Genomic DNA, 50,535 nt, shown 5'->3' on the forward strand with positions numbered 1-50,535 from the left:
GCCATACTCATCTTCATCCACATCATAATTATTATTCATCTTCTGGATCCAATTCTGATATTAGGAGAGATTCACCTTACACTTATAACCGAGGGGGTGCTAGTGAGAGCTACAAGTCAAACTCTGCTTCTAGCTCAAGATATAATGGTAACCATGATCACATGAGTGCAATTGATACTGCACAGGTACTTCGCCAGCAACAATTACACCAACAACAATTACAAGAACAGTATTTAAAATCAAAGCAAGAAGAGGAAAAGATACCGGAATGGAAAAGAAAGGAAGACTTTTTTGCCGCTTTAGGCCTAGTTACCAAACAAACTCTTAAAGAAATTCAAAATAAAAAGTGTGAGCGTAAAAGACGAACAACGGCCAATCCACAATTTAGTAATGCTGCTATCGAAGCTAAACGTATTAATGCCATGGAAGTCGCCGCAAAAAGAGCTAAACGTCGTGAAATGGCCGCTTCAGAGAGAAATGCCTCCGCTCCTCTTACTCGTATCGCAAGAAGAAATTCTCAGGTGCCTATTGTACCAATTCAACAATCTTCAATAAGGTCTTCTCTTAGACCCTCGACAGCGAGCTCTTCTCAACCTGCTGGCTCTCCATCATCATCATCAACTACTCCCTTCCACCAAAAGGCTGTCTTTAGACAATTCCCGAATTCCCCTTCTACTAATATGACCGTCGCACCGGACAAAAGTCGTAATTTAGTTGAGAGACTTAAATCAAGGTACCAATTACATACTTCGCCATACCAAATTAATCGCTTACCTAACTCATCATCTTCATCTCACAATAATATCAATAACAATACTTCTAATAATAATAATTTAAGATCAGTTAATCTTACCGTTGCTAAACCTTTATTGGTTAAGACGGTGCACAATTGTTACGCATGTTATGAATCCTGTGACCCCGATTTGGATGCAATTATGGCCTGTGTTGATTGTAGATGTTACTTCCATGCTACATGTGTCGCTAGTGTTGATGAAATTAACAAAACCAATTCGGTACCTTGTCCCAGCTGTGATAAAGAAACATCAACAACATTCGATGGTTTTAATTCACTTCCAGTCTCTGATGATCTCGACTCAAATTCAGGAAAAAATATCAGTAAACCCGAAAGAGAAAAACCTATTTTAGAGGAGGAAGAAGAAGATGTAGAAGATCTCGAGGAAGAAGAAGAACGTATGGAGGTAGAAGAAAATTTGACCATAAAGAATAACCCTCCTCGTCCAAAGGTTTTGACTCTTGAAGAAATTCAACGTAAAATTGGCCAAGGTAAAAACCCAATTATTGTGATGACTAAAGCTGAATTTCTCAAGAATCAAGCGAGAAATCAACCGCAAATTACTATAAAAACGAGAGAAAATTTATTGACTCGACAGAACGAGATTGCAAAACTCATCAATGAAGGTAAAAAGCGTTACAATGAACTGGCCGTTACTCTAAATGATTTAAAAGAGGACAAGATTAAATTAATTCAAGAGAGATCAAAAATTCAAGATTGTCTGAAAAAAGTCACAAATGTAATCAAATTGGTGAACGAGTCTGATGTTCAAATTGACCAAGCTAAAGTTAAAGACCAAAACAAAGCCCCCGAAGGTAATTAATTATTTTCATTCATTTTTATATTAATTAATCTTTAATCTAACAAAAGTCTCTCTCTTATTTTCAATTTCAAACGATTAATTTAATGCTTAATCATGTTAATTTTAGAATCTTTAATTTTACTTTTAAATTTCTATATTCAATTGTTTTCAAGCGTGAGATCTAAACCACGTGATTTGTTGTTCCCTTTACTTGTGACCACCATCTTAAATTATGGGGTTTCAACAATGTAAAGGAGACAATTTAAATTAGCTTTAATTTGGGATATTTTTTATTTACAATTTTAAGTTGATTTTTGTTTATTGATACAAATTATATTTACAAAATAATTAACACTTTTTATTATCTTTCATTGTTTTTAGAATCTTCTGTTGAAGTAAACGACAAGCCAAATGAAACCAATGGATCGGCAATTACATCTTCTGGAGAGCAGAAAACAGTAGAAAGCGAATCTTCATCCTCCGACGATGATTCTAGTGATTCCGAAGAATCTGATGATGAAGATCAATCAAATGTTACAAAAAAATCAGATGAAGATCCTGAAAAATCTCCTATACCAATTGACCAGATGAAAGATGAAGCAGTTAATGATATAAATATTAAAGATTTAGAAGAAGTTATGGAACAAGTCATACAAGAACATGAAAGCACTATCTCGGTAATTGAAGAGGAAGTAGAAGAATCACCAGAAGAAGATAAACCAATTGTTACTCAGGTTCTTGAGGAGGAGGCAGTTATAATCGATTCCGAAATGAAAGATGTTGAAAACTCGTTGACTGTTGATGAAACTATTAAAGTGGAAGAAGGTCCTTCTGAGGTGGCTCAGGATGTCGCTGAATTTGCTGTTGGGGAAGATGCAATTGTTCTTGAAGAAATAGACGATATTGGTGGAAATGAAGTTCTAATAACCACAACGGTCGAGGAAGAAAGCAATATGGTTATTCTTGGTAGTGAATCAGTTGCATTAGAAAAATGTAACCAATTCGACGACGAAACATCAGCTGCTGTTGCCTCCATACAAGACTTTGAAGTTGATAGTTTATGATTTTTGACCAGTAGTATTGATATTGTTTCTACTCTCAAAATTGCTGCCAAGAAAATTGACTCTCATCTAAATTCTTAAACAAAATTACCAGAGGCCAATCAAGTGAAAGTCCATTCACTCAACGAAAGGCATCTTGTTATGTGATCTTCTCTCTCATTATGGTTTATCTATTTTGATTCCTCTTCGATTGTTTCTCTTCTTATCCTTGATACAACACAAGAGTTAATCCGTGACAATTATTTATACATTTTCATGTACCGTGATCAAAACTTGTTCTCAATGTTGTGTTTCCAAGGATTGATTGATTTTCTGATATATATCTACTTCATCACCAAAAGGCTTAAGTTGAGCCAACCTTTATCTCGTCACTTATTCACTCATAATCTTATTCCTCTCCTTCGAGGTAACTGCATGCATATAACCAAACCCAGATAAATAAATTCTGAATCTTCAGATGTAATGAAATAGCATTCTCAATGGCAAACGATTTTCACAAATACAATTTCTATTTTCAACTCTTTTTTAGTTGACTATCCAACTAATCACAAATTGTACAATTTTTCATCAATTTTGTTGTAAAAAGATATACTCCCAACATCGAGAGAAAACTTAAATTATCAACCACCTCACATGTTATTTTACCAAGAAGGAAGGAGAAAAGAAATATAGTGAAAAAAAGTGATAAAATATTACTCACTCATGTAAAAATTATCTCAACTTTTAAGGACAATCTATTTCTTCACTTCGAAAACAAAATCTCAACCAAAACACAAATTCCAAGCACAATCTATACAGAAAGTTTAAAACTAATCAACATTATCGGATCTTCATCATTATCGATGTATTTCCCTTTTTTTTCATCGTCTTTGAAAACAAATCAAAGGAGAGGAATCATTTAAACCGCTGTTTCGATGACTATTTATGATTGACATTAATTCCTGGTCCATTTCAACAATAATTATGTTCGTTTTTTCTCTCTCTCTTTCCACTGCTAACCTTTCATTCACGAGTCAAAAGGCGTTTTTACCAAATAAGTGACCATTTCACCTTTACCCTTAATTAAAACTGGTCCTCTACACTCTAACTCAAGTGTTGAACATTGCATCAATATATCAGCCACTGATTCAGTTACATTTATACGTCCAATTACACCATAAGAATCCATTCGACTGGCAACATTAACCGTATCACCCCAAATATCATATTGAGGTTTAAGTGCACCAACAACACCAGCAATCACTGGACCTGAGGAGATACCAATTCGCAATTTAAACTCTTGCAATGCATCTTTATTTATTTGAGCAAGTGCTTCCATCAAGGCTGTCCCAAAGTTAACCAATTCCAACACATTGAGATTCAATTCCTCAAGACTAGAATCACTCTGGAAACGGTTGTGTGAAATAATATTTTTTATCGAATCAACAATAACACCACAAGTTTCAAAAAGAGAAGAAGAAGATAAACAAATAATCAGTAGTTTCCCGACGAATTGTGCAACAAAATTTTCACCAATAAGTTGACGATAAACGAACAAACCAGCATAATTAAGATAAAAACAAAAAGAAATATTAATTAATATATACACAACCAATACATTTATAAATATACAATTGATACATTATCGACATTGAAATAATGTAAACAACAAAAAGACTTGAGAGCGGTTTAACTTACAACACACACACAACATGCATCTTCATAATTTCATCATCATCATCACCTCATCATCTTAATTTTCTCTTATATATTTTTTCTGCTCTTCATTCCGTCTTCATTTCATGAAGACAACACAAAACCTTTTTTTCTCTTTCTCTTTCTCTCCTTTGTTTAAAAAAATGATCCACTATTATCATCTTCATCGCCATTCAATCAGCTGTTTGTCTTTCATCCTGATAAAATTCTTTTTTTGTTGGGACTTTCCGATCCCCTTTATTTTTCTTTTTTTGCTTCCTTTTCATCATAATCATCATCATCATCATCATTCTCATTCTCATCATCATCTTTGATCATCAAATACAAACCTCTTGATAATTGTATTTCCTTGTACTTTAACCAGAAAAACAACAACAAAAAACTTTTTTCTGCTTCTGAATTACATAACTTGAACTCGAGAAATAAATTTTGTAGATATTAATACATCTTTGGACACACTTAAAACAAAGCAAACAATATAATCTAACGATTTCTGAACATCTCTCTAGGAACTTAATGTTAGAAACATTATTTTGAACCAATAAAATGAACGTTAATTAAAACCACAAGAATAAAAAATTTAATTCCAATCAACAGAATCAACAACAATCTAAAGGTTAGACCAACTTTGTAACTTGAAACATATTAGTTTGTTCACGTTACAATTTAAAAATGAATTCTTGTTATTCTAATCAGTTAAACAATCAATTAACTAAAGATAATAAGTGAATAATTAATAAATTATGTTAATAATGAAAGAAACTTACATCGGTTGAACCTCGTCCAGGGTGTAAACCCGAAGCTGCCATGTAAGTACTTCCAATGGTTTTAATTTTTTCAATTCGTGCAAATGAAGGATCAGCTAGAAGCTAATTAAATAAACATGATTAAGCAGATATTCCTTCACAATTAACTCCTTACCAATTACTCTCCCTCGAAGTGATTAGAAATCAATTGCTTACCTTATCAAAATCACAGATAATTTCATTGAGTAGAAGTAAACATTTCAATCCTTCTTCATTGATATTTGTTTCGGTATAAAATTGAGCATAATTAGGAATCGAGGCAAACATAACAGCAATCGAATCATATGATTCATGATAATATCTTTGAGCTCCATTGAATGATGAATATAAGAATCGTTGGGCGACATGTTGAGGTAGAATATTATCAAGAAGGATTCGATTAATTTCGCCCATAACCAAAGCTTCGCGTCTTTCGACCTCCAATCTCGTTGTCCATTGGAATCCAAGTCGAAGAATATATTCAATTTGTCGATCGATAACATGAAGAATAATCGAAACTGTGACAATATAATAAATGTGACCTAAATCCGATCCATAAGCTAAATATTTCCATTTAGTTCGAGAATCAAGAATCGATATAACTGAACAATCTAAACTACTCAAAGTAATAAAGATTAACAATGCTGACAAATTAAGAGCCAATTTAAACCACATATTGATTCGTAGGAATAAACTAATACTCGTCAATGCCAAGATTAGACAGAACGTGTAATACTAATTGTTGAGAGGATCAATTAATTGGAAACAAAAAGAATTGAACAATTGATTAGATTATATTTTTTTTTTCTGTACTTTAGTTGATTGTAATCATTAAAATGATTCTTACCCAAGTGAAGGCACAATCAGCAAGACTTGTTGTTTTCTGATCTTTCATACAATCTTCCTAAGAGAGTAAATTAAAAATCAATTGTCATTGATTCAAGTTAATTGTTGACGATTTAATCGCTGCTCCTATTGTAAAACAAAAGTCCAGGCAATTTTGTTTTCTAATTGTTGTTAACTTACTCTAATCATGTCCAGTGTACCACAGAGTAAAAGCCAAACTGTAATCACAAACCAAATCATTACTCGAACTAAATATCTGAAAAGTAAACAATTAAACTAATCAGTTAATAATATCAACTTATTATTATCTGTATCTCAATCTGATATTATAACGGCGTTTACTTTAATTGTTGCCGCGTCCAGAAAGTATATGTCAAGGAGCCGGTGATAATGACCACGGTAACGAAAAATGTCCAAGTTAATTTAGACGAAATCGGCATGTTTGGTATAACGGTTTTAATTGCGACCATTGATAAGCAAATTAATCCAGAACAATAAAGATAATAGCGAAACAGTGGATCAGTTTGAATGGCGAACTGTCTTTCCATTTGAAATAAATTGCTTCCATATCGCTTGGTGAAAGTATTGGTGAAACTTAACAGAATCGGATTAATATCAGCTTGTCGAAGCCAAAGTCTGTAATTAAATTAAACTGATTGAATATTTAAATTGTCACCGAAAATGATTCAATGATTTCAACTTACGCTTTCTTCCCCAAAGGCATTTCATCAATTGTATCGGCAAGAAAATCATTGACATACTTGACCATTTCTCGATATTTTTGTAAACTGACCTCAAATGATTAAAAGGATCAAATTAATGATTACAATTAAGTTGATTTAAATTAGTGTGATGATTAATTTAACCGAAAATTAGTCATTGATTTAAGTTAATTAAAGGCTTACCTTTCAACGAGAACAGTTCGTTGTAGATTGGCAATTGTTAACGAGTCCATGGAAACGCTGTTCTATGGGATTGATAATAAAACCATTTCTAGATTAGCGACAATTAAAACTAATTCATTGGTGGAAATGATTTTAATCGAAGATGAATCTTACCTTAAAAACTTGCCTTCCATTTCGATATCCATAGGAAGTTCTAATATTGTAAGGAAGAACTCGAGGTGTAATCAAATAGGTTGATTCTTCATTCTCATGCTTTCTTTCTGGAACAATTAAAGTGAAATTAAGTATAATTAGAGGAATAGAATTAAGCAATTATTATGTTGATTGAATGACTTTACCTCTTATACAGAATTCTCGTCTCTCTGCCAGTGGAATCAGGTCAAGAGTGGCCTGAGTTATATGGACACTTCCAGGTACTCCAGTGTGCTCCATTTCGTTGGCGATCATTGAATCTTTTGAGAAAATATCATATTGCCATTTGTGGAGTCCAAGAAGTCCAGATAAAACCATTCCCGAGTGGACACCGATTCTCATGTCAACATCAACTTGAGTCTCTTCTCGAACTGATTTGATTATCGCAATCATTTCAAGACCCATTCGAACGCAATTAACAGCATGATTTTCAACATACTCAGGAACACCGGAGACACAATAATAACAATCACCAAGAAGTTTAATACGAAGACAATCATTTCTTTCCGATGATTCGTCAAATCGTCCAAACAAAGTGTTCAATGTTTCAACTAAATCATTTGGTGACAATTTAGCTGCCAAAAGCATTGAATTAACGATATCAGCATAAAGTATTGTGACATTTTTATATTTCTCAACATAAAGTTCATTGAAAGGTTTTTGTCGACTTCGTTGTGACCTTTCTTTCCGCTCGATAACCAATTTAATGTCATTACGAACCCGATCCATTAAATGGCGAGGTAAACACGATGATAAAAGGGAATCTTGTTGCTCTTTTTCATAATCTAATTTAAATTTAGATTCGACACAAGATCGATGGTCAAGAAAGGCCTTTCGATTAGCAATCTCAAGTAGAAAGGTCAAAAAGAAACCAATAAAAGCACCTAAAGAGTAAAATATCGTGTCTGCAATAGCGTAACGAATGATTGATGTTGATGCACAATCAGATTGAGCTCTTGATATGATTGTTAACAACAGTTCGAGTGAGACAATGACCAGAGTGCAAATACAAGCATGAACTCGAGATGGAAATGGCAGGAAAACGTGATTTGTCAAGATGATTGAAAATGTCGGTCGAATCCTTTGTAAAGGGTAGACCGTTTTGTCTCCAGTTACAGCGAAAAGAGCACCTCCATGTTCAGAGACAATCATGGCCACTAGAACGGTGAGTGCGGCAACGATTCGAGCGAATCGAGGACGAAGCCATTGCTCCTCGAGACAAGTTAATACTAGAAAAGCAAAGTAAACAACTAATGCTGATCCTCTCATTAAAGCTTCACCTGGAAAACTATTCACTTGCTGTTGAGAAATAGAAATTAAGACAATTAAGACTAATTATTGATCAAATTAACCATCAAAACTTAATAGTAAATCGTTTCAAATCTCAATCAGTTAATAGTTAACACGAATTCGTTTAAATTTTATTATTCTTGATGCAACAATTTATCAGAATTTAAGATTTAATTCAATCGTTTATTATCATTGATTCAATTGATTACTTGTTATCATTAACTGCTACTATTAATAGTTTCATCATTATTAATTGTTGTGACTAAAATTAGACTGATCGTCTTTTAATTGTTAAGAAAATTGTAACACTTATAAGACAAATGAACAAGGTAAATTTTCATTGCCTTGATAATTGAATTTGATTTAATTCTGTTCAAGGGATTAGAAAGACTTAATTACAATCTAATTGTGAAAAATTTTCCAGACAATTTACTATCAACAAGCATTAACTATCAGTTAATTTTTCACCTTAATTCATGGACTAACATTAAGATTAATTGATTAGAAAGTATCGTTTAAATTTCATTAATTATAATGACTGATTTAATTCTCGATTCGGTTGTTAATTGTCTAAGCAAATGATGATCACAATTAACTAATTATTATTTGAAGAAGAGAGAGAGAGTAATCAAGTAGAAACCACTAATTGTATATTGAGATTATTTAAACTAATCTGATTGTTGATCAAGTTGCTGTTAGGTGATTAAGATTATCAACTTTTAATCAACAATTCAATTGAACAACAAATTGACAGCCAATCAAGGGAAAAACTTGATTAACTTGAGACATTGTAATTGTAATGATGATGAAAAAGTAGCCAATGTTAATTGACATCAATCAAATTAATGATCACTTTAATTCATTGAAAATTATTGATACAAACAAAGTTTCTTACTTAATTGTTGATTTTGTTTGATTTCTTCATCATTATCATGAGACATTGATTATTGTGTATTCAAGGCTTAATCATTCAACAAGTTAGTTAGTTAATTCCAAACGTTAATCTTAATCTTAATGTTATCATAAATAATTATTAGTATTCTAAATTAATTGTTAACCGACCGGTTGATTGTTATATTAATAATTTAACAATGTATGTACACAAAAAGTTATAATTAGCAAATGGTTGAGGTAAACAATCAAATCAAAGCAATTTCACCAATTTAACAGGGCTAATAAGGTTAATTACTCAAGTTAATTGAGACAAAATCAAACTTTGAGGAGGTCTAATTACTATAAATATCAATGATTCAAATGACTAATCATATGGTTTTCTAAATCATAGTTAATCACTGAGATGATTTCCAATTAAATTATAATAATAACATCTAAATCAAGCTAATTGTCAAAGAGGAGAAAATGTTTATCATTGTTATAAGAATGAGGAAAATTGTACTATTATTATTTAGATTGATTAAGTTATCCAATTGGATTTTTCTTTTCGTTTCGTTTATTTTTGATTACGAACAATTAACTCACTTTATCCCAAAGGTAAAAAGCGATGGCAATTAGATTAAAGGAGATGTTGAGTAATAGTAAAACCATAAAGAAATTGTGTTGAAGTCGAGCTTGATATTTGAGGAATAATTTCTCAGAATCTTTTCCTGTGAATTCTGACTTGAGATAAATCCATGACCATGAGCGATCATCGATTCTTTCATCGGCAAATGAGGATTCGAGGGAATCATAACCTTGACCAGAAGAATCGCTTGAACGAACTGAGTGTATCCTGGTTAAGTGAATTAATCCTGGTGACATTTTATCCACATTGGAAGAACCCATTTTCTTTTATTTGTGGATTAAGATTAACAATCAACAATTAGACAACGAAGACTAATCACTAATCACTTTTACTCTCTTTTCTGGTTGCTGATGATTTTTAAATGCACAAAATGGGAAACAAAACACTAACCAATTGATTAGAATGGTTCAGTTGATAGTCTTTGGACACAAGATTAACATAATGATTACGAACTATGGATTAGTAATTAGATTTGAAAAAAAAGCAACAAGAATATTATTATTAGAATACAATTAATCTGGTTAAATCATTATTCTAATTGAGCAAAATTAACTTTTTTTCTTCTACTTTGAACTCTATCTTGATTCTTAACAACAATAATTAAAGTGAATCTCATGTAAGTATCAAGAATATTTTCTTCTCATCATCTTTTGCTCTTCTTCTTCTTCTTCTTCTCCATCATCATCATCATCATCATCATCATCAGTTAACTATCTTCTCTTTTAATTGCTGTTAATCTAATCTTAAAGTATTAGTTTATATTCCCTTTAATGGCTTACACAATTTGTAAGGAGAAAACGTTACCGTTCCTAAAGCATGTTTTCTAGAGAAGAGAAAAGGGCGGACTTAATTGCGATAGAATTGTGATTCCTTATCAATTAGGAATGTTTTAATTCGTAACATTTTAATTAACTATCATGCACTAATAATAATCAACAATCAAGAACCAAAAGTTACAAGAAAAGTACATAAATGTTAAAAGAAACAAAGAACTGTTTAGATTATTCCAAACGAGTGGACAGTTATTTTATCTTCATCTCATGGAATAGATAATTTATTAATTGTTGACGATCAAGTGAATTCCATTTATTTGAATTATCACAATTAAGAGGAAATTTGAAAACAATTGAAAGAAACAAATGAAAAACTTTGTTTCAGTTTCGAATAAAGTAGCGCCATCTAGTGTTCTTATTAAGAGTTTCAAGTTCGATTCGTAACTTGATTTTTCTTGAACCTTTTTGATTTTTGTTTCTCTATCCAATAATCAATCCTTTTTATCTGTCGACAAATTTTGTGTCTCCTTTTCGTTCAATCCTCTGTCTATTGTTTTCTTTTGTTAGTTTTCTTCTAGAGATCATCAGATATTGATGGTAAACTCAATATGTTTTAAATTGTATTACAAAAGTAAATTGTTTCAATAATTTGGTCAAATTAAACTTTCCCCTTCGAAGACCAAATCAGCTTATTAGTGTTTCGAGTCTCCATTTATAATCTTGATATTATCTAAATTTGAATAATCATATTTCTGATTCTTTGTCTCTCTCTCTCTCTTTCTCTCTTTCTTTCTTTCTCTTCTCTCTCACTCTCTCTCTGTTGGTATTAACCTCTAAAATCGTACCTCTTACTGTTTCTCTCTCAGTGTGTGTGTTTATTTATAAGACAAAATGACCTTTATGTTTAAAAATGATTCTAAACAAAATCGACTTGCGAATGGTCATCATGGTCTTTCGATGATAGTTAATTGGTTAACTTGTATTATATTTACCATTTATTTACCTTCCTTAATCTCTGGAAATAACAGTAAACCCTTTTATACGAAAAGTGATCTAGTTATCGATTCTTTTGTGATTAAAACAAACACCATCATACGAACCTCCGATTCCCTTAATGCAGGAGCCAAATATCTAAGTGAAACCGAAATGTCCTCCAGCCAACAGTGTCTTCTTTGGTGTTGGGATAATCGTAACTGTACCCTTGCAGTTTATGAAGAAAAGGTAATTCATTATATCACCAATTCATGTAATCAAATTATCAACATCAAACCAATAGTTAACTATTAGTAACAGTAATTGATTTAATCTTTGACAATTGTTACTTTGTCAACAAACATTTTATGATTTTCCTCATTTCATTTTCGCACCATTGATCCAATAACAGTGAGAAAATTTTTATCACTCCGTTAATTGTTATTAGGTGTGAACACTATTAACTATTATCAGTCAACAATTAACAAATGTGATGACAATAAATTTGTTGTTTTCTATTTCTATTTTTATTGTTATTGATTTTTTTTTCTTCGTCTAATTTGATTTGCTTTTATTTGTCCTCTCTTATTGTATATCTTTTAATTGTTTAAAGAGTCAAGGAAGTTGCTATTTATTTGATTGTGGTCCACCTGACCAGATGAAATGTAAATTCACTGGACATGATCATTATACAAGTTCATTGATAAAATTTAATCGATACTCTGTTGATGGTAACACGATTGACCAAAGGAATCAGGCTAAACACGAAAGTGATCTGGTCAATCTAAGATCAACCTCAACCTCAACAACTTCAGCAAAGCCAATTCCAATTTCTAACAACAATTCCAACGGTGTTTATGTTACATCAACAACCTCTGGGAGTTTAATTCTTCCACCATCTTCAGGATTATCACCGTATACATCTACTTCCGCGTCAATCAATGGTAACTATGAGATCGATAATTTGTCACTCGATGAGTACTTTTAATAAGATTTGAAAATACATAACTGATTTGGAATCGATTTGACATAATCATTTTAACAATTTCTCTTATTTAATTACAGCTTGTAAACGTCATCAATTTCAATGTCGTAATTCAAGTGATTGCATAGCAATTTATAATGTTTGTGATGGGATTGTTCAATGTTCCGATGGATCTGATGAAGCTGTTGACCTGCACTGCCCATCGGAATCAGTTTATACTTCAATTGAGTCTCAAGTGGCGATTCCTCCTCCTAATGGTGGATCAAATCATCAAAGATCAGCATCACCTCCAATTGCGGCATCACCTTCGTCATCCTCGTCATCTTCCTCGACATCAGTCTCATCTTCTGTACCTTCGTCGACAATCAACTTTTCAAACTCCCCAAATAAAAATGAGATGAAGGAAAATGAAGTAACTAATGGAATAAAAAATCATCCATTCGACTCCAAGAAACCAATCGATGCGACAGATTTCAATTATCCAAAGAGCCCTGACTTTGTGAATGACCTGAAAGAGAATGGTAGATTACCGATGAATTCGCATAAGTTCAACGACTTTAATCCCGGTCGAGATAAATTTGAGGCTAAATCATATTATCCAAATTACGGAGGACAATACTATCAACCACCCCCACCGCCACCACCACCGCCGTCATCTTTGTCAGCTCCTGGTGCTCATGGTGATTTCTATAATGGACCAAGACCGCGAGGATTTCCCGATAGTGATTATCCTAATAACTTTCCTCGAGATGTCAACTATTGGCAACCAGAGACTGGGTTAGTTGGTCCTAATTCAAATATGAGATCAAACAATTTAGATCACAGTTTAATCAATTCAATTTATCATCAATATCGGTCACCAAATGAAATTGGACCAATGAGCGTTAATGGTAACGACGGAATAGCTTCTCACCCTCAAACTTCACCACTTATAAGGAGTGTCCCTGGTCTAAAAACTCGTACATAGATTCTTACCCTCACAAGCCGAGTGAAACACCAAACAATCAGAATAATCAAGTAACTGGTATGGAATTGGCAGAGAATCAAGGGTCAGTATCAGGTGGAGCAAATAACGACGGTAATAATAATAGTAATCGACAAAATGTAATGGCTCGAACAGCTCAGGAATATTCACCACCAGTTCGAAAGGCCAAAAATTCCCAGTCATTCGCGGATGATCTAAAAGAACACGCAAACAAGATAGAAACGGGCACACGAACAGTAGCACCAACAACAACAGTGCAACCGATTGTCAGTCCAACACCAACGCTTCAAGTAGCACCAAACAAAGCGGTTGCACATTTGAATTCCGATAAGATGACCAACGATTGGGAAATGCCGATCGCGGTCACACATTTAAGTAGCTCCCAGTCGGGTAGAGACACAAATTCAGCGGTCATTGCGCTGGTTCTCGGAGTTGGCATAAGCGCAATGCTGATCGCACTGGTCGGTTGTCGGATGAAATTCATAAAGAGACGAATCGCCCGGCGAGGTCGCAATTTAGCCCATGATGCTGATTATCTTGTCAACGGAATGTACCTTTGAAACCAAAGTATTAAAAAGAAGATGACAAACAATTAAATCAACACGAGAAAAAGGAAGAGAGCGAAACAACAAAAACAAGATAAATGTACTATTTTGACCCCGGCGAAAAGCGATGAGGCGACAGTTTGACCTTACGAAAAGACCACAAAGAAATAAGCTTAGCTTGACACAGAAAATTCCTTTTGTTTTGTAGCTACAATCAGTTACCATTTTCAATCCGTTTTTCTTTCACTTCTAAATTTGAAAATGTTAACCCATTCAAAGAACAGGTAATTCATTCCCTCTGAATGAAATCAATCAAAATACTAAATCAATTAAATTGGATGGAAATTTTCACTCGATTAAACCTTTATAATGGATTTTGTAATCAACCACAAAAATATATAGAAAGTGATGACTGAGATAATGAAGCTTAATTGGAATAGGAAAGGAATAGAAATTGAATTTCATCATGTCAGCCATCACTTGGAATCCTTTGTTTTTTTTTCGTTGACACTTTCCCTTTGGGGCTAAAGGTTGATCTTAAAAATGTTGGGATTTAAAAAAAAAGAGGATAAATTGATCAATTTTGTTGTTTATTTATGTAAATAAGCTAATCGATTTAACTGGATTAGTATTGTACTACAATTGAGACAATTTCATTAATTAAATCACAAGATGTAAAAAAAAATATCTATTTGACAAAATGTTTACCTTTTTTTTTTGATCAGAGTAAATTTCATATATTACTTTCACTGTCACTGTCACTTTCACTTTCATCCGTTGATGAATTATGGTCAGTCTCATCGTATTCAGCAATTGATTGAATAAATGACATGACCCTTGGCCTCCAATGGACAATCCATTTAACTTCAACCATTTCGGTCGGTGGATTAGCTGATGCTCCATAATTAAATCTGTTGACCGGTTGACCTCTTTTCCCTTGATAAGGATATGGATCTCGTTTTTGGCCTAATGGTCCATAAATCAATGGATTAACGGGTATTCCAGGGTAAAAAGGGACGTCCACTTGTTTCTGGAACCTCGAATCGCTGTTTAAACGTTGACATTTATTATTGAAATCTCTCAATGTGGACAAGATTCTTGCGTTCACATCTTTCACTATTTTCGCCTGAGTTTTTTTACCTTTTCCCATTTTAATGAGCCACCCACAGGAACTAATTGTCAGGTTTCACTAACGGAACAATAAAATAACAATTAATAAATTTGTACCAATTCAATTGAAAACAAAATGATTTTAATTACAATCAGAAAAAAAACTCGCGCTTCTTTAGTTTCGCTTATCCATTTAAACGATTTTCGATTTTCTCAAACAATCGATTTTAAATCGAACAAATAATTCGAAAGCGGTTTATTTAAAATCTAATTAAAAAGACGAAAAAAATTATTAAATTAATTGTTTGTTACAATTAAAATATTCTTGTAAAAGTAATTGGCCTAAACCCTCATGGTTATAACGAGATTAATTAGTTTTACTCTTTTGTTGAAGTTTTAAACTTGGAAAGCGAAAATGTTTCAAATTTCGAGGTTTTTTCAGTGCGAAAATTGTAAAGATAATTGAACAGTTCTACAAATTCGAGCTCTCATAGGAAAGGTTGGTCTTTGTGTCATGAGAAAAAATATTCAATTAGATTAGTTTAATTGCAGCAATAATTAAGAACACAAAATCTGTTCATTTTGGACCGATCATCTTACAGTTTGGTAATCATTAACTCTTCTCACAACTTTTGGGTAATTAAATGTTAATTAACACCAATTAATCTTGTTATATTTTTCCTTCTTGATAACCTTCAATTTTCTTGTTGATTGTGATCAAAGTTTGACACTGATATCAGAATTTACTCGATATTAATCATTGAATAAATAAACTAAAGATGAGTTTGTTTTGCCGAACATAAAAAACGTTAAGAAATAAAATTAATTCCTCAATTATATCATGATTATTTTCCAGTAATTCACCTTGAATCAACTAGTTGTGTGAAGAAAAACAGAAAACCAATTGCTGATTAACAAGATTAGATATTTGAATTGATTGCCAAACAATCAATCTAAATTGAAATGTAAGATCAACTTAAAGCTATGAATTTAGAAAATATCAATTATTATCTTATAAGTATCGAAATGTTCAAAATGAGGAAGATCAACAAAATTGATTCCATTAATTTGAATATGTCATCATTAATCAACTAAAAGTAACTCTTGAAACTATTTCTACAGAGTGTTAATCACTCAGCTTGAATTTCAGCCTAATTACTTACTAGTTGTTACAATTTGCCCTTCAACTGTCAACTCTTTTCATTGTTACTTATGGACGATTCCTGAAAAATTGCCATTATGAAAATTGACCACCAAGATCACTAACCAAATTAATGGACTTTGATTGAGCTCATTTCGTCTTAAATGAATAATTTTTGATTAATCATCAAATCGTTTGCTGTTTATTGACGATCTTTGCAAATTACTGCTATTTGAGGACATAAATGGTCAAGATTTCACTCGATTGTCGATTCAATAAAAATCACTAATTAATCACGAGATTAATCAACGATCGTTGATTACGATAATTAAGACTTGTCGTAAGCGCTTGAAAACGTTGTTTGGTTTTGTAAGTTTTGTGAGTTAAGTTTTGATTGTTTGATTTTTCGCGTAAATAATAACAATTAGTATTCAAATTTTGATCTTTTTTACATTTTATTTAATTAGATTGAATTGTTTCCATTATAACACAATACTAATTAGATTTAATTGACCAGCTGATTTACACAAACAACAAAGTTAATTGTTTATCCTCAACCAGAGGATTTCAACGGTTCTGTTATAACTTAAGATTCATCTTAATGTATGAAGGTAAAAATTTCAATCAAATATTCAATTGAATGTTGATCAATTCTAATTGTTGATCGCTAAAGTTAATTGATCCATGAGAGTAATTACCATGTGCGATATAAATTGACTTGTGCAGATCAATTGTTTGTTTGTTGACAATTTTGGTTAAATCAAATTGTTCGTTTGTTTAATTGACATGTTGAATTGACTTCCATTGATTTAGAATCTTTTTTTCTTCTTTCTTTTCAAGAAAAAGAAAAATTAACAGAATTTTGATCAAGATTTTGATTAAAATATTATTGACGAGAATCTAATAGTTCACATGGATTAAGGAGAGAGAGAGAGAGAGAGTTGGAAAGAGGAACAAGTTGAATCAAATTAGCATTCGGCGGGAATTGTAATCACATATTGACTGAGTAATTAAAATTATCTGATAATGAGAACACACAAAGAAATAATTAGAATCTTTGCAATTAATCTCCATTATCAGATAAATCTTTACAGTTATCTTTGTTTTTAGTTAATTAATTTGTTCATCTATGGTTAATTAATTGTTGACGTAGGTTAAATCCATTTGATTCTTGCAGCAAATCTTCATTCTTACAATAATGAGAAAATAAGAAAAGTAAAGTTAAAGCAAAAGACAGAAAGAAATCAAGTTGATTAATTGATTAGATGCACGGCACCAAAGTTAATTTACCAAATCATAGATTGTAACTACAATCAATGTTTTCGATAAATTTTGTTTCTTTAAGAACGGGTCAGGTTTAAGGTCAAAATTTTGGGTAAGGGTTTTTCTTGCTTCGATAATCTTAATAGTCTTGATCATCACATAGTCGCATTTGAAACCATGTTTACAACCGGGATTAGATTATTAGTTAATCTGTTAATGCTCATTAAAGCCATAAATTAAGACTCTGGATTCTGTAGGTATCAATGTACAGTAAAACAGAATCGATTTGAAAAATATGCATCGGGTTCAAATTATGAGTTAGATGTGGATCAGGAAAACTAAATCACTCAACGATTAAATGAGGTAGCGTCTTGATCCTAAGCGGCTTCAAGATCCATGGGAATCTTTTTGTCTTGGGGTTTTGTTTGTATCGCAATTTTGTCTTTGGAAATGAGAAGATTATGTAGAAAATTCATTTATAATATCGTCCAGTTCGATTAGCGCTTGTAAATATTGTTTAGATAAACGTTCAGAGAAAAAAGGTAACATTGGTAAAAGTCCTTCCATGAAACCGATGTGTCCACCTCGATGAGTAACAATTAAGGCAACATGACTTGATTTTTTCACTTCCTCAATAGGTAATGCTGTTAAAAAGTGATTTATAAAATGAGATAAAAAGAAATAGTTATTAATTCTGATAGTTATACCAATTTAAAAGAGATCATATCAGTTCCATGAAGCAAAAAGAGAGATAAATCAATGACTAATTTCAATTAACTAATCATCTAAACTTTTCCCTCATTCAATGGATGATCGTTTAAGTAGTTATTAATGAAGTTTTTTACAATCAAGATAATTAACTTACAATTTATCGGTGCAAACATATCATCAGCTGCATTTATACAAAGAGTTGGTCGTTTAATGTAAGATAATTTAGTCTTTGAACTTGCTTCTCTGTAATATTGTTCGGGTGTTTTAAAGTTCCACATTTTAATTGTAAATCTTTCATCAAATTGTCTTAAAGTTGCACTTTGTTGTACTTCATTGTAATCAATGTGATGACATGATTCCAGGATGTGCTTCTGTTCCCGAACCACTCGACACAAAGATCGGGCCAAGTGCTGATTAAGTAGCATATTTAATCCAGGTTTACACATACTATTACAACCCTCGACAAGATCATAGCAAACTGAGATTAGCATTGCCGCATCAACCAGTGCATTGGCACCGGCTTGAATTAAGTATCTACATAAAACTATCCCACCAAGGGAAACACCGGTGGCGACTATTTTCGCCTTTGGATATTTGCCCTTAATATATTTGATTATAAATTCAACATCTTCACAATTAGCTGCACAGTAAAGTCTCGCTGTTTTTAATTTCATTCCACCTCGTCCTCTGTTATTAAAAGCCACAGATCTAGAAAAAGAAAAGGAAAAATATCAATTAGTAAATCATTCAATTGGTAAGGGGAAAACGTTCTCAAATTGTACTGATTTTATCCAGGTAAATTGTATTGTATTAACTTTTAATTATCACTTAATCATTAGCAAAGATTTACCTTGAAAAGCAAAATTGAACTTTGTTTCGGAAATTTTGAAATAATCAGACTGATTGTATCAAGCTCAATATGACAATAATATTAATTTAAGAGACTATCAATTTAATCTTAGCCTTGATCTGGTTAAGTAATTTAGAGAGAGAGAGAGAGAGAGAGAGAGAGAGAGAGAGAGAGAGAGAGAGATCTATTAAAACGGTAATTTCTTTCGTTGGAAAATTAACATCTTGGTTGTTTATTATCAAGAAAGATTCAAATGAATGATTGTTTGATGTTTTAACTAATTTGAATTAAATTCTGGTATGTTGATTAAAGAGAAAACAAGTAAACTCATTCAATTGAATCGAAATGATCATAATGATGGTAGGATGACAATTATAGTGACACACGATAAGAAACCTTGAAAAATGCTAATGATAATAACGTGAGTTATTAACGGGTCATCATAATGAAGAAACAACTTCAACTGTTTCTTTGAGTACTTTAAATGGTAACTGACCTATAGCCGAGAGCGTGAGCATTTGGAATCAAACTCTTGATGTATTCAGTCTGAGAATCGCCAGTTAAACCAGGCATAAATAAAGCTATTGGCCGGTTTTCATTGTTAAACTGATCCTTTGGTTGGGGTGGACCATCATACCAATCCAGGGAGACTTGTCCACCATCAGGAAGGTCAACGATTTCTCTGAAATGCATGAGAAGAGAAAAAGAACAAGAACAAGAAGAAGAGAAGAAACAAGAGAAAAGGTTACCATTAGTAACATGAAAACAAGAAATTTAGTGAACAGGGAAAATAAACTGAAGCATGATGATGATGAGGATGATAAACAACTTAAAGAAAGAAAATTATATTCAACTGAAAAAGGAAAAGGTTTGGTGAAGATGAGGAAGACAGAAAAGAAACATAATCAGGAGTGAGAATGTTTATTGATTTTTCTCTTTCGTTTCTCATATCAGACCTTGTTTTCTACACTTTATTTACTATAATGATTAACATTGAAATCGAATCATTCTAACCTTGCCCTTAAGGTGAGAACCTTGAACCTTACGAATATTTCAAGTCCAAATTGTTGGATAAAATCACCCGATAAGTAACATGATAATAATGTTATATTATTTTGATGATAAAACATTCAAATAATAGTATCAACAGAAACCTGATAGTTGGACAATTTGTAAATAGCTTGGACTAATCGAGAGTAACGAATTAAATTATTTCTTTGTAACCTTGAAAATAGTAAATTACATAGACATCAAATTGATTTACCAATAAACTAAATCTTGATGATAAAGGTATAGAATTAAAGTTAACCTTGAGCTATGAGAATCTCAATTGTTTCTTTCTTTCCTTCATGTTAATATAAATTGAAAGAGACAAGATCACAACGATAATATGAATATATTATTGATTTACATGGTTGATGGGTAGATGAACTCATTGATTTTTTTCCTTATCGAGTTGAGTTTGAAATAAAACTCAAGATGAAACATCATTAGGAGGTTCCAATAGTAATTTTCGTAGTTAATTTTCAGAAAATTAAATTAAATTGTCATAAGATTTAATCGCTAGAACGAACCACCAGCAACGAAAACTCAATAAGTGTGTAATGAGATTAAAAGAGTTTTAGTAAAAGTAAATTGTTACAATTAAGATAATTAACTGGTTGAATGTCAATGCTAAACTAGGCTTGTAAAAGTATTAATATAAACAAAAGATTATTCAATTTGATTAGTGAGCTTGAAAAACTAAATTAATTGTAATTTATCAATAAAACGATATCTAGTCAATATAATTACAATTCTGAATGAACTTTCACCGTTAAACATGATTAGTACTCGTTAACTGATTAAATGAGTAATTGCTAAACACCCTTGATGGAAATTGTGATATGTTAAATTACTCCGATGAGAGTAATAAATTAGGAACTGATTAGGAATGAAAAAAGAGACTAGATGAGGTCGATTAACAATTAACTTAAATAAGAAAGGAAAGTTATTGGTATCGTACGATTTTATCGATAACTCAATTATTCGTGTCAATTGATAATTGTCAACAAGCTGAAATTTAACTGGTGAATTGCAGGAAATCATTTGATGATTGATTGATATGAATCAGCAAATGAATATAAACCAACAAAGACTTTTGTTTATCTTTCGTAATTGTTTCAACGATCGTTGAGAATCTTAGAGTAAAATGTATGAGGTGATTTTCAATCAAGAGTTAGTTCAAAGTACTAACTCTTTTTTCAATATTTACTATTCTCTTCAAGAGAAAACTGGTGATCTGAGTGAATTAGTCATTAATATTTTTCTTGTGAAGAAATCAGAAAGATTGATTAAGTTGATAGAAAAATTTTTGATCTAATTGATGAGAGAGAAATGATGTCACATTAATAGGTTGATGTTCATTATTATTGTTGTTGCTGTTTAGAGTGAGTGAGGAAGACGGATTATGTTTTTTTTCTGGTTTGATTGTCGGATGATCACTATTTTGTAACGAGGACAATTGAGTTTAACCAAGAAATCAAATTAATTTCCAATAAAAGGGAACACAATTACCTTTTATAACGGAGATTGGGCATTGCTCCTCTTATTGCATTGGCGATTGCTGTTTGAGCGTGTGTATCAAAACACCAAAGGGTAGGATAAAATTTTTCTTGAATAACGGGACATTTTTTCAATACAAATGAACTGAATTTACTTTCACGGGCATGGAAATCGGGTTTCTAAAGGAGAGAGAGAGAGAGAGAAAGAAAGACATCAGTTTTTGTTTGGAAATACATAACAAGTTAACACGGAGAAAATTTTACCAACCTTTACGACTTTAAGAAGATAATAAATAACATATACAATTGCGAAAACAAACGCAATAGCAGATCGAGGATTTGAGGCATAGATGAGCCAAGCATTATCTACACTTAAATCTAGATATTGTTTAAAATCTAGAATTGGAAAATGATCAATAATTGACAGAGCAGTTGCTCCGGTAACAGATCCAAGGTCCGGCATGATTGATGTAATGACAACAACAGCTACTTAGTAGAAGCGATGATGATGATGGGATAGAACCAACGATAAAAAAAACAGAGGATACTCTCCAAATGATGAAGATGGATAATAAACACAAAATTTCCTTCAAAAGAATAAGAAAATCATTTACACAGGTAAGGGGAAAAAAACAAAGGACGGGCTTAGAATTCAAGTAGAAGGGTGTAACTCTCAGTAAGAGACACTTGACTGGAATAAAAAAAAGGTAGAGAGAAAATGTTAACAGTTAATCAGCAATTTGATAAACGAGATACAAATAAATAGAGTTTAAAAAGAAACATAGAAAAGAAAAAAAAAGAACACAAATTGAAAAGAATTATAAAAAAAAACCAATTGGACAGAAAAAAGAAAGATGAAGGATGAGAGATGTTGATGTTACTTTGGTTCTCTTATGGGAAAAAAAGGATAACACTTCCGGCGAGATGAGAGTAATTTTTGTTCGATGTTACCAAGTGAAGGAATAATTTTGTTTAATTAAATTGTTTCGATGCAGGTTCAGGATTAACTGATGAAGCGATTGGTGGTCTTGGATTGTAATTAAATGTTGACAATCAGTGAACAATCAACGGTTAACAATTAACCTCCAAAAGGACAACAATCAGTTAAACCTTTTCCAGAACCCTGACTGTCAGCGCCCTCTACTTACGCTCTTTGAGATGACGCGGCTGATCAGCTGTTAATTGTTCAGTTTCCAGGTTCATGGGTTCATCTCATTTGTTTAACAATTTAAATAAATTCATTTGGAATTAAATTCATTTTGTTCAACCCTTTAGGTTCAATGTAACCAGATACATTTGGCAACATGGCGACTCGACTTGATAAGGTGAGTGTTTACATTTTTACCTCTTCTCAAGTTTGATGATTGTTTTTAGTTTATCAACTAAATTTAATGTAACACTTTTGGATTGATTGATTTATTTATTATTAGTGTTTTGTGTTTTTAATTGTATTGGTTTACTAATTGTTTTTGTTTTTGTTTTGTTCTTTCTATTTTTTTAGCTTGATTATCTTGCTCTAGATCAACAGTTATCTCGTTCCTTTTATGATCAACTTGAACAATCTTTAAAACCATTGGAACAAAATTTCAACATCTTCTCTTGGATTAAACCAGAGTTTCGTTTAATTTTAAATGGTTACCTTTATTTTAATTCATTGTTTTCTGATGAATCTACATTGGGACAAAAGATTTATAATCTCAAAACAATTAGTACATTAGCTAATTCTAATGGGACCTTGAATAGGTTACAAGTTTACTCTATTGGTGCCATAACTGTTCTGTTACCTTATATACGTGAACGGTTTTCTCGTTCAAGCTTATTGAATAATAAGTTTACCTATTTATTGGAAGATGTTGTTAAATTTGGAGAGTTAATTAATTTCATGATTTTCTTACAAAAAGGTCGACATCCGTATCTATTGTATCGACTACTTTTTTTGGACTGTGCTCTTATACCGGGAAAGAAAAGGATCCCTTTAGATTTTTATCTAATCAACAGGAATCTTTTATGGACTTCAATTTCAGAGATATTGTCTTTCCTCATTCAAATAGTTGATTTTAAACGAATTGGATTAATTGTCAAGCAACAAGTTACTTCTAAATTGACTTCGTCTGTTAAGTTATCAAATGAAGAGACCAGGAAACCCAAAGATTACCGGATATGTGCAATTTGTGACAATTGGCCCAATAATCCGTATCACATTGGATGTAAACATATATTTTGTTATTTTTGTATCTACTCTGACTTTTTACAATATGGCGGATCAAGTTATTCTTGTTCACAATGTGGACATAAAATAGATGATATATCTCAAATGAAGCAACTCTACATGAGTTGGACTGATGTCTAACATACAGTTCATCTCAAGGTCCAAATTTTAACGACAACATGACCACCAAATTTTTCCATCTCATAATTTTTTTCATCCAACAAGAATTGGAACAATACCAAATGAGATGACCAATAACGGTAAAAGATAATATTTTGGTACCAGAAATGAGACTGAAGATGTTAAATCCACCGTATCATTACATAAACCATGAATCCATGAACCAATCACCCGACTCCAGATCATTTTTCTATCATATATTTTCGTTAGCGCGGACATACAACTATGATAAGCAATTAAATTGTCACAAATAACATCAGATTGAAGACGAATCGTTTTCGATATAAGTAAAGGCCATTGATTATCCACCTTTGGATTACAATTAGTGTCCTTTTTCCGCCATTCTTCCACTTGGTATCCAACAGCTATAAGTTCTGATAAATGACCACAATTAAAGGAAAATTAATCAACAATCAAAGTATAAATCTTCAAACTCACCTCTCAGTCCATATGAGCTGTTGGAACACAATGTTTCAGATACTCTATTCAAAGCATTTATATTCCGTCTCAATGCTTTATAATAAGGATAAGTGAGACACTTTGATAGAAATGCAGAGTAACAATTGATAAATTCATCAAATCCACTGTAAATAATGAAAGAATCTCATTAGTTAAATTGTTTTCTGTAAATGGTGATTGATTCTCATACCTGCAAACCTCATCGGTCATGGTAACATCATATTTTAACCTTGGTTCATCAATAAATGCTTTAATTGTTTGAAAATTTCTTTCATCAAAAGCATAATAACAATTAACCATATCAGAACTTGGATCACAGGTTAAACATGATTTAATCAAAGATGCGACAGTAAAAATAACAATTGAAACAATTAACCTGTTGTAACTCATGAGAGTTTGAAATGATTAAATTGTAAACAGATCAACACAAATCACAATAGACATTAAATCAACTAAACAAGATTGTAAACTGGTTAAGGATGTTAATTGTTTCATCAATAATCAAGTCAAGAAGATGCGGATTTCCGGTTTTTCAATTTTCAATTGATCAATTCACATAATCAATTTAAAGTGTAAATAAAGATGATCACAGATTATTAATGTATTAATAATAATAAATTTTTAATTATCTTTTTTAAGCCTTAATTTAGATACTTTTTTTGTTAATCATTTTACTCGGCAATAAATTTGTTTTCCATTTAATTGATTGACTGTTAATTTTTTGAGAGGTTGATTATCTGATTTAGATGAAAACAATTCAATATTATTTGGTTCCAAAGATGAAGTTGTATCCGAGAGGATTGAGGAAACCTAAGAGGAAAGAGAATAAAAAAAAAATGTTTAATTGTAAGAATATTAAAAGAGAGAGTTGATTGTTAGTTAACTTACTGTTGTCTTCAAATCAAATTCAATTAAAGGTTTATAATGAATCGGGTTTTCAATGATAACTGTCGCTTGTTTTGGTGTCACTCGTGGCGAAGGTAAAACTTCAATATTAAAATAACGGCAGAAAGGAAATTCAATTGAATCACAATTAATTGTTGGATATTGATTGTTAGTGGAAACAACGATAATTTGTTTATGTAGTTTAAGGAAATCATTGGCTGATGAAAGAGTTAATCGAGAACCATTGGCAGAATTGAATATGAATAAGTTTCCATGATGAACGTTGAACATTGTTTTGAGTAGTTCGATTAGATAGGATTCGCTGGAGATAACTCGACATCCGACAGGATTTTCCAATAGAACTGTTCCTTTTTCGAGTGAATTTCTATTCGGATCGGCGAATAAAACGTTCACATATCGACAAAGAGGAAGTTCTTGAGGTTCTGAAAAGGTCGAATCATCGGTTTCACTTGCAGTTCGTTTGATTAGAGCGAGAAAGTTTCTTCTCCTTGAGATCTGATTCTTCTTTAATCAGAATTTTGGTTAAACTGGACAATTCTTTCATCGGTTTAATTGGTGAGTTAACGGTACTTGAAATGTATTCAACAAAGCTTTTGATGATTCTATCAAGATCATTATCTGATGTTGAATAGAAGACAGTTATTTCATCGGTAGGAACTAAATGAGCTTTTTTCTTCAACTTTTGAATTCGATTGATAACTTCTCGAGCTATTCCTTCATCCATCATACTCTCGTCAGGAGTAACATCAAGAATAACCAGAATATTTCCTTCGGAAGATGCTATATACTTTTCGGATAAAATGTTACCCGAATCACCACCAAATTTATACGTCAAACGGATTTCACCAGGTTCAAAAATAACACTGTTAATGGTGAACAGATTAGGATTCTTTTGGTATTCTCTCAATCTTGTATCAGACAATTCTCTAATTGCTTTGATAATGTCTTTAGATTTGTCTCTCAATCGGATACCAAGAGCTTTTATATCGGGTTCTGCTTTTAATTCGAGGCCGTACTTTTCCTTGTCATCAGTAATTGTTATCTTTCGTACATTCAGCTCTTCTAGGATATACTTTTCCATTGCTTTAATATGATTCAGCGTTTCTTCATCTTTACTGATTATAATTATCTCGGGAAGAGGATATTTCAATGGTAAAGTTTTACGATCACGTAAAATCCGTCCAATCTCAATAACGGTCTTCATTGCAGATACTTGACTTTCAACTTCTTCATCAATCAAGGCCATTTGAACATCTGGAAGCATCAAATGATGAATTGATTCAGTTGAATCGGCAGCATTGAAAAGATTTTTCAAATTACTGTAGATATGTTCAGTTAGGAAAGGCGTAAATGGAGCCATGAGTCGGACAATTGACATTAGAACTACGGCCAGTGTTTCTAACGCTGTTAAACAATCTTCTTCTCCCTTGTCAGCCTTGAATCGTTTACGGTTCATTTTAACGTACCAATTTGTTAGATTTTCAATGAAACCAACCAATTTGGGCACAACGGTGTAAAGACGATAAGCTTTCATTTCTTGCTTAACGAATTTGATTAAACTTTGGGTAAATGAAAGAATCCACCGATCCATAGGATTTTCGGGTTTACTTAATTGTGAGGCATCGAAAATAACACTTTTACCAGTGTTTTTCTCGTAAAGTTGAACATTTTGGATCAAGAATCGATAAGCGTTAAACCAGGGTAAGAAAACCTCCTTCAAAACATCTCGAACACCTTCCTCTTTGAATTTAAGACTTTCCGCTCGAACTACCGGAGAATTGATCAGATATAATCTCAGAGCATCGGCACCATATTTGTTGACCACTTCCAAGGGATCGGGATAATTTTTCTTTCTCTTGCTCATCTTTTGTCCATCACTGGCCAAGACTAGCCCATTGACGATAAGATTTTTGAAAGGTGGACGGTCAAAAAGAGCAGTGGACAAAACTAGAAGAGTATAGAACCAGCCTCGAGTTTGGTCAACACCTTCGGCAATAAAATCGGCAGGGAAATTTTCATCAAACTTTTTCTTATTTTCAAATGGATAATGAGCCTGAGCATAAGGCATAGATCCACTTTCAAACCAACAATCGAAAACCTCTTTAACTCGCCTGAGAACTTGTCCTTCTTTCTTTGAGGGTATAGTTATTTCATCGACAACCTCACGATGTAAATCGGTCACTTTAACACCGGACAATTCTTCTAATTCAGCAATTGATCCAATGACAACCACCTCAGATCCATCTTCGTTCATCCAAATAGGAATTGGAGTTCCCCAGTATCTATTTCTTGATACTGCCCAATCACGAGCGTCTTTAAGCCAATTAGCGAATCGTCTTTCTTTCACAAAATCAGGAACCCAATAAGTGTCTTGATTATTTTTCAAAAGTAGACTAGTCATTTGTTCAACTCTAATAAACCACGAAGGAATAGCCCGATAGATCAATGGTGTATCTGATCTCCAACAAAATGGATAACTGTGTTTCGTTGTATTGGCCTGAACAAGTCGCTTCTTCTCCTTAAGGTGTTTAATGATATTCTTATCAGCGTCTTTAACATGTTGACCGACAAAGTCAACAACAGGGTCAACAAATCTACCGCTATCATCAACCGGACAAACCATTGGACCTTCTTTGGTGATGACACCATAAGATAAACAAATACGATAATCGTCTTCACCGAAATAAGGAGATTGATGGACAATACCGGTACCACTTTCACTGGTAACATAACCATCACAAAGTACTCTGAATGATCCTTCAGCTTTTCGAGAAGCAAAATATGGGAAAAGCGGCTCATACTTTTTACCCTCCAAAGTTTTACCTTTGAATTTTTCCAATATTTTATAATCATCGGGTTTTCTGAAGAGCTCAGTTAATCGAGCTTCCATCAAGATATAATCAGCATCTCGGACATTATCGTGAACTTTGACATAATCTAATTCAGGGTTAACACAAAGAGCCAAATTACTGGGAAGAGTCCAAGGTGTTGTTGTCCATGCGACAAGAGATACACTTGGATCATCATCAAGAGGGAATGAGACAACAACCGCTGGATCGACAACATCTTTGTAATTTTGACCTGCCTCAAAATTGGACAAGGGTGTATTACAGGTAGTCGAGAAGGGCATTACTTTGACACCTCTATAAACAAGACCTTTGTTAAATAGCTGCTTGAAGACCCACCAAACTGTTTCCATGAACCAAGGGTACATTGTTTTATAATCATTTTTAAAGTCAATCCATCGACCTAATCTGGAGACAATGTTTTCCCATTCATCTGAATATCTCATTACAATTGCTCGACACTCTTTATTGTAGGCAGCAACACCCATCTTGGCAACATCTTCAGGCCCTTTGATACCGAGATTTTTATCAATTTCATATTCAACAGGTAATCCATGACAATCCCAACCAAATCTCCTCTCCACGTGGTAACCTGATTGATGGGCCCACCGAGTAACAATATCCTTGATGGTACCTGGAGAGAAACAAACAAGAGACAACAAAGATGGAGAGAAATGAGTAACATTAAGATTTTCATCGATAGAATGATGCTAATTGTAACAATTTACCTGCTAAGATGTGTCCATAATGAGGTAATCCAGTTGCAAATGGAGGACCATCAAAGAAAACAAATGAAGGTTTCCCACTGGATTGTTTGAGACTCGTTTCAAAAGCTTTGATCTCTTGCCAATGTTTGATTATTGATTCTTCTGATTTTGGAAAATCAATTGTTTCCGGTACACTATTAACCATGATGGTAACAAATTTCAATCCGAACGACAGTTAATCAAATAAATTAAATATAAACTTGAGTAAAACAATTCACCGGATGATTAAAATTCAACCAGATTTTCAAACGTATACAAAAGATACTCGATCTTGAATTCGATTTTTTTCTTCAAACATCGAAATCGATTAAATCTCAGTTAATCAGCTTCAATCGATTTCGCTGAATATTTTTCATTTTCATCGACCTGAGGTAAATCATTGGAAAGATCAACTTTCATTTTAATCAAATCACTTGGGCTAATCTTAAATATCGGCGTCACCACAAAAGTCCATTGCTTTTCCAGGGTTGTTCATACATTTACTTCCGATTTGATCAGAGTTTTTGTTTATTCCATGATCAAAGTTTTGGATCAAACAATCAACTAATCACCGGAAAAAAGGAAATTATGAAACTTTACAGATTGATAAACTTATCGGGTGTCTCCAGAATCATAGTTAATGAATGAACTGATTTATTAATAGTAACTTGATTGATCAGTTTGACTTTTTGATAAAACCTAAATTTACTTAAATCGATTAAATCTAAGTAAATAAATATATCAATACAATTAATGAATTTTTTTGACACTTATCATGAATAAGAGTATTTTGATTAAAATTTATCTATAAAATATTTGATTCTTTGTCTCAATTGACTTAATTTACATGTGAACCATTTAAATGGTGTTGATTACTTATGAATTTCAATGTTTATATTTTAATGGACAATTGTGAATCCTCGTTGTCTTACTTCTAAGGAATAAATGACCGCACCGACCACAGAAACAAGCGAAATTTGAATGAATGCTTTCCAAATGTCCTATTACCGCCGATCGATCACAATAAACTCTACCACAAAGTGGACACTTGGCCTTTCCATTTTGTTCATGGATGAGACCACTGAACATTTGACTCAATCGAGAATAATCAATAAGATAGAGTTTTCCTTGTGACATTCCTTTGATGACTCGCTTAGCAGTTTTTTTGGGTATTTTCGGTACTAATAATTGTTCGAAATCAGACTCATCCCAAGGTACTTTGTTTTGCACATGAGTGAAAACGTAAGGATCTGGATTAAGTTTCGTTGATGTTTGCAGTCGCTTATCAAGGTGATATCTGGAATAGGAACAAATATTTATCGGGAAATTTTGTACTTGTATTCGTCCATTCTCAATCAAATTCCTTGGGTAGTACCAAAAATCTTCACTACGATTAACTCTGAATTGAAAGCGCTTAAGTGCTCCGTTGGTTCCGTCAATAAGCTCCGCTGCGTTCGCGAATTCTGAATCTTTTTTAACTCTCTTGAGAGCTTGAATTTCATTTTCGCTTTCACTTCCGTCTGTGGACTCATGTTGATGGTCAGTCTTACGGGTAATTCTCGACTGCGTTGGCTCGAAACGATCTTCGACCAATTTCAATGATCGTCTAAGAAATTTTATCGAGTCTCGGTTCATAGACAGTTTAATAGAAATCGAGTTACTTACACTCTTAGCTAACTCGATTGATTTAACTAAATGTTTCTTTTTTTCGTGACCATCGACATCGACATAAGGTAAATTATTGTAAGTATCAGCGTTTATTTCAATCCAATTAATCGGACTGTTCCTTATATCGGCATAACAATGACTACCAAAGTCTATTGATTTTCTAGTATCAACCAACACATTTGTTTGATCATTAACTTGATTGTCTCCACAATGATCAGCACTTTCACTTTGTTCAAGATGATTTCTTGATTCCATGATGATTTCGTCGTTTCAAAGTATTAGATAGTCAACAAGTAACAATCAACCAAGCACCGAAAGAGTAACCAGAACTTTCACAATTATAAAACTTGAACTTAAAAATGAACAACTGGAGTAATTCACTAATTGTTTACTTCATGAAACTCTAAGTGATTCTAATCATAGTTCACAAATCAAAAGATGTGATAGTTGCTAATTATTTTACTCCAATCAGCTCATTTCTCTTATTTTTATGTAATAATAAAAGCTTCTTAACGAAATAAAAGCAAATTGATGGTTCTTTTTGAATAGTTGTAATGCCTTAGCTACTTTACTAAAATGAGATGAATTGGCTTTCGATGTATAATTTGTTATGCAATTTGCGATAGATTTTGCCTCATCAATAACGTGTAATTCATTATGATCATTGAAACGAATACCAAAAGAAACCTTTGAATGTACTCTAAGTCCACAATATTTACCATCTTCCCAAGCAAATGAATTGATTCGGGCAGAGAAAGGCTCATTACCATTTCTACAAGAGATTCGAATGTAAATCGCAAATGCATTGAAATATTCCTTTACAATACATAGATTAGATTCTACAGGAAGCTATTCTCTGTAGAAGCTTCCTTTACATCGGTACCATAAATCCCGTCGATGAAAGAGAAACACCGAAAAGAAAGAGGAAATTCTCAATAAAATCTTAGCATCAACAAATCATACAGTAAATGTATTAATATAAAAAACCAAAGTAATACAAAGAGAATCAAATCTATTGACAGTAATTTAATTGTTTATTTTGGCTTTTTTACAATCGAAATTAACACACGAACCAAATCGATACAATGAACAATTAGTTTTTAACAATCATCATAAATATTATTTTGATTATTATTTTTTTTGCTTTAAAATTTGATTCTTTGTCACAATTGACGAAAATTTCATAAAACATTTAATTATTTGCTTTTGAGTTCCGATTTTTCTTTTTTGATGGACACTTGTGAATCCTCGCTGCGCCACTTCTAAGGAATAAATGACCACACTGACCACAGAAACAGACGAAATTTGTATGAACACTTTCCAAATGATCTGATATCGCCCATCGATTACAATAAACTCTATCACAGAGTGGACATTTCGCCTTTCCATTTGGTTCTTCATGAATGAGACCACTGAACATTTGACTCAATCGATTGTGATCAATATTGTAGAGTTTTCCTTGTGACATTCCCTTGAGAACTCGTTTAACAATTTCTTTGGGCATTTTCGGAACCAATAAGTGTTCGAAGTCGGACTCATCTAAAGGCTCTTTATGTTGTACATGAATGAAAACGTAAGGATCTGGATTAAGTTTTGTTAAGAATTGAAGTCGTTTATCAAGATGATCTGTGAAAAACGAACGAGTATTTGCAGGAAAATTTTGTTCTTGTATTCGTCCATTTTCAATCAAATTCCTTGGGTAGAACCAAAAGTCTTTACGATTTTTTACTGGAAGTTCAAAGCGCTTTTCAAATGTTCTATTGATTTTCTCAACGGGTTTTCCTTTATTATGTTCATTTTCGAAGTTTGTATCTCTTTTAGTCTTTTTGTGCATTTGACTTTCATTTTCACTTTCACTTTCATTTGTAGATGATTGATGGCCAGTTTTATCGTATCTCTTGATTGATTCCAAATAAGAATAAACTTTTGATTGCCATTTACGTTTAGTTCTCGACTTTGTTGACTTGAGACGATCTTCAACTAATTTCAATGATCGTCTAAGAAATTTGATGGAATCTCGATTTAGAGACAATTTAATACGAAAAGAATCATTTCCACCAATAGCAACCAAGGTCGATTGTACCAATGAATTAACCGTTTCATGACCTTCGACATCAATCTGAGTTATTTCATTGTCAGGATCAGTTCCTTCTTTAATCCAATCACTTAGACGAATCTTAATTTTAGCATAAGAATGATCACCAAAAGCCCTTAATTTGCCAGAATGGGTCAATGAGTTTCTCTGGTCAAGACAAGACAAGCTTGATTCACTTAATTCATCACCTTCATAATGATACGCACTTCCACCACTAAGATAGCTCGTTAACTCCATGACAATAATAAAATTTCCAAAGGAGATACTCAACAATTAATAATCAATAAAACATCAAAACAAAAACATTCAAAATGGAAAAACTTTACAAATGAACTTTTGAAATGATTTGTTGTTTCCTTCATGAAACTATGAGTGTTTCTGTAATAATAGTTCACAAACTAACCGATGTGATGGTTGTTAATAACTGTACTTTAATCAGTTCATTAGTAGTGAAAATAAATAAAACTTTACAAATGAACTGCTGAAGTAATTCAACAATTGTTTCCTTCATATGCCATAATAACTATGAGTGTTTCAAATCAACACATGTATCAATTTTAATTAGGTTAAAATCATCTTATAGCCAAAATCCAATTGATTTCAAATAAGAAACAAATCAATTGAAATCTTAACAATAATAATAACATTAAATCAATTCTAAGTAAAGACAAACTGACAGATCACTTTGAATAATTAGTATTTATGATAATTGTCACGAAGCATGAAAAATTGCCTTGTTTTTAATACTGCGAATAATAATAATCGTGGTGGAATCCTAATCGGTATCTTTTCATTGACCGATTTAACGAATCTATTGTAACCGAATTGAAGTCCAACTATTTGAATAGTTGTTATGTCCTGGGTACTCTCTCTGTTCACTCAAAACATGTAAGATGAGGTTTTGAAAGCTTGGTATTAATCGGTGAGTAATTCACCTCGTCGATATCGTGTAATTCATTATGATCAATGAAACGAATATCAAAAATAAGCTTTATATGTACTAAGTCCACAATATGTACCATCTTCCGAAGCAAATGAATTGATTGATACAGAGAAAGGCTCATTACCATTTCTACAAGAGATTCGAATGTAAATCGCAAACGCATTGAAATATTCCATTACATTACATAGATTAGATTCTAGGAGTTCCTTAAATTCACAATAAAATCTTATCACCAACAAATCAAAATAGTAAATGTCTCAATAATTAAAGTATTAAGAACAACAGATCTATTGATTGTAATTATATTATGGTTTTAATGGTTAAACATTTGATTCTTTGTCACAATTGACTTAATTTACATGTGAAACATTTAATCATCTACATCATTATGACTTTAAATGTTATCTTTTGACGGACAATTATGTGTCTGCATTGTCTTACTTCTAAGGAATAAATGACCACACCGACCACAAAAACCAGCGAAATTTGAATGGATGCTTTCCAAATGTCCTATTACCGTATCTCGACGCCCATAAAATTTACCACAAAGTGGACATTTAGCCTTTCCATTTTTTTCTTCACGAATAAGCCCAGAGAACAATTGACTCAATCGAGAATAATCAATAAGATAGAGTTTTCCTTGTGACATTCCTTTGATGACTCGCTTAGCAACTTTTTTGGGTATTTTCGGTACTAATAATTGTTCGAAATCAGACTCATCCCAAGGTACTTTGTTTTGCACATGAGTGAAAACGTAAGGATCTGGATTAAGTTTCGTTGATATTTGTAGTCGCTTATCAAGGTGATCTGTGGAATAGACACAAATGTTCACTGGGAAATTTTGTTCTTGTATTCGTCCATTTTCAATCAAATTTCTAGGGTAGAACCAAAAGTCTTCACGATTTTTTACTGGAAGTTCAAAGCGCTTTTCAAATGTTCTATTGATTTTCTCAACGGGTTTTCCTTTATTATGTTCATTTTCGAAGTTTGTATCTCTTTTAGTCTTTTTGTGCATTTGACTTTCATTTTCACTTTCACTTTCATTTGTAGATGAATGATGATCAGTTTTATCGTATCTCTTGATTGATTCCAAATAAGAATAAACTTTTGATTGCCATTTACGTTTAGTTCTCGACTTTGTTGACTCGAGACGATTCTCGACTAATTTCAATGATCGCCTAAGAAATTTTATGGAATCTCGATTTAGAGACAATTTAATACGAAAAGAATCATTTCCATCAATAGCAACCAAGGTCGATTGTACCAATGATTTAACCGTTTCATGACCTTCGACATCAATCTGAGTTATTTCATTGTCATGATCAGTTCCTTCTTTAATCCAATCACTTAGACGAATCTCTGAATTTCTCTGGTCAAGACAAGACAAGCTTGATTCACTTAATTCACCACTTTCACAATGATTGACATTTTCACCATTGAGATAATTTTTTAATTCCATGATAATGATCAAATTTTAAAGGAGATAAGAAACTACTTTAAGCAATAAAACACTAAAAACAATCACCAATCAACTCTAGAAACTCACTTTAGGAGTTAATGTTTACTTATAAAAAATTTTGATAAAATCATCTTTTAGTCAAAATCAAATTGATTTCCAATAAGAAACAAATCAATTAAAATAACATTAAATCAATATTAGTAAAGACAAACTGACAGACCACTTTAAAATTTATGATAATTGTCCCAAAGCCTAAACAAATTGTATTTGATACTACGAATATAACTTACCTATTTGTAAGACAATTAAGTGTTGCTATTCAAGGACCGTTTCCAAAATATGTAATCAACAGTCAAAGTCTAAGAAATTGCGTTTGAACCAGATTTGACAAATCTCACTCAACCAAAATTAGAATTAAGATTATCTGATAAAATGGTGATTTTACTTGAATCAACAACGTTCATTCTCTCTCCTCAGTGGGTCATTATGATCAAGCGCGGATTAACTTAAGAGATTAGCTTTTTTGTATAAAAGATTAAACCTTTTGATTATGTTGATGACATTGAAAGGAGGGCATTAAAAAGAATAGGAAAATTTCCCATCGCGAAAATTGGACAAAGTCAAACTTTTCAAATTGCACTTGACCCGGTCATTCTGTAAATAAAGTTTGTTTTTCGTTTTAACTAATACTTTCTGACATTTAACTTTTAATCAAGAAAAGTACAGACACTAATAACAGGTCTTTAGGAATTTAGATTCGTAATCGATTAAATTTTTTGATGATTAAGAATCTGTGAAGATTATTGGCTGATTTGCCATCAAAATTGACTAATTAATTGAATGAATATCTTGACTAACTGGTTGTCGAACTTCGTTCGTGAACAAAATCATCAATTACGTTTACTTTTTACTTAATAAAAAAATTAAATTCACACTAACAATTATATCTAGGGTCAAAAGCAATGAAAATCATCGACAATAATCTAATCAATCAAGAGAAAAATAATAACTTTAGGTCAAAAATAGACTCTCACGGCTAGATTGGAATTTCGTTAGGTCACTTGGATAATATAGAATTCGGGTGTAAATAGTGAAAGGAATGTTCAAAGTCAATTAAATGCGAGAATGGGTCGAAAGAGTCGAGTTAGGAAGAAAGTTGAGTGAAGGAAAAATTTTAAATTAATTTTAAAGTTAGAGAAAGAGAGAGAATTAGAGAGAAATTGCGGGATAACTTTAAAATTGATAAAAAAATAAATCGTTTCCCTCCCCCACATTATCTTGATTATCTTCCAGTTCCTTAAGTTCCCCAAGCTAAGCTGAGCTCATAGTAGAGCCCATTTCGCGACTATCATCACCACCAATGGTCAATGAAGATTTTCCTAATCTTTTCGATTATGATGATTGTGAATAGGCTCGAAAGCTGATGGATTTCAGCCTTCGCCCAGTTATTCGACGGGATTCTCATCCTGTTGGATGAAAAAAACTATTATACTCATCATCATTATCACTAATAAATCTCCATCTTCATCTTCATTTTAATCACCATCATCGAGCTCTTCATCTTCATCTTCCTCTTCTGCATCGTTTTCATCGTCTTATTCTGATTCATCTAATCACCATCGTTTTCGTCGTCATCATCTTCATCTTGTTCATTTTTATCTTCTTATTCTTGAACACCATGAGAATCATCGTCATCATCATCTCCATCTAAATCGTTTTCTTCATCTTCACTTTCGTTACCATTAAGATCATCAAGATCATTTTGTATCGACTTTTTTCCCTCTATTTATCAGTAACCAATTTGTTAATGATTTGACTAAAGCAACTGACAAGTGAGATTTGTTCTAAGAAAAGGAGAAATATCAATATTTCTACAAAATCAAGAAGTTATATGATATTGTGAGGGGATAAAAAGATATCAACATGGTCAAAGGTAGCATAACCTTCCTCCTCACCCCAATGCTATTATTTTTATTACCTTTACTTTACTGGGAGTTTTTCCTCCCAAAACCTATTAATTTTGATTTACACTGACAAGAGAGGAGAAGTAAATGTATGTATTCTTCCTCTCTCCGGGGAAATTAGTATCTTTATGACTTTTTCTCCTCCTGCATTAAGCAGAAATCTAAATTACTTTTGGAAGGGAGAGAAAGCACTAAGAAAGGTGGATATAATAAATGACCATCTCTCTAGGGAAAAGCAGGAAAAGTTTAAGATCGCATCCAATTAACTTTGGGGCCAAAAGAAAGAGACTCTTTCTTTCTCTTTGTCGGAGGGTCAATCTTCTCTGTCTTTCTCTTTCGCAACGGGCCGAGTTGGCTATAAAAGAGAAAGAGAGAAAGTAAGAGGGCAGAGAAGTCAGTCATAGCTCAACATTTTCACCAGCAACATCAACACTTTGTTGTTTTTCTTTTTCTCTCTCTCTGTGCTAATCTTCTTGTAAGAAGTTTTATTTTTAAGAAGTTTTATTTAAATATTTTGTGTTTACCACAATCATTGTGTTCCCCAGTTTCGCCGTTACCACCATCACTGTGTTCACCAGAACCTCCTACGCCGTTTGAGCCCTCTCGACTCCCTCTCAGACTGACCCGCAGCGGGAAACATCAACAAGGTAAGCCTTAGGCTTTGAGTATTTCCTTTTATTTTCTTTAGTACCAATTGATCCTTCACCTTATCCATAACCTTTGCATGCTATGTATTTGTATTATTGATCCATTACCTTAAGTCAACCTGGTCAACTTAGTTTTAGACTTTATCCTTCGATCCTTTATCTTGACCACAACCGTTTATCAACTCCTTATCCATTCCATCCGAACCTTTACCATTGTTGACACCTTCATTGGAAATCCATTGGGTCCTTAACCGTATTAGCATACCTTTTACCTTTTTATTTTATAATCATATCTCATCATAACCAGTAACCTTAACCATATTAGCATACCTTTTACCTTTTTATTCATAATCATATCTCAGCAATAACCTTAACCTACGATCCTTCGCCATAAGAATCGCTTTTGAACTTAAATATTGTACTCCTCATCACCAGTCGTAACGTCTATTACGCTAAACCTCCGCCTCAAGGATAACAGTTTCATCGAGACAACATTTATCTTGAGAGTATTTTCTTTTCACGGTACTTTACCATCCTTTTAACTATTATTACTCGCCAATTTATTGCACCGATTATAACCCTGTATCGACCAATCACTATACTAGACATAATAAAGCTTTTCATCGAAGGTCAAGAGTTTCACGAATCACTATCGCTACTAGAATTATCGAAATCCTTTGCTAAGGTCAACGTAAGTACCATCACAACTATAGACAGCTTTAGGTTCAAGGCGAAATAAACTGTATCGAATTGATCTAAGTTTCAAAACTCGAATGTCCATAGGCAAACACCTAAGAGAGTTAACAGCGGTAGTAGTCCAGATTCAAGGAGCCATACAGGAAATAATTGATCTACTGATTCTGCATCACTTATCGATAACTGGACCAGAAGACTGGTTTCTGGAACTAATACTGGACGACGAATTAGCTGATCTGGAACTTATTGATGAGGTTTAGTAATCAACAAATAGAGTTTATGCAACAACTTATATTTTCAGGTTTGACTTTCAACGAATTGATAAATTTATACATCATCACCCATGAGCGTTTAGATATAGGAGAAAATTCTATTCTACATGACGATACACCTTCCACCAGTCGAGATATTGTTTTAAATCTTTCTACACCGAACGAAGAGCAAAGGAAATCATCTTAATCAAATTTATCTCCTCACAATATTTATCGAATTGCAAGTTTCTATTATATTTATTATATTATTTTTTTCTCTAAACTTTCCTATTAGGTTCAATCGGACACGTACGATATTCAGCATGATAGATATTGGATAAACAATACACTCGATAAAAAGCTTGATCTTAAGATTGATCAAGCAATGATTAAAATTTTTAAAGAGTTGAGAACATTAAACCCTATAGATGCAACAAAGTTTTTATTAGTACTCACTGTAAACGTTATTCGCTAAATTTTCTGAGGTGTGACTGAAAACTGTGGGTGTGAAAAATCCTCTAAAGTGCTTTTCGTGTTCTGTAAAATTTACAGAAATTGTATCAGAAGCATATTTAACACTGAACATTAAGTGTAGAAAACATGTGAGTATTTAAAGTATATTCGATGATTGAATGCGTTTTTTATGTTATTAGAAATCAAATGTCCTAATAATAAACAAGTTGTTGGTATTATAAGTTTAATTCACGATTATTCAAACTTAATTATAAACACTTTGATCGTTGATTATATTTATTTAAACGTTTTCGACTTTTAGATTTTCTCCCATTCACTTAAGATGGGAATTTGTTACTTTGTCACCATTTTTTGTACTCATAAACATTTTACTAATTATTATTTCCTCAACTTGTAGAACCCAATAATTGAAATCTATGCATGTATGCAGTAAATTGATTGACCATTTTGTTCCAGAGTAATTAACCAAAAACATTATAGCATATATTTTCACTAATAATTTAGCTCTAAGCAAACTTTTCGAATACTTTATAATTTTAATAAAATCATTGCAATTAAGTACAAATAGGATATCGTTAGAAAGACAAATAAACACAAAGTCTACCAATATACGGTTCATTAATGTAAGTTGATTAGTCTCTGAGATACTTTCATCTCTTTATTTCTGAGTTAACCGTTGTTTAATATTATTATTATCATAATTACTGATAATTAGTATGTTTTAAAGATTTACTTTAAGATTTAGTTTTCCGATTGAAGCCAACACAAGGTAACCAACATATAAATTTTTATGATCACTTTTATAAAACTTTTATTATAGATTGTCGAAAAGAAAATCTATAAATAGAAAATGTGGAACTTTCCCCAAATTTCCCCAAATTTTGACCGTCATTCTTGACGGAGACATAAAAATGATAAACCAAATCCTTTGAACATTCAACTCAATAATAGTCTTGGAAACAAAAATAAATATATATAATAATGTGAATACCTCCAGGCTACCTCCATTTTCACCGCTTAACGATATCGTAAGTATGAATAATATAGTATGCATATTTATTTGTATAAGGGATTATTATTGATAGATAATTGATTTTTGCATTCTTTTCTATTTTTGTCTCAAAGACCACTTGAAAAATTCCACTTCAATCCATGCAAAATTGGTTTACTACAGAGACCCTTTCTGGATATACTTTATAATACCTGGAGAGGAATTGAAAAGAGAAAAACTTTTAGAAAAAATCAAGGGTTAATAGCGATTTAAAACAATTATTTATTCTGGCAATAGAAACTCGTGTTTTATCAAATGACTACAAAACTTCAGAAAACAAAAGAAAGCAAAAGAGGAATTGTCGAACGGTTATCATCTATTCAGAATGGAGCAACTATTGTGAAACGAGTTTTGATTTTGGTGTTAAGTTAAAGTTACTCTGAACAAAATTCAATTCCTGGTTATTTCGCTTTACCTTCAAAACTTTTCATGGTAGCTTGATAGGCATTCAATCTTTATCAAAATTGCACTTTAATAGATTGGACTGACTGATGCATTAATTTGAATGTAACACCGAAATATTCTACTTACATTGTCTGTTTCCAATGCTTATTATTTCTATATTGTGAGGTATAAAACTAAAACTTAGATTATTCCGAGTCTCCTTAGCGTAGAGAAATTCAATAGAATAATTCGACTTGTAGAGGGAGTATCGATATGAACAATTTGAACCTGCGTGTTTTCCAGTCGCTCAGAAGTCGTGATATAAAAGGTGATAAGGTGTTGAGAGATATTGCCAGATAGAAGGTGTCGAGGTTTACCGGTGATAGAACAAAGAAAATGGATGCGAATAATGATGATTTTAATGATTGTTTTGAACTTAAACTTTTTTGCCAATTTTTCTTCTTGAAATAACGTAAACTTAAATCCTTATCGAATCATTTAAACTTATGGTCACGTGATTTTTTAACAAATCAGATTCTTCAGGTTTTTTATATTTTAACACTTCTTATAAGTTATTTGTGAGGTCTCAATGGATGAATTTAAGGTCACAAAATGAGCATTGATTACTATAAGAGCGAAGCTCAATTATCGATGTCAACCTCTACACTTGAATTAGACAACACGAATTAAAATGAGATAGATAGCCATCACGATTACCAAACTTAATATTTTTTAATTAATTAAGATCCACAAAGAGAATTATATCAAAACAGTAATTAACTTACAACGGAGATAAACAAATCAATAGATAAAGAATATATAATAAGAATAAAGAATAGAATAGATATAGAATAAAGAAGCACAATTAGGGTAATTAATGAGCACAATATTAATTAGTGTTAACCGGGTTAGGGGTGAAGCTCACTATCCCAGATCATTATCATTCGCACAAAATTCTATAACACAATCGAATGAATAATTGAGTAAGTTTTCATGGTTGATATCAATTAACGATAAGTTTTTCGAGCTCTTGATGCGAGAACGATGAAGTGAGCACAATTAAGGCAATAAGGAAGTTGACAACTATCACATTTCAATGGTTTGTAGGCAAATTGATCACAAAGAACACAAAGATACTGAATAAGTTCAGTTCCTAGAAAAGTTTCAGGGATGAAACCAGGATGTGGATTGGATCTTTTGCGGATGATAATTGGATATGATGATAAGTTAATTGGACTTTTCAATTTCCTTGAATTAATTGAGTTGATTGAATTTATCTCCGTACTAATTAGCAATTTATTATTTTCCACAAGAAGTTTCTAAAACACGATTAAAATTGTTGCTAGATTAACTTTATTTTATTAACATTTAACTGATTGGGATATCCCGATAGCAAATGATTACATGTATTATATTTTATTAATAATTAGCATCATTATCTTCTTCATCTTCATCCTCATCATCTCCAGGATGTTTATCTCCATCATCTTTAACATAAACATTTCTTTTCTTAGAAATTAATGTTTATGTCAAATTAATTGTTAACAAATACTTTAATAGTATAATAAGTACTTTTAATTAGTTCCAACAATTTACCAAATGAAGATAATGAGATGATAATAATAATCCAATTAATCACAATAGCCAAAGTTTTAATTGTTTGCCAAATCTTGATAATGAAAATGATGATTAATCCCAATTAGATGATTAATTTGATTTACTGTGAATTGTAAATTGTGAGAATTGTAATTGATATGATTAATTGTTTAACTCGTAATTGTAACCAAGATGATTAATTGAAGTAATTAGACTTAAATTTGACCAAATTTTGAGCAGGAAATTGAGATGAATTGAAGATAATTGTTGATTGAAATTCTGATTAGGATCAGTTTATTGATGAATTTAAATGAATTGAATTTTAATTGTTTATTGTATTTATTTTCTGGTGATTCCTTTTCACCGCAACTCGAAATTTTTATTAATTAGATGAATTGAAATTTGCACTTTTTTCTTGAATTTTCACAATCTGATGAGTCTAATTAGTTGATTGAATTTTCTTAATTAGTTGGATAGGAGCAAAGCTACACTGTCCAAAGCTAATTAATAACAACACAAGAGTCAAGGTTAACACTAATTTTTTCAATTAAAACAATTAATTGAATTTATCAATGAAATTGATTAATAATAATAAGTTGGGATAGGAGCTTAAGCTTCACTATCCCCAAAATATTAACAATAAAACCAATTAAGGTAAAAGGTTGAAGATGAAGAAGAAAAATTTTCAATCAAAATTGAAATTAAATTAACAATTAAGTTAATAGCAGAGAGAGCGAAAAAACCAAATGATAACAATGGACAATGTTACTTGTTAAATGTGATGTAAATTAAGAAAATTACCCCAATTGGTGAAAATTTGAATTAAATCGAATTTATAATCAATTTTATTTCTCTTTTCTGGTCTTTTCGATTGTTCTTTTAACAGCCTAATTCGTCTAGAGGTTCAGTGAATGGACTGCTATGCCTGGGCTTGTGTTGTCCACGCTCTCTATCTCCCCTTCTGACGTTACGTCCATTCTAAACGGAAGGACTTTACTAAAAACCTACAAAAAATGCAAGTTATCTTAACAGCTTATATACACAGTTAAATAATTTTGTTTTTAGGTTCATCCGATTAAAAAATTGCCGATTCTGTGGTGAGCAATATTCATGTGCTGCACTGACCATGAAGTCAACCGCTATAAGGCTCCTTAAAGCTTCTTGCTCGTTAAACCACCCTTGTGACGTGCCCTGCGGAGAATCCTACCCAGGTAGAATAACGCAAGCCCAATATGATTCCCAAGATGAATGAAATTTACCCCTTGGTCGTCCACGACAAGGATACCTAATTATTACAACCTGTGGATGCAATTATTGAATATTATGAAAAGATGTGTAAAGTGAATAAATTAACACCATGTCTTTGTGAATGGATAAGTTTGACTTTCAACTGCTTGAAAATGGCCTTTTTTCTCACAGTTTAATCAATAAAAAATCATAATCATCGTCATATGATAATACATTTGACTCATTAACTGTTGTGGTTTTGTGATCAGCTTTCAAATAACATTGGATATCAATTTAATCAGATTATCACCATGAAAATGATAATTTCAACGGTGAAAATAATGAAATGGATAATAATTCGGACTTGGTTCCTGGTGCAATGTTTTAATCTAAAAGATATAATATTAGGTTGGACCACGCTATCGTAGGGAACTTTATTTTTTAATAACTTTTGAATGAAAAAGTTTACAGTGATGAAATTTTAGGATAACTATATATAGTTCCCGTCCTTGTCAATGACCTTTTGCCACCGCTCCGGAAGTGACCTTATGCCCCAACAGCGCTTGTTTGCGTTCAACTTGTCCACAGCCGTATTTAATGCAACCGTGAACTCTTCCCAATTATTATGTTTGATGCCTCTCAACTCGTCCTTTAATGGGGCAAAGCAGTTGTAGTCACATGGGCTAATGTCCGGTGAATAGGGGGGGTGAGTCCAAGTGGTAATTTCTTTATTTGCCAAAAATTCATTGACCTCACGAGCATTGTGTGGTCGGGCTTTGTCATGTAGTAGCATTGGTCTCTTACAACGCAACCATTTCGGAATATTCTAATTAAATAACTCAATATAGTTTGTTGAATTTACAGCAGTTTTTGGAGGATAGAGCTTGTAGAAGGCGATTCCATTCTGGTCCATTGCAAGAATTAACATTCTTTTAGGGGCATGAATGTTTGCCACTGGCACACTTGGACCTGGCTCTCCGGGAAATGCCCAACTCCGCATTTGGCTTCGGGTTGGTGACATGTAGAGAGAGACCCATGTCTCATCTATAGTGAGTGTCTTTTCTATGGCCAATTTGTCTTTGGAAATGATGTCAAGATTGAGTCTACACGCCAAAACTCGATGTTCTTTTAGGCTATCGTTCAGATCATGAGGGATCCACTTACCGAGTTTCTTGACCATTTTCATTTCTTCCTTGAGATAACGCTTCACAGTGGTCGCTGGAATCTCTTACTTGCTGGAAAGTATCTTTGTATTCCAATGTCTTGATTCTTCCATACAACCTTTCAACAGATTAAGTCTCTCTTCCTTCACGGCCTTATCCGATTTGTCACCTCCGCGGCCATCTTTTAGGTCTGTGTCACCCTCTTTGATTTTTTTCATCCACTTTTCCACTGTGCTTTTACCAATAGCATTACTACCAACTGATTTCACCAATAATTCATTAGAAAGACCTCCACTGTAGCCGAGGAGAACACAAAACTTCAAAAAACTCCTTTGATCTAGGTCACTTATTGAATTAATCAAACTTGCTCTTAAAGACATGATGAAATACAACAAAAATAAAACATGTGATTTTCTAAGACTTAAGGAACAGAGTGAAACAAAAATTAAAAAAATCGCACCGGCGCAAAAAAGTTCCCTACGATAGCGTGGTCCAACCTAATAAATTACAACTCATTTCACGTTCTCTTCGTTTTTGATAATTCAAATAAACAAAATCAAATCAAAATTACCTACATTAACGTAAGTAGTAAATCAATTGTCATATAAAAGGAAAAACAGTTCTATTCTTTGAAATTCACCAACTGGAATTGGTTTTAAAATCGTTTCATGGATTAATAATAAAAACTATTAAAATATCTATACCTTTTCACTCACCAATAACAAGGAATATTAATAAAATTATTAAGCATTCAAATAAGAAAAATTACGAACAATTGCAAACAGCTCTGTGATGGGAAAGTTTATTCAAGTTCTAATCAAGTTAAAAATCGTTACACTGATGTACTTTGTTATGATAATAGTCGGTGCAATTAACCGTTCAATACCCTTATCCTCCGACAATGAAATCGATATTCATGATCCTATTTAAGATTATATCAATGCTAATTATGTTGATGATTATAAACAAAAGAAAGCTTTATCTCAATTCAAGATCGTTGCCAAAAACATATACAGATTTTTGGAAAATGATTAGGGAACAACAAGTTTTACTAATTGTGATGACAACTCGAACCGTTGAAAGAGGAAAAGTTAAATGTGGCCGATATTGGCCACTGGAAATTAACGAATCCAATGAATTGAAACCTTTTCGTATAACAAATAATGATGTTCAATATTTTACAAATTATAACATATCTAGATTAACTCTAGTCAATCTAGAGACTGAATCATAATCAAAATGAATTATATGAATAATGTTCAATAAATTCAGAAAAGATGTTAATAGGAAATAGTCGATCAATAGGAGACTTTTACACAAAAAACACATGAATGTGGAAAAATAATAAGAAAATAACTTTAAGATCCTCGGGGTCTTCCAGTTTTGCCAGTCCTGTTACCAAATCAGGTAACGGGTCATATGCTTTGGCCCTCAGGCAATATGGTGGACACGCTGACTTGCCTGTAGGACGACATTCGTGTAGGGGAGCATCAGGAAATCTGCACTTCTTCTCATGGCGTATCTGATGAGGTTTTGTTGTTTGTCCAGCTTTGCAATACCTACATTTGAAGGGCTTACAATTAGCTGGACGTTTGCTGGATTAGACACATCTACTACCTTGTGGTTAAATTTTTTATATTCATCCGGCAAACCCAAGATTTGATTGGCGCATCAGTGGTAAGATCCTCGGGTCGAACTGCACTTGTCTCCCAGGTTACAACTGTGTGAATTTCCTTAGTAGCTTTCTAGTCCACATCCACCCAATCCTGTCCTATTATATGAATTTAGAATTAGACCTCGACCCTGAAGAATAGTTTTTAGAGGTGATCCTCAGTGAGGATGAGTCGTTAATGCTTTTGATCTAAAATAAATTTCCCTAAAATATTATCATATTTAGCAAAACGTACGAAGAACATTTAATCAGATTACAATTAGTTTTCGAAAGGTTGAGAATCACAGGACTAACCCTGAAGCCAGATAAGTGTCATTTCTTAAGAACCAGAATAATTTATCTTGGCCATGTATTCACTTACGAAGGACAAGAACCAGATCCTGAAAAGATTCGTGCTGTGGTAAATTTCCCAACTCCAAACACGCTTAAGGACATTAGGACTTTCGTCGCTTTGTGCTCTTACTACCGAAAGTTTATCCGAGATTTTGCTAAGCTAGCATCACCTCTAGCTCAACTGACGAGAAAAAATGTTCCATTTCAATGGAAAAATGATCAAATCGAGGCTTTCGCATGTTTAAAGTGAAAGATAAGCAGCACTCCCGGTCTGGCTCATTTCGACCATACCTTGGAAACAAAGTTACAAACTGATGCATCTGCTGTTGGTCTGTCGGCGATCATCTTGCAGAAACATGAAAAGAAATGGAAACCTGTTGCTTTTGCTAGCAGACAAATTTGTGGAGCTGAATTAAACTACCCGGTGTCCGATAAAGAATGCCTCGCCATAATATATGCGGTGGATAAGTTTCGGCATTACCTGAAAGGGATTAAAATTGAAGTCGTCACCGATCATTGCGCCCTCAGCTTCTTGCGGTCGAAAACTAAACTCCCACTTCGGCTAATGCGATATGCTTTAACTTTACAATCTTTTGAGTTCAATACCACTTACAAGTCAGGAAAATCCATGCTGACACTGATTGTCTCAGCAGATATCCAAGTAACGACCTGAATTCAACACAGTTGGTTATGACGATTGTGAACAAGGTGTTGATTTGTTCACTTTATCTATCACCGAAGAGGATCAAGAACAGAGTCGATTACTAAATGAACAGAGAAATGACCCTTTCATCCAAGCAAAAATTCAACAATTCAAAGAAGAGAAGCCATCAAAAATTACTGATCGGACAAAAAGTCAACACCGAATTAAAAATAGTCTTTTACAGCGAAAAATTAATCACAAAAATAGTCAACAATGGGTCATTTTCCTTCCGAAATCAATGGTATTGGAAATACTGGACGCTTATCATGACGAACCTCTTTCAGGACATTGTGGTTTATTCTAAACAAATGAGAAAATCAGAGCAAAATATTATTGGCCAAAAATGAACAAGGAAATTGCTGATTATATCCAAAATTGTGAATCTTGTCAATACAACGAGACTGGACTGGGAAATTCAACTGCACCATTAGACTCAATTGTTGTTTAGGCTCCATTTGATAAGATTGGGATCGATATATTGGGACCTCTCCCTCGTTCATCGGGTAAAGAATACATAATTGTAGCCCCTGAGTATTTCACTTCATGGGTAGAGATGAAAGCACTGGCAAAGAAGGACGCAAAAAGTACTCATAAATTTCTAATTGAAAATATCTTATGTCAACATGGTTGGCCCAAGTCAATCCTGAGCGATCAGGGACGAAATTTCATAGCCGAAACGGTTACCGAAGTAGGAAACTTCATGAATGCGAAGTGGCAACTGTCGCTTACCGCCCCCAAACGAATGGATTGACCGAAAGAGTAAATCGAACGATTTGTTCAATGCTCATGCACTATTGTCAAGAACAAAACCAAACTAAATGGACGCAAATTTTGCCCCTAATTAATTTCGCGTATAATTAAAGTGTCAACTGAAGTAATCAAGTTTCACCCTTCTTTCTCTTATATGGGAGAGCGCCAACGTTTCCCGTTGAGTTACAAACTAACCCCGATGTAAAGAAGACAGCCTTTGGTGAATACATGAAGTTTATGAATCATGAATGGAAATTTGTTAAAGAACAAACACAAATCCATTTAGCAACCTCGCAAGAGAAACAAGCTGAATACCATGATAAGAAGAATAAGTTTAGACCCTACGAAGTTGGTCAATTGGTTCTACGCGAAGTTAACTTCAGGGAAGGGAAACTTGGCTCAAAATACGAAGGACCGTTTCAAATAATTAAGAAAATGGGTAACACCACTTACATAGTTAAGCGAGAAAATTCAACGGACGAGTTTAGAGTTCATGCATCGCAAATAAAAATCTACCACCGACGAGAGAAACAACCAGAAGTGGAGGAGAAACGACTCAGGAATCGAAGAAGAGAGACAAGTAACGTTTCACTCATAATAATGATAATTATTCTATCCTTTGGTCTTTCCAGCTGTCAAGAATATGAAGTAGATATCATCTGGGGAAAAGTTGTTCGGAAATTTCTTAAAGGAAATGCTTACGTTAACTATACTATAACCATTAAAAACTCTTGTTGATCAACGCATGCGCCATCGCAACATTTTACAATAAACAGTACACAAAGTACCAATTCGTGTACCGTGCAACCACATCGACAGGCCACCTATTGGGGATGTAAGAGACTAGAAAGAAAGTATCAGAATAGAACCTGTTCATTGTCTCGATTGGCGCATAATGGCTGATCCTGTCAGATTAATAACCCTCAACACAACAACAATCAGGCTTATGGAAAAATTAACTGACTCACAAACTGTTGCTGTGAAACAAGAAAAAACTCGGCTTGAAAAACTCAAAGACGAATTAAGCAATTTACTCATTGGTGTTATAGCTTTTTGTGTCGTCATTTTGTGAATTTTCAAATTATTTTCGATGCTGTGTCCCATTATTGGACGACCAGTCGTCTCAGTAGCATTAGTTCCTAATAACAATAATAATAATCCACCTCCATATATACCTAATCTTATGGCTATTAGTAAATTATACTAATTTTAGTAATACTTATTGATTTTATTATTAGGACTTTTGTCTTTCTTATTCTCTTTATACATCTAGAATTTCCATAATGAATTACGAAGAGTGGGTACAGGTCCAGATCACCGGTGATCCACTTGAAGCTCTAATCTCCTCTCAATATTATGATGACGAAATTCAAATTATCGAACCTGAACCCCAAATTCCATCTTATTCTATACCTGAACCCCCTGTAAACTCTTTTAAGTTGACCTCATTTTTATTATCAGACATAAATGCAGTCAGACACTACGAATGTATTATTTGTCAAAATTTAGCGGAAACCCTCTCTGTACACAAAGAAGAAACTAATTGTAAAGTGATGTTTTGTAACCCTTGCCTTGTAGATTATAGGAATAGAAACAATTCCGAGTGTCCCGCAAGATGTGGTTTAGCCTTCGATTCAAAATATCTACCATATAAAGGTCCCATTTCATTCAATGCATTTAGAAAGTTAATGATACAATGTCCAGACAAAAAATGCAACCAGATTATGACAGTAAGACGATACAAGGTTCACGTCCAAAGGAAACACCGAACAAATTGGATTTGACCAGTGGACTGGTCACCATAGCGCCAGGGAAGTGTTGGCAACCAAATCTTGCCAACATCCAAATTTAGATGAGGATGAAGATGAAGATGAAGATGAAGACAAAGATAAAGATGAGGATGAAGACAATGATGATGAAAATAACCAAAAAATTGTATGAGAGATAGTCGGGATCTCATCCCAACAACTTAACAAAAATAAAAAGTATGTAAAAGATTAAGTGATCTAAGTCTACAAATAAAAGTGATCTAAGTTAACAGTAAAGATAAGCCTACAATTTAAATAAATAAATCAACAAAAATAACTGTTTGTTGAGTACTGGTCATGAATAGGACTATTCATTCTTTGTCACAATTGACGCAATTTAAATGCGAAACATTAAATTTGTATGAATTTAATGAAGTTTGCTGTCTACTTTTTGATAGACAATTTTGGTACCTTGTTTGAGTATTGCTAAGAAAAAATGACCACATCGACCACAAAAACAAGCGAAATTTGTATGAATGCTTTCCATGTGTCTTATGACCACTGGTCGACACCTATAAGCTTTATCACAAAGCGGA

The 50,535-nt window shown here is 32.8% G+C and overlaps 7 protein-coding genes across 7 annotated transcripts; 3 read left to right on the forward strand and 4 right to left on the reverse strand.

Annotated features, from left to right (window-relative positions):
* Window positions 1–5: 5 nt before the first annotated feature.
* Window positions 6–3,208, forward strand: LOC128390870 (probable serine/threonine-protein kinase MARK-A; the record flags this gene model as incomplete). Its single annotated transcript, XM_053350643.1, has 2 exons — window positions 6–1,608; window positions 1,977–3,208. Coding segments are annotated over 2 exons (2,286 nt in total), but the record flags the coding sequence as incomplete, so codon positions are not given.
* A 453-nt stretch (window positions 3,209–3,661) lies between these two features.
* On the reverse strand, window positions 3,662–10,494 carry LOC128390824 (adenylate cyclase type 7-like). Its single transcript, XM_053350593.1, has 11 exons — window positions 9,849–10,494; window positions 7,226–8,378; window positions 7,041–7,147; window positions 6,888–6,949; window positions 6,687–6,770; window positions 6,325–6,618; window positions 6,163–6,238; window positions 5,984–6,040; window positions 5,314–5,871; window positions 5,119–5,220; window positions 3,662–4,040 (listed from the first exon to the last, which is right to left on the reverse strand). The coding sequence occupies exons 1-11, from the start codon at window positions 10,149–10,151 to the stop codon at window positions 3,663–3,665; spliced, it is 3,174 nt and encodes a 1,057-aa protein (XP_053206568.1). The 5' UTR covers window positions 10,152–10,494; the 3' UTR covers window position 3,662.
* Window positions 10,495–11,185: 691 nt separating this feature from the next.
* Window positions 11,186–14,525, forward strand: LOC128390865 (putative uncharacterized protein DDB_G0277255). Its single transcript, XM_053350638.1, is given in 4 exon segments — window positions 11,186–11,885; window positions 12,250–12,580; window positions 12,702–13,559; window positions 13,562–14,525. Coding segments are annotated over 4 exon segments (2,124 nt in total). The 5' UTR covers window positions 11,186–11,555; the 3' UTR covers window positions 14,167–14,525.
* Window positions 14,526–14,724: 199 nt separating this feature from the next.
* On the reverse strand, window positions 14,725–22,862 carry LOC128390866 (protein ABHD1-like). The gene is made up of 5 exons (XM_053350639.1): window positions 22,038–22,862; window positions 21,783–21,949; window positions 19,723–19,908; window positions 18,531–19,084; window positions 14,725–18,309 (listed from the first exon to the last, which is right to left on the reverse strand). Exons 1-5 carry the CDS (start codon window positions 22,230–22,232, stop codon window positions 18,125–18,127), a joined length of 1,287 nt encoding a protein of 428 aa, XP_053206614.1. The 5' UTR covers window positions 22,233–22,862; the 3' UTR covers window positions 14,725–18,124.
* A 69-nt stretch (window positions 22,863–22,931) lies between these two features.
* On the forward strand, window positions 22,932–24,321 carry LOC128390867 (peroxisome biogenesis factor 2-like). The gene is made up of 2 exons (XM_053350640.1): window positions 22,932–23,094; window positions 23,271–24,321. The coding sequence occupies exons 1-2, from the start codon at window positions 23,074–23,076 to the stop codon at window positions 24,117–24,119; spliced, it is 870 nt and encodes a 289-aa protein (XP_053206615.1). The 5' UTR covers window positions 22,932–23,073; the 3' UTR covers window positions 24,120–24,321.
* On the reverse strand, window positions 24,192–25,007 carry LOC128390869 (uncharacterized). Its single transcript, XM_053350642.1, has 3 exons — window positions 24,808–25,007; window positions 24,597–24,742; window positions 24,192–24,532 (listed from the first exon to the last, which is right to left on the reverse strand). The coding sequence occupies exons 1-3, from the start codon at window positions 25,005–25,007 to the stop codon at window positions 24,192–24,194; spliced, it is 687 nt and encodes a 228-aa protein (XP_053206617.1).
* A 203-nt stretch (window positions 25,008–25,210) lies between these two features.
* On the reverse strand, window positions 25,211–29,393 carry LOC128390864 (isoleucine--tRNA ligase, cytoplasmic-like). Its single transcript, XM_053350636.1, is given in 4 exon segments — window positions 25,211–25,427; window positions 25,506–25,998; window positions 26,000–29,003; window positions 29,098–29,393. Coding segments are annotated over 4 exon segments (3,825 nt in total). The 5' UTR covers window positions 29,282–29,393; the 3' UTR covers window positions 25,211–25,283.
* Between the last annotated feature and the right edge of the window lie 21,142 nt (window positions 29,394–50,535).

This window comes from Panonychus citri, unplaced genomic scaffold, assembly GCF_014898815.1.
Source record: "Panonychus citri isolate SS breed McGregor unplaced genomic scaffold, ASM1489881v1 Contig00129, whole genome shotgun sequence".
NCBI lineage: Eukaryota > Metazoa > Arthropoda > Arachnida > Trombidiformes > Tetranychidae > Panonychus > Panonychus citri.

Excerpts from the sequence above, each read along its gene's own strand:
- LOC128390866 (XM_053350639.1), bottom strand. The coding sequence starts at position 22,232 with ATGCCGGACCTTGGATCTGTTACCGGAGCAACTGCTCTGTCAATTATT. Across the intron at positions 19,085-19,722 it reads GCTCACGCTCTCGGCTATAG|ATCTGTGGCTTTTAATAACA; the intron begins GTCAGTTACCAT and ends TTCTTTTTCTAG. Across the intron at positions 18,310-18,530 it reads TATGTTTGCACCGATAAATT|CATTACCTATTGAGGAAGTG; the intron begins GTAAGTTAATTA and ends ACTTTTTAACAG.
- LOC128390867 (XM_053350640.1), top strand. The coding sequence starts at position 23,074 with ATGGCGACTCGACTTGATAAG. Across the intron at positions 23,095-23,270 it reads TGGCGACTCGACTTGATAAG|CTTGATTATCTTGCTCTAGA; the intron begins GTGAGTGTTTAC and ends CTATTTTTTTAG.
- LOC128390824 (XM_053350593.1), bottom strand. The coding sequence starts at position 10,151 with ATGGGTTCTTCCAATGTGGATAAAATGTCACCAGGATTAATTCACTTA. Across the intron at positions 7,148-7,225 it reads ACGAGAATTCTGTATAAGAG|AAAGAAAGCATGAGAATGAA; the intron begins GTAAAGTCATTC and ends TAATTGTTCCAG. Across the intron at positions 4,041-5,118 it reads CTGGACGAGGTTCAACCGAT|AGTGATTCTAGTCTTGAGGA; the intron begins GTAAGTTTCTTT and ends AACCGTTTCCAG.
- LOC128390869 (XM_053350642.1), bottom strand. The coding sequence starts at position 25,007 with ATGAGTTACAACAGGTTAATTGTTTCAATTGTTATTTTTACTGTCGCA. Across the intron at positions 24,743-24,807 it reads ATGACCGATGAGGTTTGCAG|TGGATTTGATGAATTTATCA; the intron begins GTATGAGAATCA and ends CATTATTTACAG. Across the intron at positions 24,533-24,596 it reads CAGCTCATATGGACTGAGAG|AACTTATAGCTGTTGGATAC; the intron begins GTGAGTTTGAAG and ends GTCATTTATCAG.